We start from the raw sequence: 72,089 nt of genomic DNA, 5'->3' as shown, positions 1-72,089 counted from the left end.
TATGTGACTTTTACTGATGATTACAGTAGTTATGATTATGTCTACTTAATCAAGCATAAGTCGGAAACCTTTGAAAAGTTCAGAGAGTTTAAACAGAAAGTGGAGAATCAGCTGGGCAGGAAGATTAAGATGCTTCGATCCGATCGAGGAGGAGAGTATCTTAGTACAGAGTTCCTTGACTATCTTAAGGAATGTGGAATTGTTTCACAATTGACACCTCCCAGAACACCAAAACTTAATGGTGTGGCTGAGAGGCGTAATCGAACCTTGTTAGACATGGTTCGTTCCATGATGAGTCAAGCTTCGTTACCAATCTCATTCTGGGGGTATGCCTTAGAGACTTCCACACATATCCTTAATCTAGTCCCTACCAAGAAGGTTGCCAAAACACCTCACGATATGTGGACTGGGAAAGTTCCCAATTTAGACCACATCAAGATTTGGGGTTGCGAAGCTTTCGTGAGACGTGAGACTCAGGACAAGCTCGAACCTCGTAGTGAGTGATGCATTTTCATCGGCTACCCACAGAAATCCTTTGGTTACCTCTTCTACAGACCCAGTGAGAATGTGGTCTTTGTGGCAAGGAGATGGGTCTTTCGAGAGAGAGAATTTATAAGCCAAGGAAATAGTAGGAGGCAAATTGACCTTGAAGAGATTCAAGAGTCAAGTGGTGAAGAAACCTCAAACCCTAGTAATAAACCTGAGGAGGAAACTCCTGTTGAGTCAAGTAACGAGCCCATACCTCTGAGGCGTTCCACTAGAGTTAGAAATGCACCTAAGCATTATTATGGTTTCCATATTACTGCAGAAGGTGATACATTTATCAGTGATAGTACACTGGTAAATTTGGATGAACCTAACAGTCATAGGGAAGCTATGGTAGGCCCCGAGTTTGCCAAATGGAAAGAGGCTATGGACAGCGAGATACAGTCCATGTATGACAATCAAGTATGGAACTTGGTTGACAATGTACCGGGTAGTAAGACGGTCGAGTGCAAATGGATCTTCAAGAAGAAGAATGACATGGATGGGAAAGTGCACACTTATAAGGCGCGACTGGTTGCGAAGGGTTTCACTCAAACTCAGGGAGTTGACTATGATGAAACCTTCTCACCAGCAACAAAGATTAAGTCTATTAGGATTGTGCTAGCCATTGCCGCATTTCATGATTATGAAATATGGCAAATGGATGTCAAAACCGCTTTCCTTAATGGAAAGTTGGCTGAGGATGTTTACATGAATCAGCTAGAAGGTTTTGTCAGTGCAGAGTACCCTGATAGAGTGTGCAAGCTTGAGAAATCCATTTATGGATTGAAACTGATGGGTTTTGAGCATAACATCAATCCTATGGTGTTCATGCAACCCTAATTGCTTGGATCTAGTTTTTCTACTTTGAACATGCAATAAACTTCCAAGACTTATAAACCCTAGATCTAGCACACAATTAATCAAATTAACATATAAACTAGGGTTCAGATCTTACCTTGATTGTTATGTAGCAATAACAATCAGTTCCTTGGCTTCAGAAAGCTTAGTGCCTCAAGTGTTGCACCTCTAATGGAGTCACAAACACCACTAAGCAACTTGGATGAAGAGGGAGGAGAGAGGAGACACCAAAAACGGCTGGAAACCCTAAAGGAAGACTTAGCCACGTTTTTGGGTCTCAAGGGTTCTTTAAATAGGTAGGCAATTAGGGTTATCTAACAAGGAAACCCTAATTTGACTGCTTAAGCCCTAAGCAGCCCATGGACCCCTTCTGGAACATGCCTTGGACGATTTCTAATGGGCTTCCCCATAGAATTCGTCCAACCTATTATTCCAAGGTGATCCATAGCCCAATTGCAATTATCCTATAATTACAATTCCAGTCCCCCAAGTTTAATTAATCTCTTTTAGCCACAAAATTAAGTCTTTATTAATTCTTGACTAATATTAATTAACCAATATGATTTCTCCTTTAATATATTATTCTCATAATATATTAATAAATCATAATTAAACCTTTCTCTCCTTAATTCATCTTATATATTGCTATGGTGAAGGCAACCCAAAAGGACCATGCTCATAATCGGGTCAAGTACATACCAAAGTAGTTATGGACTTAGACACTAATCCAACAGTCTCCCACTTGGATAAGTCTAATAACTATTTTGTATAACTTCAGAACCTGATCAGCAATCGTAGCTTTCAAAATCCGTTGTCAACTCTGATCTTATCAGATACGCGTGTCCTTTAGATAAGGGATTATATATTCCTCCATTCTCAAGATATCGTATAGACACAAGACATGAATTTGATCATTCTCTGTATACTGTTTCCCGACTTCCGATTTATGACGACTGACAACAGACTACAATTGAACACATCAACTTAGTCCCGGCTTTGCCAAGCGCTTAGGGTGTCATCACTAAATCATCGAGAGGCCCACATATATCGCTTTTATCCCACTCTGGGTAAAAGGAATGGATAAACTTCGACTCAAATGCTTGCTTGCATTTACTGATCAAACCACACACAACAATAAGTTTTATAACACCAAGTTACTAGTGCGTTTTCTTATTATCAATGCGTAACCGACCAACAAATAACAACTCACACATCTCGGTTTCAAGAATATACAATGTTATCGTCTCACAATTACTCATGATAAAAACCATGAAGTGATTCAAATGAGCGTGGGTTTAATCCAATACTTTAATCTTATCAAAGCACTCATGAACTCTGCAGCAAACTTGTGCTATGTCTAAGCACTTAGACAATCTACAGACAGATTCATGACAGTCTTCCTTCATATCTACTTCCAACGTATGACCGACTGTGGAGGTTCGAATAACCCAGTTATACTGGAAGTCAAAACATGCAAAATGAAACACAACGATAATACTTAATCCTATATGACCCCAAAACTTTTGAGCGTAAATAAAACACTTTTATTTAAACACCATATTGATTACTCATTATTCATTGCAAACTGTTTCAGAAAATCAACTTATCACTCGAATTATAACCACAATTGTCCCATGTTCCAAGCATGCACACTTTGGTTTCCTATGGTCCATACTTTGTGAAATAGATCAATTGAAAAACTTTTCCAATGAAACTCATTTCACAATCCCCAATCCTTATCATTAGTGTAAGAATACCAAATTCTTGCCACTTTTAGAATATGTCAGATTCTAACATTTTATGCAACGATCCTTTCGTAAAGTCATAGCACAAAAGTCACCAAGACTTGGCCAATGAAATCACAAAGTACTCTATCAGAAATTGTCATAAAACAATTATATAGATGTGATGTCTCTCACTCAAAGTACATTCCTTTGAACATCCTTCTCGCATAAAAGTTTCTAATCTAGACATATTTCTTAATATCCAACTCCCATTAATGGAAACATTTCCATATTTGCCATATGACAACTCATTCTTAATAGAATCTTATCTATTCATAATAATGTCAATATAGTCCATCCAGTACTATACTTCCAACTACTCACAAGCAACAATTCCTTGGCGAACCTTAGATTGTCCTTTGATAGTTGTTTAATTATTTTAGTCAAAACCAGTTCTAGTCCTTTTCCCTCTTAATGCCCTAGGCATTTGGAAAATTTTAGAATGGTCAAATATTATAGCATTTGCAATCGATCCTATACCCTAAGCGTATGGGACACGATGCATAATGTCTTACATAAAGATATGATACTTTATCAATCTTCTGCCATAATATTTTGTGTCACGTTCTCACAATTCGAACTATGAAGAGGGATGGCGTAATCATAATCGAAATTTGAGAACACACTATATATCCTTTGACTAAATTTATTAAAATTTTTCAATCTAAGCTTTAGATATTGAAACGAAGTATAATATTCTCTCCCTTAATTATAGCAAAACAACTTTTCAACCCCTACAGCTTTGCAAAGTTAATCTTTGTTTTCTATAATTAATATTGCTAACTCGCAATACTTGAAATAATAATCATGATCCCACTAACACGATGATTATTACAATACAAGCATAACACTTATACTCCCACTAGCTTTGACATATATCTAGAAAACATCTGAACTTCCAGAAAACAATGCTTATTGAATTCCTTAAGTTCATATTTCTAAATACTTGATGCTTTGATAAGCCTTTATCTAAGCTTCTTAAACTCATACACCTTTGCCTTAGAAAGCTCATATGTGTGTCTAGACAAATTCAGAACTAAGTCCCAAATGTTCAGACTAATTGCCAAATTTCACAATTCGAACTATGAAGAGGGATGCCGTAATCATAATCGAATTTGAGAATACAATTTTCACAATTGCTATCTTCTTAAAATCTCTCTTAGTGAAAGCATTTCCTCACAATCATTTTCATGAAGGAGGGAAACCTTATGTTACTTAGATTTTATGGTGTATGTGTTCTTATCCATGTGAATTTGCCAAAACGAAGGTTTGCGACAAATCCAAAAACATATGGACTGAACTTTCTCAATCTTGATTTCTTGTCTCATGGTAACACGAGTGCCCACCATGTCTTCCAAATAGTTTAGCAACCCACCCTTACATATCAATGTACCTTCCATTGATCAAGGTGCTTGCCTTTATGCATACAAATGAGAACTCATAGAACTCAGAAGCATAATTAACTTAACTGGAATGGCGCAGAAAACAAAATTGTCATCCACGATAGGTTACAAACCTCAAGTCGTGCGCTAGTGATGATCAATTAGGTTTATTCTTGATTTATTCTTGAAACTTTTCAAGACCATTAAGACTCCCACTGACTCCTTGACATATAAGATTCTCTTGTCAAGAAACATTCCTTGACAAAACAAATATTCAAGAGTCAGTGTAGTTTTTATCAAGAATATCACTTCACATAATTGGTTCTAGTTGGTCTTTGTCTTATCCAAGACATCACAACTCACCAATCTCAAATGTGCAGGAATAAGAATACTTTTTTCCAATTCCACATTTGTTGAATGTTATAAACCTACTAAAGACTTGTCACTCAATTCACAATCTTGGAATATAACTCTAAGACTTGATATTGGAACGAAGTATGATTGACTTCTTGATTTTAACCATTTCTACAATTCTCGATTCCTCTTCTTAGACATACAAATGTACTAAGACTCACCTGGAGGATCAATTGAGATATGGTTCTTAATCATTAAGACTTATCATAAAACACAATAAAAGGTACTCTCCCTTCTTCTTAGAATAGAGAAACTTTTATCTTTCTGCCTACTTGATTCTTCTTATTCGTTCTGCTATTGATTGAAACTCTTTCAATCAACTCAGAATTATACTTAATCTTATAAGTATAACCATATTTACTAAACTTTAGTAAATCATGACGAATATCTTTATCACTCTTGTGATGGACTTGATCAACGCACAACCTAGTGTACTTGATCTCCTAGTCCTTCTCTTGACACTTTGTCAAAAATAGTCTAATTTCCAAATATGAAGTTTCTCATTCATCACGCAACCTAGTTGTATGATTCCAAGTTTCTGTCCAATTGAAACTTGGGCGATGAGAATCTTCCCTTATTTGGCAAATTCTCGACATTTCCACAAATAACATAATAAAGAATCAAATCCACTATTGCTAATAGAAGAAACATTCAAACATCATTTTTTTTCATACATGCCATTGCAAGGATAAATAAATAAGACAAAAAAAACAAATTTTATTTTATTGCGGAAAAACTGTGTCCTTACAATGAAATTCAACTGAAAAACTATGCTATTACATATTTCTTAGAAATCTATCCTAACTCTAAAGTAGCAGCTCAAAAATCCGATCTTTGAATCCATGTGATCGAAATCCATTTCTTCGTGATCAGATTCATCACACTTCTTCCTTAAGTTTTCTTTCTTTTCTTCGATCCTGCAAAACATCAAAATGTAATCTTATCACATCATGTATTAAGAATCAAAAAATAGGAACTTATAGAGTTAGTTAATGGATTTTACCTGAAGTAGAGCCATACGTCTTGACTCTCCCATCTCTTAGATCTCTCAGGTAATCAGGGCAGCTTCGTCTCCAATGCCCCTTCTCTTGGCAGTAGAAGCAGATGGACTCTTTTGGAATGGCACAAGGAACTATCTCAGAATTTGCCTTTTCTGGATTTCCAATGTCACCATTTTCAATGTCCATTGAAGTTTGGGAGTTTGATTTGCCAGACAAATTTGCTCGATCAGCACGCCAAATCATTTCTGATTCAACAGCTATGAGCAAATAGGTCAAATCAATGAGTGTCACGTCATGGTCCATCATATAGTACTCTCTAACGAACTCACTATATGATTCAGGAAGTGACTGAAGAACCCAGTCAACAGCCAACATCTCTGAGATATCGACACCCAACATCCTTAACCTATCAATGCGTGACTTCATCTCTAAGACGTGTGCACACATAGGTTTCCCATCTTCGTGCTTACTTGCCAATAGGGATTGAGTGAGCTTGAACTTTTCAAGCCTTTGAACTTGTGGGTCAGGGAGAACAATTGGAGGAGGTGGAGGAAGTGAAGCATGACTCTCATTTCCTTGATCGTATCTTGGAACGCCATCTTCATTTGGAAAGCTTGTTCCAATGGATTTAGGAAGACCATTGTTAGATTCAGACATCTACAAAATGGGAGAAAATTCAAGTCAAGTTGATTAGAATCCTTGATGTAACACCCAAACGAAACATCAAGGCTAGGATCCAACACAATACTCTACAACCTAGAAGAGGGATGTCGTAATCTAGTTGCAGAATATTTGAAGGTAGGTAAATAACGATTTACCAATTTCCACCATGAAAAACGAAAAAGACGTTTAAGTTTTTAAATGAATTGAAACTCCTAGATCTTTTGAGATTCATTGAACTTTTCAATGGCATGTTTAATCTCGATTATGCCCTTCAAGTTTGCGACTGGGATGCCGAGGATCACAAACAAGGTGTGAATAACCATACGAATCACGTGGTGCACCCAAATGCTACCTAATCAATGTGCCGGTTAGCCACACACGCTCCATTGATCTATAATAAACATCGAGCCACCCTTCGCCACCAATGCCAAACCCAAATTAGTGTGCCGGTTAACCACACACGCTCCACTAACGTTTCGACAAGGGTACGAAGTGTAATTCCATGGATTAGCATACAATTTCACATTTTGCCTAAAGTAACTATGATTTCGGAATTTGTAAAACATTTAGTTACTTTGTACTTCATTATACTTATAATGGAAGGTTTCGTCCTATCCTACCCGTTCGGCTAACGACCCTCCACTAGTCAAGAGTGCGGTGGGTAAGAGTGGATACCCATTCAATCGCCATTTTATAGGCAATTTCCTTAAACACCCCTTATAGACCAGCTTCGTGAATGAGGCCTACTAACGGTAAGACTGACTGTTTAGTCATACATATATATAATATTAGACTTTTAATGTTATATATAGTATAGGGTGTATTTTACACTTTTAAAATACTAGGTGGTTTAATCTAATAAATTATACTTTTAATTTAGTTAAATGTAAACCAAAACTTTATGGATTTATTAAATCTCTTTTAATTATACACTTTAATTAATTAATAAAACCATAAGGGTGTAATTTGAACTTTTCAAAGTACTTGAGTTTTAGATTTTTAAAAACTTCAAATTGAGACTTTTAATTAAATTTTAAAATCCAAAACTTGAGGGCAAGTTTTGAAACTTTTTCAAACTTAGGGTTTAGAATTTAAAATTTTCAACATTAAACTTTTAATCAAAATTTTAAATTTCAAAACTTGAGGGCAAGTTTTGAAACTTTTCAAAATATTAGGGTTTAACTATTTAAATTTCAAAAACAAAACTTTTAAGTTCAAATTTAAACTATAAAACCTAAAGGGAGTAATTTGAAACTATTCAAACTTACTAGGTCAAATATATATCTAATAATAATCCTATATTATCCATATTTAACCAAATCCATCAATTTTGATAAGGATAATCATTCCAAACATAAAAAATCGATTTTAGGCAATAAAAACGAGTTTTGGTAATTATCCACATCAAAATCTGACCAAAAATTCGAAAAACCCGGCAACTGAACAACCAACTCGTCGAGTCCTCTTTGGAACTCGTCGAGTTCTAAGAGCAACTCGGCGAGTTCATCAGGCAGACATCAAGAAATTTCGATTTTCAGGTCTTTGGCAGTTCAATTATGCATCTATTCAATAGAAAAACAACCTAGGCTCTGATACCACTGATGGGTTTTGAGCATAACATCAATCCTATGGTGTTCATGCAACCCTAATTGCTTGGATCTAGTTTTTCTACTCTGAACATGCAATAAACTTCCAAGACTTATAAACCCTAGATCTAGCACACAATTAATCAAATTAACATATAAACTAGGGTTCAGATCTTACCTTGATTGTTATGTAGCAATAACAATCAGTTCCTTGGATTCAGAAAGCTTAGTGCCTCAAGTGTTGCACCTCTAATGGAGTCACAAACATCACTAAGCAACTTGGATGAAGAGGGAGGAGAGAGGAGACACCAAAAACGGCTGGAAACCCTAAAGGAAGACTTAGCCACGTTTTTGGGTCTCAAGGGTTCTTTAAATAGGTAGGCAATTAGGGTTATCTAACAAGGAAACCCTAATTTGACTGCTTAAGCCCTAAGCAGCCCATGGACCCCTTCTGGAACATGCCTTGGACGATTTCTAATGGGCTTCCCCATAGAATTCGTCCAACCTATTATTCCAAGGTGATCCATAGCCCAATTGCAATTATCATATAATTACAATTCCAGTCCCCCAAGTTTAATTAATCTCTTTTAGCCACAGAATTAATTCTTTATTAATTCTTGACTAATATTAATTAAACAATATGATTTCTCCTTTAATATATTATTCTCATAATATATTAATAAATCATAATTAAACCTTTCTCTCCTTAATTCATTCTACATATTGCTATGGTGAAGGCAACCCAAAAGGACCATGCTCATAATCGGGTCAAGTACATACCAAAGTAGTTATGGACTTAGACACTAATCCAACAGAAACAAGCGTCTCACAGCTGGAATCTTTGTTTTGATGAGAAAGTCAAAGAGTTTGGTTTTTTGAGAAGCGAAGATGAGTCTTGTGTATATGTCAGAGCTAGTGGGAGTATAGTTAGCTTTTTGGTACTGTATGTGGATGACATACTACTCATAGGAAATGACATCCTAGGGATAAGGATATTGAGAGAAAGGAGTAAAAGGCTAATTGGACTTAGTCAGAGCACCTATGTGGACAAAGTGTTGAAAAGGTTCAACATGCATAATTCCAAGAAAGGTGACTTACCGATCCAACATAATGCCAAACTGAGCAAGGCTCAGAGTCCGAGTACAGAGGATGAGATAGCTGAGATGAGCCGATTACCATATGCTTTCGCTATTGGCTCGATCATGTATGCTATGACTTGTACCCACCCTGATGTGGCCTTTGCTTTGAGCATGGTCAACAGATATCAGGGAAATCCTAGCAAGGCTCACTGGACTGCGGTGAAGAACATTCTCAAGTACCTGCGAAGGACTAAGGATTGGATTATTATCCTTGGTGGGTGTGATGACTTGAGAGTAGTGGGGTATAGTGACGCTAGCTTTCAGACTGATAGGGATAATTTCCGCTCTCAGTCGGGCTGGGTCTTTACCATGAATGGAGGAGCAATTATCTGGAAAAGTTCCAAGCAGGAGACAGTAGATGATTCGACATGTGAATCAGAGTACATAACAGCGAGTGAAGCGGCGAAGGATGAGATATGGCTGAGGAACTTCATCGGAGACCTTGGAGTTGTACCAGCTATAAAGGAGCCTATGGAGATTTTATGTGACAACAATAGTGCAGTTGCCTTATCCAAGGAACCAAGAGATCATGGCAGATCCAGACACATTGACAGAAAATACCACTTCATAAGACACAAGATAGAAGAAGGACTCCTCGTGGCAAAGAGGGTATCGTCGGAAGAGAACCCATCAGATCCCCTCACGAAGGGACTGACCAGGGTTAGGCATTTGCAGCATGCGAGGCGCATCGGGCTGAAGGACGATATTAGTTTTACAGATTAGATAGCTATTTATGAAACTTGTAAAATGTAATTGACATTTGATGATTAAATAAAAGTTGTTGTTTATTTATAAGTAAGGTGTTGCTATCTTGTGTCAATCGTTTACTATTGTTTCGATTTTGCATGTTTTGACTTCCAGAATAATTACTTTATTCAAACTCTCCACAGTCATTCATATGTTGGAAGTAGGTATGAATCAAGACTGTCATGAATTAGGCTTGTAGATGTCTAAGGTGTTGCACATAGCAAAGAGTTGCTACAACATTCATGAGTGCTCATAAGTTCTGAGTATTGGATTAAATCCACGCTCACTTGTATCACTTCATGGAATTTATCTCGAGTGATCGTGAGACGGTAATATCATATAAGTCTTCAAACCTAGAGATATGAGTTGTTGCCTATGAGTTGGTTATGCATTGATTGTACGAAAACGCATCAGTAACTTGATGTTATAAAACGTACCTTTGTGTATGATTCAACAAGTAGTAGAACAAGCATATGAGTCGAAGTTTATCTGTTCCTTTTAGTCCTTGGAGGATTGAAAGCGATATCTAGGCCCCTCGATGATTTTGTTTTGACCTATGTGCCAGGCCTGGTCAGAACTAAATTGATGTGTTCAGTTTAGTTCTATGTCAAACAAATCGAAAATCGGGAAACAAACTGATGGACAATAAGTACGACATTGTTCCATGTATTTGTCCGACTGATATCTAGAACAGAGGATTATATGATCACTTATCTAAAATGACACTTCATAGTTCAACAGAGTTTTAGGAGCTACGATTGCTGGTTGGTTCTTGAAGTCATACTTGCAACTATAGTTACCAGACTTATCCAAGTGAGAGACTGTTGGATAAGGTGTCTAAGTCCGTAACTATATTTGGTATGTACTTGACCCGACCCGGCATGGTCCATTTGGGTTGCACTTCACCGAAACAATTTATATGGATAATCTTTTGAGAATGGTATAGTTATGATTTATTAATATATTATTAGTTATAATATATTAATATGAAATCATATTATTTAATTAGTATTGATCAAGAATTAATTTAGAATTAATTTAGTGATCAAAAGGTACTAGTTAAATATGGACTCTTATATATATATATATATATATATATATATATATATATATATATATATATATATATATATATATATATATATATATATATATATATATATAGAGAGAGAGAGAGAGAGAGAGAGAATGGGCCAAGTTCATTTAGGTTGGGGTAAGCTTGCATGGATAGTCCATGGAGTTTTTAACCCATGGATCCTATGGAAATGAAAGGTCATGGATATTAGGGTTTACATGGATGTAACCCTAATCCACCACACTATATAAAGAGGTCTTTGACACATGAAATGACACTAGTGTGTGAGTACAAAGGGTGGGCCGATTTCTACTTGGTGCATACTATTCTCTCAAGCTTTCCAAGGTGTTTTGGTGATTTGTGATTCCACTTGAGGCATCCACAATCCACATTATTGGTGCTAGGCTCTCAAGACTCCAATGAATCAACCACAAGAAAAGGTATGCTATTCTACTAAGTTTTTATATTACAAGTACCCCATAACATGCTAGTTAGGTTGAGAACCTTGGAAAATGAATATTTGCATGTATAATAGAGAAAACATAGATCCAAGGTTTCTAGGGTTGCATGTACACCATAGGAGTGTTAGAATGCTCAAAACCCATCAGCTGGGAATCTTTTCGTTCAAAGTATTGGATATGTGGGGAAAGAACACGTCGGCGGCAACAATAGCAATGAGGAAGGAGGAGGACGTCGATTACTTTTTGTTATGGTGATTTTTGTAGGGTTTAAAAACTAATTGCAATTTTATAGGGATTTGATTTGATTTTAATTTTGAAATTCATTTAATATACATGCAATATTACTAATTTACCCTTATTGATTTATTTAAAAATTTAATTTGTGCTAAATTCTGATTGGTCCATATGTGCACACAATACTTGTTGAAAACATTTGAACCTAACTCACTCACTCACTCACTCACTCTCTCTCTCTCTCACACACACACACACACACACACTCTCTCTCTCTCTATATATATATATATATATATATATATATATACACTTGAGATATACATAGGAATGTGCACTAATCTAGGTGCTATACATGGAAATATGGAATGCATTGAATATATGAATCAATGACTCCAATAATCAAGGAGAGTAAGATAAGGCAACATCAAGGTATATCCTTAATATCACATATAGTTGTTGCATATCATTCAATGAAGGTTTCTGCAAATAAATTTCACTGAATGTTTCAACAACACCTCTTGCCAATCTATAAACTTTCTCTCGCAGCTCTATTAGACATTCTCATATAATCGTCAATAGAATCAGACAACTCCCCCATAGCCATCAACTTAATTGCTGCAACACATTTCTACAACCATGTGAATCCTCGCCTACCTCTAGCATCATATCTCATTTGGAAAAAAATCATACCTAAACATATATTTAATAGGTAAAAAAATGTATTTATTTTATCTAAAACCTACATTTAAAAAATTCAAAAAATAAAAAAACGATACCTGCTTTCCAAGGCGTTGGCTATCCGTACAAACACTTTTTTTTCGCAAACGAAACCTTCTTTTGAAATCGCTTGGCTGGTAGACACAATTATTCGCAAAATAATCGCGAACTAGACATTGGTGTCATTCGTCACGCTTTTTCTTTAACATCACACGTCTTGTTAGTAGAGGAGTTGAATTTGGTTGTAGTAGCACGTTCATGCAATACTCGTACATTATAGTGACGAAGATATCATCATCATCGTTAGACGGGTCGAACATATCTATTTTTTTCCTGTAGAAGTATTAAAATTGTATAAAATATAGAGAAAGAAAAGAATGGTGTGAATGAGTTTGAGTTAGAAGGTATGTATTTATGGGTAATAAAAATTAACTATTATTATTATTATTCTGAAAAAATGACTGTCAATATGGTCAAAATCAGATTTTGATTGGATATTCCTCTCGTTACTCACCGTTCTCGTGATAATGGGACTTACCCTAATGTCGGCCGTGGGCGGTGTTGAGGGGCGTTACAACACCGTTAAGGCACCTTTACATCGGCTAAAACACCCCTTAATGTGTCATACCGATTAGTCTAATAAAGTTAATTTAGGGTTTTCTAGTTTTAATAAGGGAAATCTCCAGAAAAGTCCTAAAATTTTACCCTAATTTACGAAAAAGTCTCAAACTAAATTTTGTTTACGAAAAAGCATGAATTACCGGTAAAAATTGCGATTTGACCCATTTTTTCCGGTTTACCGGTTTTATTACTTACATGTTTCACTAAAGTCTCATTATTTTACCCTAATTTGCAAATAAGTCCCAAAATAAAATTTACTGATGATTTGACCATTTTCTTTATGTAACATACATTTTACCGGTTTCATTGCTGACCCGGACGCCTAGTCATTAAATGAGATGATGAGATGAATATGTTGAGTTATATAATGCTAGTTTAGCATAAAACTTGATATCCTGATGTATTGTATATCTTTTTGGAACATAAAATACATCCAACGAAGACTACAATAATTACATAAACTAACAACAACTGCGTTATTTTTTATGTTTATAAGAAATATCAAATTGTCTATCTAATCTTATGTAACCCAATATATCCATCTCATCAGACATCAACTCATTTTCTGCCATTTTTTTTATTGGAAACACACGTTTTATTGGTTTCATTGCTGACATAGATATATAGTCATAAATGAGTCGATGAGATGTGTATCAAATTTTACAGTAAATGTGACATTATATAACCCATTGTATTCATCTTATAAGCTAATTTAATGACTAGGTGTCTAAGTCAACAATGAAACCGATAAAATGTATGTTACATTAAGAAAAGCGCCAAATCATCAATAAATTTTATTTTGAGACTTATTCGAAAATTAGGGTAAAATAATGAGACTTTAGTGAAACATGTAAGTAATAAAACTGGTAAACCGGAAAAAATGGTTCAAATCACCATTTTTACCGGTAATTTCATGCTTTTTCCTAAACAAATTTTAGTTTGAGAATTTTTCGTAAATTAGGGTAAAATTTTAGTTTTATTTTATTTTATTTTTAAAATAAAGTTAACCACCCAACTTTTTGGCTGTTACTTTTTATTTCCATGGAAATACTATTTAGATTTATTTCTATATATAACCAAAATCCATTTGGAACCAAAACCTTATGAAATCATTTGGGACCAAAAATGATTCAGATTCAAAAAGTGTATTTTTTTTTTTTTTTTTTTTAATGATATTTAGAGTTTCCACGTGTTATTGCTAGTAATTTTGACCCCACTGTCACCAAATCCACCAAAATAGCAGCCGTTTACTTGAAGTTACATCGAAGAATTTTAGTAAAGAAATCAAACATCAGCTGTCGGTTGCAACTAGCCTAGCTCACCTGCTCCTTCCTCCCTCCCTCTTTTGCTCATATACACACACACTGCTGTGTGATTTCCAAATCATAAATGAGACACTTCTGAATTCAACTCTCATCTTTCAATTCGACTTGGCGAGTGTATGGGCGTGGGATTTGATCCAATGTTGGTCCAGAAAGAGCGCGACTCCAAACCCCAAAACCCCAAATCATCTTCACTACCAACAACCATTCGCCCAAATCGATTCTCTCCATCCAAATCCCTTGATTTCTCCACATGGTTCTCCGAAAATCTTTACAAAATCGTCACAATTGGCCTCCTAATCTCAACCGTCGCTGCTCTCTTCTTCCTCCGTAACGTCGGGGACTCCGCTGCTCTCCTCTGCTTCCAGTCACAAACTCAACAACTCGAAACCATCCATTTCCCTCAAATCAACTACAACTCAATTTCACCCATCCCTGATAAGACTACCCCTTACTCAAACTTCAGATCAGAGCAATGGATTGTTGTTTCGGTATCGGATTATCCCACGGATTCGTTTAAGAAGCTGTTGAAGATCAAAGGGTGGCAAGTTCTGGCTGTGGGAAACTCCAAGACTCCTAGTGATTGGAATCTTAAAGGTGCTATTTATTTGTCACTTGAAGATCAAGCTAAATTAGGGTTTAGAATTGTTGATTTTTTGCCTTATGATTCATATGTTAGAAAAAATGTTGGCTATTTGTTCGCGATCCAACATGGTGCAAAGAAGATATTCGATGCTGATGATAGAGGGGAAGTGATTGATGACGACATTGGTAAGCATTTTGATGTCGAATTAGTGGGTGAGAGTGCTAGACAAGAGGTTATCTTGCAATACACGCATGAAAACCCGAATAGAACTGTTGTCAATCCTTACATTCATTTCGGTCAAAGATCTGTTTGGCCTAGGGGATTGCCATTAGAGAATGTAGGTGAAATTGAACGTGAAGAGTATTACACTGAAGTCTTTGGTGGGAAGCAGTTTATCCAACAAGGTATTTCCAATGGCTTACCTGATGTTGATTCAGTTTTCTACTTTACTAGGAAACCCAATCTTGAGCCTTTTGATATTCGATTCGATGAGCATGCCCCAAAGGTCGCATTCCCTCAAGGAACAATGGTACCCATGAATTCTTTCAACACATTACACCATTATTCAGCCTTTTGGGGCTTAATGCTTCCTGTTTCCATAAGTTCAATGGCTTCTGATGTGTTAAGAGGTTACTGGGCACAGCGACTTTTATGGGAAATTGGTGGGTACGTTGTTGTCTACCCTCCAACTGTACATAGATACGATAGAATTGAAGCATACCCATTTGCAGAAGAGAAAGATCTTCATGTAAACGTGGGTCGTTTGATTAAGTTCTTAGTATCTTGGAAATCAGATAAACACAGATTGTTTGAAAAGATAATGGAATTGAGTTACGCCATGGCTGAAGAAGGATTTTGGACTGAAAAAGATTTGAAGTTCACAGCTGCTTGGATTCAAGATTTGATTGGTGTAGGGTATTTGCAGCCACGGTTAATGACACTTGAACTGCATAGGCCAAGAGCATCCATTGGTCATGGAGATCGAAAGGATTTTGTACCTCAAAAGCTGCCATCTGTTCATCTTGGAGTTGAGGAAACTGGAACTGTGAATTATGAAATAGGGAATTTGATTAAATGGAGAAAGAATTTTGGAAATGTTGTTCTTATTATGTTCTGTAATGGACCTGTTGAACGAACTGCACTTGAATGGAGATTGCTGTATGGAAGAATATTCAAGGCTGTGGTTATCTTGTCAGAAAACAAGAACCCTCAACTTGCTGTTGAACAAGGCCACTTAGATCACCAATACAAGTACGAATTCTTCTTAACTATTCATCTTTTATTTTTATTCAAAAAATAAAACATTCACCAAATTGTATTTTCATTTTTATTGGAAAATAGAAATCATAACTTTGTGTAGAATGACAAAAATCATAAAAAAGAATTTGTTTTCAAGTATTCAATTATTGGTAGGTGTGATCTCAATTTCCACCATCCACTGTATTCAAAGTGGTTGCCTTGATGCATTCATAGATAATTGAACATTTGTTGGACCATCTTTGCTGTAACTTATTGATGTGACTGTTCATATTCATTTTCTTTAATTAAAACTTCCTACAGGCAGGTTGGCCCACCACCCTTTCTTTAATTTCATAAATAATAAACATATTAAATATGATTACAAATTTATTATTAAAATAATAATTTTTATTTTTTTTATTTTTTATTGCAGGCATCTTCCAAAATTGTTCGATAGGTTTTCAAGTGCAGAAGGATTTTTGTTTCTCCAGGATAATACAGTTCTTAATTACTGGAACTTAGTCCAAGCAGATAAGACTAAGCTCTGGATAACAGACAAGGTATGATTTAATTGTCATGTTTCTTCATAGCAAAGCATACTTTTATTTATTTTTTTCATTATAGTATCTTACTTTCATTTCTCTTTTATTACACCTTTATAGGTCTCAAAATCTTGGAGCACTGTTTCATTCAATGGTAACCAAGATTGGTATGGAAAACAAGGAGAAATGGTGAAGAAAGTTGTGAGCTCAATGCCTGTTCATTTCCAAGTTAACTACAAGAAACATATGACTAGCCATGATTCAAGCCTCACAATTTGCAGCTCTGAGGTGTTTTATGTTCCCCGAAGACTAGTCAATGACTTCAAAGATCTTGTAAATCTTGTGGGAAATCTTGATATTCATCAGAAGGTTGCTATTCCCATGTTCTTTTTAGCAATGGATTCCACTGAGAATTTTGACTCTGTGTTTAGCACTATGGTGTATAAGCAAGAAGTACCTTCAAACACTTCTTTGAGTTATTATTCTCCTGAAGCAGCTGCAGTTCATCCATGGAGTGTGTCAAGTGAGCAAGAATTTATAAAGCTCATCAGAATAATGGCAGCAGGTGACCCTTTATTAATGGAGTTGGTTTAAAGAGAACTTCTAATACCCCTGTTGGCTGCATTTTTTGTATCATTCTTTCCATAGATGAATGTGAACCTTTTGTAGATTTTCTTGATGTGGACTGTTGGAGATTTTGTGTAAAATTTATAGGGTGGAAGGAGGAGGTGGAAAAAAGAAGTAAAATCTTGATGTCCCAAGATTCTGTTTCTTGTTTCATTTCTTCCTGAATTTAGTACAGATTGTTTAAGGCAAGCCTAATTTGTACATTGGTATTCAACTATTCATACAAGTTAAGTAAAAAAAATCTACAACTTGTTTCCTACTGCTTGTGAACAGCATTAGTCAAACACTTTGTTTTGGTTTGGTGCCGCTCGAACTGCTTTGGGTTTAAGGGCGTGCTTGGTTGATGGGTTTTGAAGGAATTAGAATGTAAATTCTAGTAAAAATTGTGTTTGGTTGACAAAATAAAAAAATTTTGAATTTTTTAAATTCCATTAAATTATGCGCTTGAAGGAAAGATTTTAGATTTTATTAAAATGACAAAAAATCTCTTCAAACTCCTATTTATTCTAGTTACTATAATTCATCAAATAAAACAAATTATAATCATCTCTTCCACACTTCACCCAAACCTATCCTCATCCACACCCATGCCACCCCTGTACCCACCTAACCCCACATACACACTACCCCACTACCAAACCACCCCTGTACCCACCCACCCCCACATCCATATACACACTACCCCACTACCAAACCGACACCCAAATGCCAATGCCCACTCCTACCCACCCCACACCACCCACCCACCCTCATCCCATATATCCACACACACTCGTCCTACCCCCACCTCATACCTACACAGTTACACTCATACCTACACTCATACCAATACCAACACCCACCTACCCCACACGTACACCTATACCAACACTCATACGCATATTTCTTTGGAAGAGTAGTTTCATCTTTGCCACTTCCTTTTGTTTGCCACATCTCCTTTTTGCCTCACATCTCCTATTTCTTTGTCACACACATGGAATGATTTGTTATGTCATGCAACGTTTTTTTTTATTTATTGTTTAAGCTTTCCTCAGCCTTAGAGTCAACAAAAGTTTTTTTTTCTTGATTTAGGAGCATAAGATAAGATGATGGATCCGTTTAAGAAGGATAAACAGTTATTTTATTAGTTTGACTCGAAAAGTCTTTCAATGATCAAGTTCAATGACCAAAGGCTAGGCAACAACTCACTAGTCGAAAAAGACGCAACTAGTCTTGGGATCAAGGCTTCTTTATTGAATCCACACATACCTCTCGAGGGAGTGGTGTCATATTTGCAACTTCCTTTTGTCTGCCATGTATCCTTTTTGCCACACTTCTCCTACTTTTTTGTGACATAATGGAATGGTTTGCCATGTCATGCAACATTTATTTATTTTTTATTTTATTTAAACAATTTAATTTAGATAAAAACTAAATTTTTTATTAATTGAAACAAGAAATTAAAAACTTAAAAATACATAAAAATAAATTAAAACATGTTACACAAAGTCTTCGTCAAAAAATTCATCATCCAAATCATGTATGGGTTCTACATTTAGATCAACGTGTTCAACTCAATAAATATGCTCCATCAAGTCTCTGCAAAGATTGTGATGTGTTTCATTATTATATATCTCCGCTCTTCTTGCCATGCACCGATCTTTTTTGAACGCTTTTGTTTTGTTTGTATTCTCATATTGTTCTTCTCTCATCTTCTATAATCATATTATGTAATATGTTTCGCCTAAAAAAAAGTGTCGAATGTCTTAGTATATGTCAATGTTTCTTAAGGGCTCAAAAGGCTCGTTTTACATTCTTCCTATCTCTTTCTTTTGCTTTCCTTTTTTTTCCGTTTAATAACATTTTGATATGACAATGATTTAACAAATACAGCATACTCAATATGGATCCCATCAACAAGATAATACTCGTACTTGTATGATGCTTAAGGCGGATGCAAGATTTCACACTATGTGTGGCACGGGAAAAAATTGTCTATAGTGACACATTTTTTTACGTAGTTGCACATTAAGTAGTGGTGCAATAGTAGAAAAAAAATTTCAAATTTTTTTACACTGTGTACACGAAAGTTAGGCGTGTCGGTGCCACTGTGAGACACTGATACGAACTGGCCTGATGACGCTCCACCTCACCTGAAACGAAGAACCTGGTGCAGTTATGTTGTATATGTTGAATAGCGGTGACTTGTTAAGAACATTAATGTCATCAAGCGAACTAGGATAACCAAAGAAGGCATGCTAGATCTATTGATCTTGTGAGGCTACTCATTCAATATTACTTGAAACGTCGTGTATCTATGATAACCTCGCTTATATTGACCATGGTATGTAGTAGGACGATTCCCCATGCCTAACGAAGACAATCCAAACTTTCTAGTTTTGTGTTTATTGTTAGGTATTTTAGCCCATTGGTAAGTCCAAACCTTAAGCCCACCTATATATCTTATTTTCATTTAGTGTGTTATGTAAAATTTGCAGTTATCATAGAGAGCAAAAGAGAGAAAAACAAGGGTTTATTTCTTGCACATACATACTCCAGTCCTCATCCAGAGCATCAATATGCTAATTGACAAAGTACGATTGTTTGGAATATGCTAAATGACAAAATACGATTGTTTGGGATTTATATAGGATAAAAATTCAAAAAAAAAAGTAGTCGTGGAAATGAGATGAGAAGAGAAAAACGTCAGCAAAGCCCAACATTGACACTGTTTGCCAAGCTGTATGCCTTTCATCAATCCCATCGGAAATGCTTTTATGCATGCATTTTTGTCTCTTTGATCTATCACCGACCTTTTCAATAAACACTAATCATTTTTCAAACTAATTTCGTGGAGCTAATTTCATACTATGGTCGAAATATAGTCCTAAGGCCAACTCCAATGAACCTCTAAAATACCATTTTAGAGGTCATTTTTACTCCGATTAACCTTCAAAAATTATATCATTTTTGTATTGGCTCTTTTTAACACAAAATACAGAGGTCAAATATGAAAGCCTCTAAAAACAACTATTTTAAAGGTGGGTTGAAATGCAATCAGTGTTAAATAATCATCATTTTGATGTTTGTGTTGAAATGCAATCGGTGTTAAATAATCATCATTTTGATGTTTGTGGTAGGAGAAGCTGTGTACTATTTACTAATTTGTTTGAGACCCAATACTGCTAAAACAAATCCAAGTAATAGTCGATTCTTATCAAACTAGCCATTGATAACGGTTTGTTGGTAGTGCATGCTCACGTTTCGAGGAAATGTTCAAGAGAAACCTTGTTACCTGGAAATATTTTATCAGTCTTTCGTTTATATATTAGGCCTACTTGCATCGATCTTGTTCATGTAAAGATTACCGGCAAGTAAAGCTAAAGAATTTCCAAGTTCCAACTTGCTTCCTCATTACTCCCTATTGTGAACAACATCAAGACCATAAAGCAGTCATTGCCAGTATCACAACATGAGGCTGTTCGCCATTGGAAGCTCTAAGAGAGGGGGGAGAGGACCATTCGCTGTTTGGCCGGAAGGCCAGGTTTATGTATACACCATGTGCAAATGCGGCAAGAATGCACACAAGCTGTTCGGGGAAATGTCCAAGTGAAACTTGTTCACTAGAGTTCCTTATAGCTGGGAGTCGTTCTTTGTTAACTTAAAGGTAATTTTCTTGCAAGTAAATCATGTCCTACATTTGATGAATTCATAATAAACTACTAAAATTTACATTAAATTTTGGTGAATCAGAATCTTAACAAATGCCTCCGCAGCTGCCAAACCCTAATTGGCCGTCGATTACGACGGGGTGGGTCGGCTCTTCTTGACTCTCTCCATGATGCTGCCACCGAAGAAAACCCTAACCAATGTCTACATGCGGCTTTTCTCTTTCCTGGTATGATTCTGACTTTGCTAGATACTTTGTTTATATTCTGCTAATGGTGTTCTTGTTAATATAATTCATGAAAAAGATGCTCTGGAAATGAATTTGTCTGGGTATGATACTCAGTCAAATATCACCAACAATGATGAATTCAACCTTTTCATTGCGGATTACTTTGATTCGACAAAACACACTCCAATGTTGAAAATTGATAAACAATAAAACTCAATTCCATTAGATAATTCATGGTAATAAAATTCAGGACACCTTATGAGGGCTTCTGGAATTCAAGTGAATGTAGTCTTGTCCTGCATTGTTTTACAGGTACAGACTGCTGAGTGCTGACCTGTTTCCACTTTATAGGTACGGACCTTACTCCTTCAATGGAGATTAACCAGTGGAAGTCTTCATTTGGGGATGATGATTCAAACAAATTTGTTCTGATTGCTTTTGATGGGACATGGAAGCACGCAAAGGAGATGGTATACTCTAGCTTTCCATTTTTGTCAAAGTTTGCAACTCAGGTATGTTTGAGTTATGATGTTAATGTTGATGGCGGAACAATATACAACTCTGAGTTAATACTCAGGAAGGAACCTTTTGGTGGTTGCATGAGTACAATGGAGGCGGTTGCACGGTGTTTACGAGTTCTTGAACCAAATGGGGTAGACATTGAGGCCAAGTTGATTAGCGTTTTGAGAACAATGGTCAGTTTTCAGGCTTCCTTCTTAAAACCTTTAAAGCCAAGGCCCAAGTTGTTGAAAACACGTAAAGATGATGAGAAAAAGATAAGTTGAGAAATTAACTGTTCGAGTGATTATATTTGTATTGACATGTCCATTAGTATCTATTGATATAATGTTCAATCTCTCCATTGATATATCGCAATTCATGAACTCTTGTGTCGTGAAAATTCTATGGATTTTGCATGCTGGATCATGCTAAAGTAAAGGCGAGAAATAGAAACACATGAGCTGATTTTTACTCCTTTTGACCTAATTAAAAGTTTGATTTTCAAGAAACATGGTGAATTGTAAACAGTGAGCCAATATTTGACATATCAAGATTCCCAGTGACAGAGTTCAAGAGTCTTGTGCCATGGGCTGAGGGTATGTTATTGCTCACCCACAGATGACTGCAAGTTTCTCAGAAGCATCAATAACAGTATTTGTTGGCATAAAATGACCACAGCAATGGCATTCTATTTTTTTTGGCTTTTTAAGTATGGTAATGTAATGTTAGAAACTGCTTCAATAATTCTACAACTTCGTTTGTGATTTGATAAATTGAAGTTATAATCATGTTATCACGTCTGATGCCTGCCTCTCTCTGCCTGCACTTGTTTCATTTTTGCTTCCATGGGTGTTCTTACTCAAACACAAAGCAAACAGAAGCACTATCAATTTCTAAGGCAAATGGTTTTACTCAGTCATAGAAGATAGATTATGATGGGGCCTTCACTCTATCTGTTGTTTCGCAATGTGAAACTTATTGAATTTACATTAAACTTTTTGTAAATCAGAATCTTAACATACAATGAGAGTAGTCCCCATGAGCGATCAAAATGTTTACAGTTTTGGGGAAAAGGAAACGAATGACAAGGTTATAAATATCACATAACTATAAATTACCGATCGACACCCTCAATCTTATCTTCAACCTCTGAGTACAACTGCTTTAACTTCTCAATATTATCTTCCGTAGTGTCCCAATAGCCTCTCCCATTGGCCTCCAAGAAGGTCTGCACCAACTTCCTGAAGGAGTTAGGGTTTGTGTTCATGAGCCTGTTCAACATCTCCTCGTCTTGAATGAAGGTGGTGTTAGCCTCTTCATACACCCAGTTATCCACCTGCCCAGAAGTCGCACTCCACCCAACTGTGTTTGTGAGCCGCTTCTCAATCTCACGAACACCCTCATAACCACTCGACAGCATCCCTTCGTACCATTTCGGGTTCAACAGCTTTGTCCTTGCGTCCAAACGGACCGTCTCCGAGAGGGTCCGCACCTGAGCGTTAGCCGTGGTGGTGTCTGCAATGTACGCGTTTGGTTTCTTCCCGTCCTTCCGTAGGCTTCCAACAAGGTTGGTGGGGTCGGAGTCAAAGTAATGACTGACATCTGTCAGAGAGATCTCAGACGAGTCGAGGTTTTGGAATGTGGCTTCGGCCGTACTCAATGCCATCTCAAACACTTGTCGTTTCTCTTCCATTCCAGCACCAGGAGTGTCGCTGTCGAATGCAAACGACTTTCTGCTCAAATACATGTCTTGAAGCTGCTTCTCATCGTTCCATGATGAGTTCTCAACTGCAAGGTTTACATTTGATGAGTAGGATCCGGATGCATTTGAGAAGATACGAGTTGCAGCTTCTCTCACATCCACCCCAAGAGCCTCCGCCTGTTCCAGTGCGTGTTTCCGAACATAGTTTTGGTCCAGCGGCTCATCCAGCTCAGCCACCATCTTCACCGCCCTGTCCAGCAGGTTCATCTGTAACAACAAATACTGTCAGAGAAAAACCTGGAAAATTGAAAAAAGCATTTGACAAAGAAATTGATTCGGTACCTGATTGATGAACAGATCCCTGAAGACTCCCGAGCAGTTGACAACGACATCGATTCTTGGCCTTCCGAGCTCTTCAAGACTCACAGGCTCCACCCGGTTGACTCGTCCCAGTGAGTCTGCAACCGGCCTACAACCGATCATCCATAGCACCTGACCGAGTGACTCCCCGTAAGTCTTGATGTTGTCTGTTCCCCACAACACCAATGCAACCGTCTCCGGATACTTTCCTCCGTTGTCCGCCTTCTGCCTCTCCAGCAGCCTGTCCACCACCACCATTGCGCTTTGCATGGCTGCTGTTGTCGGGATTGCTTGTGGGTCCAACGCATGAATGTTCTTTCCCGTGGGCAACACTTTCGGGTTCCGGATCGGGTCGCCTCCTGGACCCGGCTCCACATACTTTCCTTCCAAAGCCTGTTTCAAGCTGCCCAACTCGTTGTCAGCCACAATGAGCTTCAAACAATCGCCCAAGAACTGGAACAAAACCCTGAGCTTGTCCCTGTCGGCTCTGTAGAACTTGGTTTCAGACAAATACTGAATCCAAGGCTCATTCAGACCAAACCCAAGGAATGTACTTAATTTACCAGACACATCAACCACCTGACCCTTGCTGTTGGTGCTCCGCTGCACAAAAGCATCAACAGCCCCACGAGACACCTCTGTGATCTGCTTCAACAACTCCACATCTTTCAAGATTCCTTTATCACTGCTTCTGTAAATATCTTCTATCTCTCTACCAACCGTCTCCGCCAGTATCGATGGAAGAGAGGAAATCCCTTCTTCCGGTCGGTCCAAGGCGGCAATGTTGACCAAAGTGGCAACAGCCTCCATGGCTGTCGGAGGCTCACCGATCACATGAAGCCCACATGGCAACAGTCTCGACTCGATCTCCATGATCTTGGAATACACCTTTCCAACAACAAGATCACGTTCTTTGCTTGAAATCTCCACACCTTCTTCAGGAAGATCCACATCTTTGTCAAGATTGCATTGCTTGGCTGTACTGATGATGGAGCTCACGATCTGCTGACCACGACCCGTGTCTTTGAGAGACTGATACGATGCAATCAACTCGCTCAGCTGCTTCAGACCCTTGTAAAGACCAGCATTCTCAGCAGGTGGAGTCAGGTAGCTTATGGTGTTGGCATAACTTCTTCTCTTGGCAATGGTGGCTTCTGAAGGATTGTTAGCTGCATAATAGTAGACATTCGGGATGTTCCCGATAAGACTGTCGGGAAAACAAGCATCACTCATCCCGACCTGTTTCCCAGGCATGAACTCCAACGACCCGTGGGTTCCAAAATGAAGAACAGCATCCGCTTTGAAGATCTTCTCAACATAAGTGTAATAAGCTGCAAATCCGTGATGTGGGCTTGCTGATTTTGAGAAAAGCAGCCTCATGGGATCACCCTCATACCCAAAAGTGGGCTGGACTCCGATGAATATGTTTCCGTATGCTTTCCCATAAACCAAGAGATTCTCCCCATCAGAATTCAAGTTCCCTGGAGGCTTTCCCCAGTTCTCTTCCAAGGCAGTGGCATACGGAGTCAGCTGCTGATACTCTCTCACTCCCATTTTGTATGCAACATTCAGATTTGGACTGCTGAACTGAGCCTCTTTGTCATGAAGAATCTCTTCAATCAACTCTTGAGAAGTCTCTGGAAGGCCTTCCACATTGTAACCATCTTTTTTCAGGTCTTGTAGCACCGAGAAAATGGACGCAAACACGTTCAGGTATGCAGCAGATCCCACATTGCCTTTGTCTGGTGGGAAACTGAACACCGTGATCGCCACCCTCTTCTCAGTCTGCATTCAAGTTTTACATCAAAATTAACTTTTTTTACTTCATTCATACTTTTCCTTACTTCTCTGTTTATTATTAAAAGAAAAGCACCACAAGGCATATGTGATGTGAGAGAGAGAAAAAGAGTAAGTAGGTACCTTTGTTTTCCTCTTCAGTTCTGCCCATCTGACTGCTCTGGTGCAGAGCTGCTCCACCCTCTTGTGAAGGGCATGGGATTTACCGGTTCTTGGGTCTCGTCCTGAGAAAACAATCGGCTCCATTCCTCCATCAAGTTCTGGAAGAGCAACCTGCAAAGCCACCTGAATCGGGTGAAGCCCCAAAGTGCTGTTCAGCCATTCCTCTGTCGTCTGGAACACAAGAGGCAACGCCACAATGTATGGCACATCCAGCTTCATCAGCACCTCGATTGCCCTTGGATGATCTTGTTTTGCGGGCCCTCCCACCAATGCAAACCCAGTCAGCGACACCACCGAGTTCACAAACGGCTTCTTTGTGATCGGGTCGATCAGATACTTCTCGATGGGACCCGAGAAATCAAGCCCACCCGCAAAAAGCGGAATCACCTTTGCACCTTTCGCTTCCAATTCCATAATGACAGCCACATAATGACTATCGTCTCCTGTCACGATATGACTCCTTTGCAAAACCAATCCAACGACAGGAGCATTCGGGTTCTTTAGCTTCTCATTTGTATCCCTTCTTGTATCATACCAATTCAAATACTCCTTCACGTCTTCATACATACATGGAGCCAATGGATGCCAGATTCCGCTATCCAAGAACATTACCGGATCCGAATACCCAATCTTCATCCCTTTCAAAGCCGGAACGTAAGACCCCGAAATCATCTTCACAAAATTCACCAAATTATCAGGGGACCCACCAAGCCAAAACTGCAGACTCAGGATATAAAGCCTCGCATCTTGAGCTTTATCACTCGGCAGATACTTCAACACCTTTGGCAACGTCCTCACCAGCTTCAACATCTGATCAGAAAACCCGGCCGATGACTTCTTCTTGTTCTTGAAAAGCTGGAAGAAGGGGCTTTTTGATTGCCCGAGTTGAGACATACTGAATGATCCCAATTTGTTCAGCCTCATAACCTCAGGCATCGAAGGGAACACCAACACCGCATCCATTCTGTCCCTCTGTTTCTCCACCGCATCCTTCACTTTCAACGCCAGTTCCTCCACAAAAATCAACGACCCGATGAAGATGTTTGCATCTTCAAGGTCTAAACAGAAGCTCTTGTAGTTATTTTCGTCTCTAAGCTCTTCGACCAGATACCCCACCACCTCATACGAAGCAAACTTGTTGCTGCTGTTCAGAGTCCTGACTGCAGCTGAAAGTGACGACTGGTACTGGGCTTCCAACACCACATACACGATTTTAACAGTCGGGAGGCCTTGCTTGTTTTCAGGTACGATCCGACGAACTTCCTGTGTTGTTTGGGTGAAAAGGCCGTTCCCGACAACAGCACATTTCACACCCAAACTGTGTGGTGTTCTTGAATTGGGTGAATGCGGTGAAGATTTTTTTGGTAGAAACGAGTGGAGAAAGTAGTGTTTTTGAGAAATTGAAGATAATTGATCGGCTTTGGTTGTGGGTAATGTAAATGGTGTTGAAATCAAAGATGATGCCATTTATATACAGCAAACCGCTCTGTAATTTGAAGTAAAAGAAAATATAAAAAGGGATAAATAAAGAAGGGTTGAGTTTAGTGTGTGTGAACTTAGCTCTGTATGTTGAGCTTATGAAGCTCGATAACAACAATGGCAGACCGTTTCTTTTTGTCTCCGTGCCCTTCTCTCTGTTTTTCTTGGGATTTCTGGATTATATATTCGAGTGAAGTGAAAAAATCGGAGTTGCATACTTGCCGGGTTAATGGTTTTGGAAGAAGACACGTAGGAAAGGTACGTGGTGCATGAGGTTGTCGTTTAGAGAGTATGTGTGTTTTTTTAGTGTGTGAGAGAGAAAATGGGGTATAAATGAAATCAGGGTCTATCTGAGAAGGGGGTATGATGATGATTTTTGGTGGGTTTTGATTGGTTGTTTGGGATTTTCAAAATCAATACGAGGAGGACGTGGATTTTAGGGAGTGTGGATGACAAGCGAGAAAGTAAAGTAACAACTCATATTATATTTATTTCATATTAAAATAATATTTATTTCATATTAAAAACTCATAAATCATAAATGATTTAGATTAAAATTCTCCAAACCAATCTGTTTAGTTAGATGTCTGTGACATGTCTACTCATCTAATTAAGTCAGTCAAATTTTTATAAAAATAGCTTGATCAATTATAATAAAGAAAACGGTAGTATACAATTATACGATAAAGTTTACAGCTACTAAAATAGTAAAATGTACTTTAAGTAATTCAAATTATTTTTAAAAAATATCTTGGTTGTGTGAGTTTTGATGGGGCCATGTATCATACGTTTGCACCAGTGGTTTGGTTCCGAAGGCTGAAGGCTCATCAGTTGCCTCTTTTTTTTTTAAGATTTTTTTTTTATTTTTATTATTATTATTATTATTATTTTTTTTTTGGGGGGGAGTAAAATTGGTTTATTAAGGAAGGTTGTAAATCATAATCATAATAAAAGGATTTATTGTATTAAATATAGTTATTAGATTTGACATCTCTCAAGTTTAGAACTTCCTTGCAAGGTTTTAAGAACCGGTGGTGTAGTGACTGGTTTTATGCTTCTATGCCGGAGAGAACCGGCTGGTTTTTGATATTTTCGGGTTGAACTGGTTGTAATGAACTGGTCAAATACCGTTTAAACCGATGAATTGAGGACCTGACTAATTTTTGGGCTGAAATATGAAGTACGGGCTTCACAACTTGCAGCAAATATAGCCCATTACAATTTCAATTGAATGTAACGCATAGTAGGTCGATTTCTTATGTCTCGTTATCTCCATGATAATACACAGTATTCCATAATCACGTCTCTCTTTTTTAATACATTACAACCTTCGTCTTTCACAGTTGCAACCTGCTACAAATAATAATTGGTTACATGTCTTTTTTTAGTTCAATTTTAATTGCTCACAACCTACGATCCGTACATGATTTTTTAATTAAGTCTATTGACAAAATCAATACATAAGTCCTATATTGTTTACTTCCACAATACATTATTTTAATTAATTTTGGCCATGAAGGAAACCTTACCCCACTATTTAAGTTTATTTTATATATATGGAACTTCAAAATTTTGTTTGGTTTGTTAATTTTAGTGTTAGTTTTAGTTTTTGTTATGTTGGATTGTAATTTTTCTGTTATGATCAACTTATGTTTTGTTATTCTAATTTTGAAATTCTTCTATGATTTTATAATACAATTCAAGATGAAATCTAGAGACAAACAACCAATGGAAACACAATCTCAATTTCAATCTAAACCTTTCGTTCAATCAAATGTAAGAACAAAGTGGTGCGTGTGCGACGAGAATTCAAATTTCTAAATTCCATAACTCCTGCGTATGAGCTCCATTTTCGACGATTCTTATATCCATGTGTAGGTATCGACGTGTACAACTTTCCTTTTGGTAGTTTTGGCTAATTCCAACTTTCATTTTTAGCATATATTTTCTACCTTTGATGATTTTGTAAAAATTATAACTCTCATACGGCTTTTGTTTTCGACGTTCTCGGTCTCAAAATTCCTACTTTGAGAAGTACTATGTTTTTCTTTTTGGTGACTTTTGCTAGAAGTCAACCGTTCTCTTTGTAATTTTCGACGTTTTAACTTTTTATGCACGATTGATTCCAATATATAGTAAAAACTATATCTCCTCCATGATAGGTCGGATTTTTACGAAATTTATATTTTTGGAATCACGTTGAGGCGTACATTCTGAATATGTTAACCTGCTCATAAGACGACACAATTTTTCGCGCACTTATTTTTGAGCCTATTTGTCGTAATAATCGCGTTTGGTTAGGACGAAATCGATATATATATATATATATATATATATATATATATATAGAGAGAGAGAGAGAGAGAGATGTAGGTTCCGTTGAGATTAAAAATAAAATAGAGATATTGAGATTCAACATCAGCCAAATATTTCACATCTGCCGCTCTAACCCTCCAGTGTACTGGTGCGGAAGACCTGTTATAATCATAAATGATTATATAACGTCACCCGTTCCTTTTTCCTCCGCCCCCATCCCCACCACCGCAACCGCCACCGCCACAACCACTACCGCCACCTCTAACACCAGCAGATCCCACCACTGTCACCTACGTCACTTATACCACCACCACTTCTGTTATCACCACCTCTTCTACCACCAACTGTCATAATCGTATATGATTACTCTGTGAACGGACATATATGTATAATCATTTATGATTAAGCATATACGTAGAGACATGTATAATCATATATGATTATACCTCTCTGCCATGTAATCATTTATGATTAGGCATACCCCACTGCTGCAGGTGTGCTGGAGCGCTAGAACGGAAAATGAGAAATATGTGGTTAAGATTAAATCTCAAGATCTCTACTGTTTTTTTAATCTCAGGTGAACCATCATATATATATATATATATATATATATATATATATATATATATATATATATATATATATAGAGGTAGGTTCAAATGTTTCCCACATCTATTGTGTGCCAGAATGCACCAATAAGAATTTAGTAAAAAATATATGTATATTAAATGATATCCATACTTATAATTTTTTTTATGGAAACTAATTAAATTCGTCATTAATGTTAACAATAATATTTTTTTCAGAATGAATTCGTATCTAGAAGAATGAGAGCGTATTCTAGCAGAATGAGAGTGTATTATACTAGAATATACTTTTGTTCTTCATATTCCATACAAATTTATTGTATTTTAATTGAATGAGTCACGAAACAAAAAACGAATTCATAAATAAAAACCTAGATGCGAATTCATTCTGAAAGAATGTTATTGCTGACGTTAATGATGAATTTAATTAGTTTCCATAAAAAAATAATTATAATTATGGATATCATTTAATATACATACAATTATGAAAATCATTTAATATCTATCTTTATTTAATTAAATAATTATTTAATTTTACTAAATTCCTATTGGTGCATTCTAGCACACAATAAATGTAAGAAACACATTAACCTAACCCTATATATATATATATATATATATATATATATATATATATATATATATATAATACTAGAATACTACATTATTGTCCTATTACACTTTATTGTCTACGTTGATTCCTAACGGCGATCAGTGACGCTTTTGCCTCGGTTGTCACAATAATGTCAATCACGAAATTCAGACGAACTCATTCTCAAGTTATTACTTTGCTAACGTACTTCTTTTACGATGGATGGTAGATGCATATTAATAGTGTGATTTTTTAACAAAGTAATGTGTGTGTTAGGAATATATGTCTGAGATTGTGTGCAATGTTGTTGTATGACTCTGTTAACATCCGAAATGTCAATCCGGAATATCAGTATGGAATATGTGCATTGGATTGCGTGACCTTCAGTGTTCATGACCCATTATAGTTAAGAGTGACATTAAAGTTACTTATACAACTCCAGAATAACAACAAATTAACCCATGCCATGGACTTCAGATTTAGTGAGCACGCTCGTTCGGTCTTGGATAATCATTGGTGATGATATTGTTGTCACCGATCTCCCATATTTGATGTATGGATCACTTTGGGTCCGCTTCAAAAATATGTTTCACTATAAGTTATCTCGTAGAGAGTATCGAATAGAAGAAGAAGTCAAGAGTAAGTTTAAAGACATAAGATCAAAGGTGAAGACGTTTAACAAACATAATTAATTGCTATTAAAAATAAATATTCGGTTACACAGGGATTAAAACAACCATCAATGGGTATTATATGTCCAGTTCAGATGGAAGGGGAACAAGATGCATATTTTGCGTCTGGTATGTACATAAAAATACATCAGTCTGATAATATATCTGAACTACATAGGAAAAAATCTGTAATGTTTGAATAACGTGATGCTGTAATAGCATGACCACATGATATGCTAAGACTGCACCATTTCCCACATGAACATGTGTAGTTGTTTAGATATACAACACAAGTTTTTTCTAAAATAAAAAACTTGAAAAATGTCGGACGTGATATTACTGAACAAACTTGTGCATCCTCCTCTGAAGCACCATCTCGACATACAGGGTGAGTACGTTAGTCAATCTCCCTGAAAAATAAACATTATAATTTATGTTAATTTTACAACTAAATAATAATTTAGTATTTATATATCATTTTACCTCCCATGTGACTACGTTGAATAAAAATCCATTGAATGTAGTCACATATTACCTCAATAAGCGTTAATTATCATTACATTGTGTTTATTAACCGATAACACCAGAATGAATTGTGGAATATCAACGTTGAGTACATTCCAACAGATGTTGGGAAATAGAGTATTTCTCATTTCACATGACCTATGTTGGTAAGCACCTCACATGCAATAAGGGTTAACTAACAAAATGTTTCTTGAAAAACAGACATAGTATATGATTTGCATGTGTGCCAGAAGAAAGGTTCAAATGTTCTGTTTCGACCATCTCTTGTATGCACATATAATGCCACACTCATACAACAATAGTCATTATAAGAATTAGGGAATACCTGACCTAGGGATGAAGTTATGGCATCCTCCATATTGGTTATGAATGATATTTACCTGACCTAGGGATGAAGTTATGACATCATCCATGAAAGCTTCCTTCAACCTCATGAGGAACATCATATAAGAGTCGACATTATTTGCCACACCAAGAAAGAAAGCTATAGGTAAGATCTGGATGTTTCTGTTTATAGCAACCACTATGAACATTGTGTAGGTAGTCCCCTCTTAGAGAAACGTTACCTGTAAATATGACAAACAACAAACAACCTATGAATGCATGAAACTGTATTTTTTTTAGGAAAATAAAACAATAAGTTGTAAAAAGATTATACATTTTAACTATACAATTAAAATTTGGAGCAAAGTTATTTTACCACGCATCCAATAGCCAGAAAACAGAGTTGGAAACAATCCATGACATTAGTTTTGATGTTCGTGTAACTATGATGGTTCGTCCGCTGAAGGTTGTGCATGTAAACATGCAAGTTTGAAAAGTTTTCTTCGTGGTCGTTGTCTAACAGTTATAATAGAGAATTATGGATTTTGGTTGTAGGTGAATAATTAAATGGAATATCACGTGTTATATAGCAAAGTAAAACCTAGTTTTTGTGTGCCCGAAATGTCATATCTGCATGTACAGTTTTAACTACCGTGTACTCTGAAATTGATTATGTTAGCTTCCAAAATCCAAACTTTGCCTACCACCAAACACTATGAAATAAATAATACTTCTCTATAATGCTCTATTCTAAAGAAAATGATCAATTTTCCAAAATTTATAAAAGTTTAATATTATTAATAAATTACTTATTTATAACGGTTAGGTACTCATTTATAACATTTATAAAAGTTAGTTACTTAATTTCCTTGTTAATATTATTTGTAATTATGTCAAATTTATAATATATTTAGCTTATTTCCATTTAAACAAAAGTACGAAAAAAAAAAAAAACCGAACCGAAACCTAACTTTGTGAACCGGAGACGAACTCAAAGCTATCCTGGTCCCAGCTACAACCCTACGGTTGTGTCCCAACTCCCAACTTCAATTTTGAATTTGACGCCAAGAAAAGAATTGCCAATTGCCAAATGCACTTTCAACTTTCAAGGACAAAAAATTAAAGAAAGAAAATAATGGGGACACAAAAAGGGAAAATCGAAACGAAAAGGAAGCGTTCGCAGGTGCCCTTGTCACCGGATCTCTGCAAAGAACTTCGCCTTTTTTGATTTTTTCCTTCTCTACGGGCCTGCATGCCTCGTTCATTCTCACCTTCCTATAATCTCCTTTTCAACTACAACTTTGAATTTTCATTCATATATCAAGATCATAGAAGAAACCCCGTCCGGAAAAGATTTGAAAACAACCTGTAAACACCAATTATTGAGCTCTTTTAGTACCCCCATTCCTCTTTCTCTCTCTTTCTCCATCAATTATCTACTTTACCCTAATGTTTCCTCTTTCAAAACTCAGCACATTGTGATCGTTTTGGCGTGAGAAATTATTTGGGTGTTACCCAGGTACGTTTTCCTTCTCATCGATTGATTGTTTCACTTGTTTATATGTCGTCAAATATTTTGATGCAGTTCCCTGATTTCGATTTGAATTTGATCATCTTTTCCAAAAAGTTAGGAGTACGGAAAATTGCTTGTTTTGCATATATGTATGTTAGATGATGCTGCTTGTTTTGATCTTATCACGACATTGGCTCTTATTAAGATTTTTGATCATTGGTTGAATATGCTAAAGGTGATAGTCTGATAGATATAGAAAACATGTCAATGAGCTCTCTTTTTTCAGGAAAACCAACTCCCACAAATACAACTGACTTACTGATTGAAATCGCAGGGCCTTGAAACCTTGGATGATCTTCTTCTCAATCCTCGTTGAAACAAGTTATAACACAGGATTTCTGCACCATGTCTATCAGAGTTCTGGAGCCTGCATTTCAGGGAGTTGGTCAGAAAGTGTATCCTTATTGAATTTCTAACTTTTATAATATATACAAATTTTCACATATGGATATTGTTACTTTACCTCCATTGTAAACAGTTGTGTAGATTTTTTTTCCCTTAATTCCTTGTAGAGGGATTGAAATATGGAAAATTGAGAACTCACAACCAGTACTTTTACCAAATTCTGACCATGGTAGATTCTCCTCTGGTGATTCATACATTGTCTTGAAGGTGCTTATAACCTCCAAAATTTTATCTTTTTTCTTCTGTCCTTTTATCTCAAGTGGTATAATTCTATTTCAACAATTTGTTTATTTGCAGACTGCTGGCAAGGCAGGTGCATACACTTACAATATACATTTCTGGTTGGGAAAAGATGCTAATCAGGTATTTCATTCTACGTTTTTTTGAAAATTTCTTGTGTGTATATCTGTAATAAATAGTCAAATTCATGATGTAAATTAGGATGAAGCTGGAGCAGCAGCTGTAAAAGCTGTTGAGCTTGATTCAGTTCTTGGCAATCGTGCAATAGAGTATCGAGAACTTCAAGGTCATGAATCTAATAGGTTTTTGTCATACTTTAAACCATGTATAATTCCACCTGAGGGAGGTTTTGGATCTGAAGTCAAAACACCCGCAGAAGAAGAAAAAGAAAAAGAAGAAGAAGAAGAAGAAGAAGATGGAGAAGAAAAAGAAGAAAAAGAAAAGCCTGAACCACGATTGTACACATGTAAAGGAAAACGAGTTGTCAGATTGAAACAGGTGCATATATAATTCAAACATATTTTAGATCAATTGTTAATTCATCTTTTGAAACATCTTTCTGCTCTTTATTCAGGTCCCTTTTACTCGGTCCTCATTGAATCATGATGAAATCTTCATATTGGACACTAAAGATAAAATCTTTATGTTTAATGGGGCCAACACGAATGTTCAAGAAAGGTTCAATGCATTAGATGTTGTTCAGATTATGAAGGAAAGATATCATGAGGGAAACTGCAATGTTGCAATTGTTGGTAGGGCACTTGTTAGTCAAGTTCTATCCCTTCCTTGTTCATTACCTTTTTGCAATATTTATGATTGGATGATCTATCAATTGACAGAATGTATACATTCAATTATCCATCCATCATCATTGTTATTAACTTATTATTATTATATTCTGTTTTTCATTCTCTTAATATGTTGCAGATGAGGGAAAGCTACAATCAGAGGGGCCATCAGCTGAATTTTGGGCCTTCTTTGGTGGATTTGCTCCTATAGGCGGCAAGAAAGTAGCAAGTGATGATGATATAATTCCTGAAAAAACTCCCCCAAAACTTTACTGGTATAAATTCCACTCTTTCAGTTGTAACATGTAACACATACTAGTTACTCTTTTGGTCAATTAGGGTACATTAAATTAATCTATGAATCTTGAAACTGTTCCAACTATTTTGAATATGCAGCATTGTTAGAGGTCAATTTCAGGAAATAGAAGGCCAACTTTCAAAATCATCATTACATAATGACAAATGTTATCTTTTATACTGTGGCACCGATTTGTTCATTTGGGTTGGTCGAACAACACCATTGCCAGATAAAAAATCTGTCATGAACGCTGCTGAGGTTCCTCCCTCTTATATCTTTTACTATCTTTTATCTTGTGTATCTGTTATTGATTCTCATTCTCCGCTATATAATATAAACACCATCTGTAGGAGTTTATTCTCAAAGAAAATCTGCCAAAGTCAACTCCTGTAACCCGCATGGGTCAAGGTCATGAGACAAGTTCATTTAAATCCAACTTTGTGTCTTGGTCAGCAGCTTCAGCAGCTTCTGTTCCTGAGGAAACTAGAGGAAAAGTAGCAGGTAAATTTGTTATGTATTTTTGTTACATGGGACATGGCTGTTTGGATTTTTTAGGGCTATTTTCGACTTTTTCTAAAACTAGCACTCTTGTTCTAATTACTAGCTCTGCTGAAGCAACAAGGTGCTTTTGTCAAAGGTCAGACAAAAACGGATCCTGTAGAGGAGGATGTTCCACCTTTGCTTGGAGAAAATGGAAAAATTGAGGTTTCAGATCATAAACTTGTTGCTACATTTGGATTCAGTCATTTATTGTACAATGATTAAATAAATTTTGGGGTTTAGGTATGGCGTATTGATGGTGAAGAAAAGACGGAATTACCCAAGGAGGATATTGGAAAATTTTATAGTGGAGATTGCTATATTTGTCTTTACTCCTACCATTCTGATGAAAAGAAAGAAGATCACTACCTGTGTTGTTGGATTGGGAAGGATAGCATCCAGGTAAACTAAAACCATATTATTTCTTTTCTTTAAAAAAATAAAAATAAATAATTGTGTATTTGGGATGAGGACTTGATATGTTGTCTGATCTCAGGAGGACCAAAAAACGGCTGTTCAACAAACTACTTCAATGTTCAACTCTATGAAATGCAAACCTGTTCAGGTATCATAAATATAATAGCTTTTTGCTTGTTGCACTGCTGATTATATATGAATTTAATTTTGAAATATTACTATCTTATTGTAGGGTCGAATGCATCAAGGAAAAGAGGCACCACAATTTGTTGCTATCTTTCAGCCTATGGTTGTTCTCAAGGTACTCTCTTCCACTTGTAGTAGTTGTAAAAGATATATATAGGTTTAGAAGAAGGGTGTTAACAATGGTAAATATTTGGTTTTACTTTTTACTAGGGTGGATTGAGCTCTGGTTATAAAAACTACATTGCAGAGAAAGGACTGCATGATGAGACCTACAGTCCAGACACAGCTGCACTCATTGAAATATCAGGAACTTCAGTGCATAATAATAAAGCTCAACAAGTAGAGAGGGTATTCTCTAGGAATATGATCCACTTTCTATTATTTTCATGTATCATGTGATTGTTGAAGGGATTTAGTTCAACTAAGACTTGACAATGTGCATACATAATCTCATTCAGGTTGCAACATCTTTAAATTCCTATAGCTGCTTTATCCTACAATCCAGCACAACAGTTTCTACCTGGTATGGAAACCAGAGTACACCTGAACAGCAGCAATTAGCAGCAAAAGTTGTTGAACTTTTGAAGGTATGTTTTTAAATTATCTATCTTTCATCTTTATTTACTTTTATACCCCTTTCCAATCCTTGATAGTTTATTCAACTCCTTTATTTTTTTTCTTATATCTTTAGTCTGGAGTGCCTGTAAAATTCTCTAGAGAAGGAAAAGAGAGCTTAGCTTTCTGGCTTGCACTTGGTGGAAAACAAAGCTACTCAAGTAGCAAAGTAACACAGGAAATCATCCGTGAACCTCACTTGTTTGAAGTAATAAGCAATAAAGGTTTCAAAACCATAAACCATCTATCTTTCACATGTCCATTATTAATTCATTCATTTTTGCTGATTATATCCACCAACTAACTGGTTTTATCATCTTATTTTCCTCTGTAGGGAAGTTAGAGATTGAAGAAGTTCACAATTTTGAACAAGATGACTTGTTTCCAGAGGATGTCTTGATATTAGATACACATGCTGAGGTCATCGTTTGGGTTGGTCATTTATCACAGTCAATGGAAAAACAAAACGCTTTTGAAACTGGCGAGGTACATATAATAATAATAATAATAATAGTTATACAAATCCAAAAATTATACGTTTTATTGGTTGATATGTTTTTTTAATAAGTTGATTTCAGAAATATGTAGAGTTGGCTGCATCTATGGATTCCTTGTCCCCACATGTTGTATTATACAGAGTAACAGAGGGAAACGAACCTTGCTTCTTCACAACATATTTCTCATGGGATCCTGCAAAAACTACTGTATGTATATATATATATCATGTATTAATAATTAATAATTAATAATTAATTTGTATCTCATTTTTCTCTTTCTCAATGGAACCAGGTTCACGGAAACGCATTCCACAAGAAGGCTGTGCAACTCTTCGGCTCAGGCTGTGTAGCAGAGGTATTTCTTGTATAAAAAGTTTTTTTTTTTTTTTTTTTTTTTTTTTTTTTTTTTTTAAAGTGGCCCCTATCATATTATTTAATTACAACAGAGCCAAGATGTTAAGCCCCCGGGAAATAAACTTAGTGGGGCGACCCAAAGAGCATCAGCCATGGCAGCTTTAACCTCTGCTTTTTCAAAATCATCTACTGCTCCTAAAACTCCTCAACATGGACCACCTCCAAGAATGCTAGCTCGTGGGTCCCAGAGAGCGGCGGCAATAGCCGCCTTATCCAACGTCCTCACTGCTGAAAAGAAGGGACCACCATCTGACCACCATTCCCCTCCTCATAGGCACAGAAAACTTTCATCATTAGAATCTGCCTCTGCCCCTGTCTCTTCCTCTACCTCACCTGTTAATTTTGACCAAGGTAATCACTAATCACTAATCATATATATTATTATATTTAACATTTTCCTATAAAATATAACGTGACAAAGAATCCATGCTTCTATACAGCTCCATTCAGGAGTGGAAATGTAACTCCTGTGAGAAGTGGGAATGTAACTCCAGTGAGGAGTGAAAATGTAACTCCAGTGAAGGGTGAAGAAGCCTCTGATGTTTTTGGCAATAACGAGGTTGCAGATGAGACATCTGAGCCGAATGCAGAGACCAATGAAGAGGAACCTTCAAATAAAGAAACAACAGATGAGAATGAAAATGGTGGTGAAGACATTCAAAGTACATATAGTTATGAACAACTCATAGCAAAATCAACCAACCCTGTTATTGGGATTGATTACAAGAAGAGAGAGGTAATGTTGGATGTAGATATGGTTTTAAGAAAACTATTATTTAAATGATGATCTGATATTTGTTGTTGGGTATGATGTTTCAGATGTATCTCTCCCCGGAAGAATTTGAGGAAATATTTAAGATGTCAAAACAGGCATTCTATCAGTTACCAAGATGGAAGCAAGATCAGGTTAAGAAGAAAGTTGATCTCTTTTAGACATTCAAGTCTTTGAAAAATAAATGGTACCCTTTTTTACCATATCTATTCTTTTGATTCTTTGCTGGTGTAGTTTTTTTCAGGACTACCCGATGAGTTCATTCTTTTGATTTGCTTGCTATGTTTCTCAGTTTGATTTATGTTTGAGACCCTTTCACATTGTTTTGTATAGATATAATGCATTCTTATTTGAATTATAATATTGAGGTTAGAAAGCATGGTGTTTGATGTTCTTACATCGTTATGTGGTTGTGGTGTAACAATTATCAATCGAATCCCGAAATTAACTAGTTTACTTATAACATTTGCTCTTTTAATTCCAATTAATTTGGTAACAACGTTATTGGGGTCTTGCTCCATTACTCATAGAACAGAAAATGATGCTCTTTTGTTGGGGATCCATACAATTACCTTTGCAATCCAAACATATACCAAAGAGATATCAAACATCCGGTCTCATAAACAAGTTTAAAACCCAACAACGAAACGGATAATTAGAATGCAGAAACACGATAACAATGTTTAAAAGTGAGAACAAAACATAACAAGATTAAGCAAATGTAAATAGCAAGCAAATAAACTTACTAGACACAAACATTTAACATGGTTTTACAATCAGGGTGATTATGTACATCTATGTGGAGAAACAAACACCTTATATTATTAATCAATAATGAAACAGGGGTTATAAATCACTTACAAATAACCAAATGAAGAGAGAAAAACTAGCTATAAAATGACTAAATTTTTGTATCTAAAGAAGAAAACTCATCAGAAGAAAATGGCTATTCGGTCGCTACTTCATGTGGTCATACCAAATGGCCATTTTTAGTAAAAAAATCGTCACTTCAAGTGGCAACCATGTGGCGAATCTAGCCTAATCCACAAAACTCAAATTATGGTTACTTGAAGTAGCCGACAGTTGGTTAGGGTGGCAAACTTGAGCTGCCGGAAATTCTTTCATTGCTTTCCCAAAATTTTGAACGGTTTATACGAAGCATTGTGTATCTCCCAGAAACAACACTCCACCTTGATATCATTGCACACACAACTTCGAAACAAAAAACCCAAATTTCTGGAAACACTCAAATGGTTGTGTAAAGATAACGAAGTTTATCATAAACTATAAACAATACAAACATACCCACAACCCAAAAGAATCAATAAATCCAAAACTAACCCCTAAAAGTCGAAAAAGTATATGTCCAAAACTCAAATACCATAAATGTTACCATGAGCTTCGACATGGCCATCACCGGAAAAACAACTTGCACTATGTTCCAAAATGGCCGAAGCCAAACAAATGACATACCTTATGAAACGAAATTGATCAAATCTCAAACCAAACCCGAATACACAACGAAACATCTCTCCCTCAAATGTATTTCGACCCAAATGGATGATCTCCAAACTATTCTTAAGAATCACCCCAGATGAACCTTCTTCAGTGATTGCAAACCTTTTCAACCTACAAAGCAAATAGAAAAGATTTCCAAGATGTAGACATGTTTTTGTTCTAGAACTAGACCTGAGTAACAAACACCAACAATTATGAATTACACATGTCAAGTATAATCCACTACCATCCAAATCAAACACAACCCAAACATCACTAAGAAGTATGCAACATGCATAATGAATCTTTGTTCCTCCAAATCCACCAAAGAATCTCTCCTTTAAAGATGAACAAACAACCAAAATCAAGCCATTTATTAAGTACTTATAATATAAATCAAGTCCAAAAACCTACTTTATAAGTTAACTTAATTCATTTTAATCATTAAGTAACATTAATGAGGTACTAAGGAATCTATGATGGTGATTTGGGTTAAATTGGGCTTAGTTAAAATTTTGACATGGGCAAAAACGACACATGGCCCGTGTGAAATATGCATTGGCATACAGATGACTCGTGTGACACAAGCCATGCCAATGTGTGAGTTTTTGCTCAATTGGGTAATATACTTTGGTGTATCCGCTCACAAACATTCTATAAGCCCTCATATTGACTTTAAAGGATGAAATAAGTTCTAGTAACTAATTTTACAACTCAACTACATATTATTTCGTTAAGAGTCTCATTATTTCAAAGTTTGAATGAGTTTGATGGAAGTCGTCAAACTTCCAAATTAGCCTTTAAGTTTCATTTAACCTAAAAAATCATCTAAATTGATTCTAATTATCATAATCGACTCAAATGACATCATAAACATGTTATTGACCTTTTAGAAGAAAAAAACTTAATTACACACGGATATCTATCTCAAGTGTGACGATCTAGTGATTTGAACAACAAAACTTAGGTAGTGTTTGGTATGCATTAATCTGACCTGGTCATGGAATGGATCATTAAGGTGGAATAACAAAAATCTTGTTTGGTTGGCATAAGAAATGAAATGAAGTATTTATCACAGAATGTGATTCCTTCATGGATGATTTGCATTTCATGGAAGATGTGTGTTTTTTTTCTTTCTTTCTTGGAATGGAACGATATACAGTTATAGTTATAAATTATTTTTATTCATATCGTTTTCAATAATATTAATCTTAAAAAAAAAATTAAACTTCAATATATATATATATATATATATATATATATATATATATATATATATATATATATATATATATATATATATATATATATATAGTCAAGATCAAATAAAAAGGAAATTTTTGGTAGGAAGGTAAGAAGTTTTTTTTCTACATATTTTTTTCGCGAACAAACAAAATGAATCATTAGATGATTTTCATTGCATTTCGCGAACAAATAAATAAGAAATAAATTTTTGGTAGGAAGGTAACAGTTTTTTATTTATAATTGTATTTCAAATTTTCATTGCATCTAGTCCTTTTCTAATATTTTTTTAGATCATAGATAGTTATTTTTAAACTACTTGTAAGTATGTATTTTAAACTAAATAAAATTTATTTATATGCAATTTGTATAACCGTACACCTTTCGTTAATCAATTATTATTATTATAAAATAATATTGTTTTCTTTATTTATCAACTTTACATTACTTAGGTTTATATTTATTGATAAAAAATAGCATGTTTGAATGAAATTTCATCATTTTGATCCAACCAAATATGACAATAGAATGTAATGGTCTATTTTATTATCTTGCATATTTCATTATGTTATCTATTTCATTCCTTAGTCATTACATTCCATAATACCAAAAGTGATGATTCTCGCTTTTCTTCTTGTGGAAATACGCCTTCCAAAACTGATAAGTTCTGCTTAGTTTAAGGGCAGATTGTCTTTCCAGCAATACATGTCTAATTTGGTCGTTTTGGGTCTAAAAAGGACACCGGATCTAAAATGGGTGTATCAGGTTTAAAAAGGACACCATGTCTAAAATGAGTGTTTCAGGTCTAAAAAAGACTTGTTCCTGAAATGCAATTGCTCCATTATTGAAAAGCCAAATTTGAAATTTTTGGCAAAGCTTTATTTCTTTGTAGCTTAAAGTGAATGCAAGTTTCCTGGAAGAGATAGATCATAAAATTAATTGAGAGAGTTCTTCTTCTCCCCCTTTTAGAGCTTCCTTTCTAGGGTTTCATCCCTTAATCACCAAATCACCATTTTAGCTCATTATAATCTATTTGATCAAACTTTGTAAATTCTGAAATATTTTAGTGGATTGGTTCTCGGCTTCCTCCGCCCGTGGTTTTTTCTTGTGATTCAGATTTCTAATTTGGCACAGAAGCAATGATCCCCAGTGAAGTGGTGATCCCCACAACAAGATACCTACTCCAAAACCAAGAGGACAACAATAGGATCCTGGCCCAGGATCTCGACACCATAGATGAACTTAGGGATCTTGCCAAGATCCGTATTGCTGCTCATCAACAAAGGATTACCAGAGCATATAATAAAAACATAAGGATCATGAGATTCCAAGTAGGAGACTTGGTACTAAGAAAAACTTTCCAAAATACCAAGGATCCTAGTGCAAGTAAACTAGCTCCTAAATGGGAAGGATCATACCTTATAGATGCTGAAGCAGGTAAGGGGGCATATTGGTTCGCCACCTTAGATGGAGATATATTGCCAAGATCCTGGAATGTGATACATCTCAAATATTATATTATATAAGTAAGGTCAGTTGTTTCTTGATACACTCAAGGTATGCATGCTTTTTTATCCTTTATCCTCCATTTTTCATTATTTATTTTCTTCAAATAGCATTACTAACTTAAGCATCAGAGGGGAGTTAGTTAGGCTAACGCCCACCCTTAGCTAACGTTTATTACATGCAGAGACTAAAGCATCCCGACGTTCCAGGATCTTGACCTCTAAGGATCCTAACATTTAAGGATTCTGACATTCAAGGATCCGGGTGCTTAAGGATCCTAACACTTAAGGATCCTGACTTCCAAGAATCTTGAACATACGAACTTTCAAGGATCCAGGTGCCAAGGGACCACTAAGAGCCCCTTAACTAAAAACATCCGATAATTCACTATATGAATCTCCTAAGAATAGAGACTGGTCATCTCTCCTACGAATAAGGGTACTTAATCCCCTCTAAGGTTTAAAGAGTTAATTACCTCTTTCACACGAGTTAAGGTTTATACACATCGCTTGGATGCACGATATCTAACTATGGAATGAGAATAATGGGATCATTTCACGCTTCAGTGACTTGGCAACCCTCTTGTTTCTGAACATAAGTTAAGATCCCGAAGTTTGAACCTAAGGTTAATAACATTTACATGTTATCTCAAGTTAGGATCTTCCCCAAAATATACCTAAGGTTAATAACATTTACATGTTATCTCAAGTTGGGATCTTCCCTAGAATATTCCTAAGCTCTATAACATTTACATGTTATCTTAAGTTGGGATCATCCCTAGAAAACTCCTATGGTTTATAACATGTTGGGATTTTCCCCAGAAAATATATAAAGTTTATAACATTTTCATGATATCATACGGTTTGGAATTTTTCCCAATAACTCAAAAAAGATTCATAGCAAAGACTTTCCTCAAGCTAAAGTTAAGGATCCTTCCTGAAATTTGACAAAATAAGTGAAGATCCTTCCGAACGAGCTTCTAAAATAAAGATCCCTTCAAGCATCAAGTTCATACGAAGACAAGGAGTTCACAAATTCAAACTTTTCCTAAGATCACCAGGTTTCATCTATCCTTATTCTTGAAAAATTCTAAGTAAAGTTTGAGGATCCAAAAATTTTAGGATCCTAAACGAAGATTATTTGGCTACCAGAACTTAATTCTTTGAGTTCAGAAGGATTACTTATAATTTGCTAAGTGATTTTTTAAGATTATTTGCAGGAACTAAATTCTTCAGGATCCTAGTGATCTAAGGATCCCACTATCACAAAACAATTATGCAGGATGATCAAAGGAAATATATGAAAAGAAAATACAACCACTGTATTCAAAAAAGGGGGTTGTGCACCAACCCACCAAAAGTTAATTGTCTTACATCATTAACTAAAACCAAAAGCTACCCAAACTATTTTTTTGCAGGCCTAGACCTTAGCCTGGTCATCATCGGTCGCGTTCTTCTCCTTCTCCTCCTCTGAAGGCTTAGACCCAGGATCCTCAATAGCAGTGGCAGGCTTGCCGGTTATTTTGGTTAATGCCTCGCGTCATCCAACTACATTCCAGGATCCTGAGTTCTCAAGATCCTCCACCATCTTGATCTTGGCCTCCCAGATAGCCACCGCAACACTCGCCTTTACATCGACAATAACTTCCTCGATTTCCAGGATATGCTCCTCTTCCTTCTCGGCCTTCTCTTTGATCAGAAGCTCGACTGTAACATCCGGATTCCCAGGTATGTCATTGTAAGTATTTATTTTGAGGATCATTGACCTACTCGACGAGTTGGCGCTATAACTCGCCGAGTAGAGTTGGGCTGGCCACATGGGTTTAATGATCTACTCGACGAGTCGGGGAGCAGACTCGCTGAGTAGGCGCTGTGAGCTGAAACCCTAAATCCCCGGGTTTGGGTCCTATATAAGGATAAGTATAGCCTCATTTGCGGCTCTCCATCTGTGACCTTTCTTTGAGAGAAACCCTAATCGCCCCCCTTGAGCTTTTGAGAGAGTTTTGAGCCATTGTTTGAGATCTTTGGTGCATTTTGGTAGAGGGAAAGAGGATTCCAAGCAAGGATTGTGAAGGAGTTGCTAGATCTGCTGCTTTGGCGTCCAGGAGCTTCTGTTTAAGGTATAAAGCTCGTTCCTTTCTCTCTTGTATGGATAGATCTTATGGTTTTAGAGTTAGGGCTTCATTTCCATCTTATTTTGGGGACCTTAAAGGTTTTGAGCACCTTATTCGAAATAGACATCAGATTTGGACCTTGTGAGGTCCCTAGAGTCGAATGTCCCCTGCTTTATTCAGCCATGATAGCCCCTTGAATGAGAGACTTCTTCTTAAGCTTGTTCTTGGCACTTTAGCTCTTTAGTGTCATGCATGAACGTAAAGCTCAAAGCTTTACGTGACTTTTGAGCCTAGGGAGCCTAGATCTAGAGTTTGGAGTGATAGATCTGCCCTAAAACGTCTGAATGGGAATATAGACGGGATGCACTCGCCGAGTCCATGAGCTGACTCGACGAGTCGCTTGGGGTTTGTCCCGATAAGTCTGAGCACGCTGTGACTCGACGAGTAGGCGGGTCTACTCGAAATGTAGAGTTGGTCTTCATAGGGTCCCTGAGGGAACCAGGGAACTCGACGAGTCTCCCTAGTGCATGTTCAGGTTGGGCTGATCCATCAGATACTTCAAACTCTTGTGGTCCGTGTATGCCGTACACCGAACCCCATACAAATAATGGCGCCATATCTTGAGGGCGAACACCACTGCCCCCAACTCCAAATCGTGGGTGGGATACCTCGTCTCATGAGGCTTCAGCTGCCTCGATGCGTATGCTATCACGTGTCCCCTATGCATAAGCACCGCACCCAACCCCGATATAGACGCATCACAATACACCACAAAATCCTCCATTCCCTCCGGAAGGGCTAACACCGGGGCTTCGCATAATCTCTGGCGAAGGGTCTCAAACGAGGTCTGCTGCTCTAGACCCCAAGAAAAAGAAACGCCCTTCCGGGTCAATCTGGTGAGGGGAACGACAATCTTGGAGAAATCCCGGATAAATCTCCGATAGTAGCCGGCCAACCCCAGAAAACTCTTGATCTCGTTGGGGGATGTCGGCACCTCCCAACTCATCACAACCTCAATCTTGGCCGGATCGACCAATATCCCATTTTGATTAACGAGATGTCCCAAGAATTGGACCTCTCGTAACCAGAAATCACACTTGGAGAATTTAGCATAAAGCCTCTCCGATCTCAATACTCCAAGGATCTCCCTCAGGTGCTCCTCATGCTGCTCTCTGGATTTCGAATACACTAAAATGTTGTTGATGAACACAATCACCGATCGATCCAACATCGGCCTGCATACTCGGTTCATGAGGTCCATGAACGCCGCTGGTGCATTGGTGAGCCCAAAAGGCATCACCACGAACTCGTAATGCCCATAACGAGTCCCGAACGCCGTCTTCTGGATATCCTTGTCGCGCACCCTCATCTGGTGATATCCAGACCTCAAATCTATCTTGGAAAACCAAGACGCGCCCTGCAACTGATCGAACAGATCGTCGATCCTCGGCAAAGGATAACGGTTCTTGACCGTTAACTTGTTCAACTCCCGGTAATCAATGCACATCCGGTGTGAACCATCATTTTTCTTGACAAAAAGAATCGGCGCTCCCCACGGCGAGCTACTCGGTCAGATGAAACCCTTCCCCAACAGCTCCTGAAGCTGTGAGGATAACTCCTGAATCTCCGGTGGCGCAAGGCGATAGGGTGCCTTGGCAATAGGTGCCGCCCCCGGAATCAAATCGATGCGAAACTCCACCTGTCTCTCAGGAGGCACACCTGGCAACTCCTCGGGGAAAACATTCGGAAACTCTCGCACTATCGGTACCTCACCGACTGAACTCGGCCTCTCCGCGGCAACTCGCGTATCCATCACATAGGCTACAAACCCTCTATAGCCCTGCTGTAAACTCTGCCTCGCTCTGGCAGTCGAGAAAAATGTTGACCCAGATCGGGTACCCTCGCCATACACCGTAAGTACTCCCCCACTAGGGTCTCGTATGGTCACCAATTGACGCTCTAGTCGATAACAGCTCCAAATCGGCTCAACCAGTCCATTCCCACGATGACACAGATATCCCCCATCGCAATAGGTACCAGATCTATCGGGAACTCAACACCGAAAATCTAGAGTACACAACCTCGAATCACATCAGTAGCATACACCGCTCGCTCGTCGGCTATAGAAACTCACAGAGGTCGACTCAACGCCTCTCGTCATATACTGATGTGCTGACTAAACGCTACGGACACGAAAGATCGACTCGCACCCGAGTCAAATAAAACTAAAGCAGGTATAGAACTCACACGAAAGGTACCTATGCATACCACAATATAAGAATAATATCTCAAACTCAGTACAAGTAATCAAATGAATACATACCAACCACGACATCGGGCACTGCGCGGACCTCCTCCGCTGTCAACTGAAAGGCTCTCCCGCGAGCCTTCGGTGCCTCGGCCTTCGCTGGTCGGGCCTCGGTAGCTCTAACAGCAGGTGCAGATCCCTGAAGTAGTTGTAAGCACTCGGCCTTCCGATGGCCCGTATGGTTGCAGTGAAAGCAAACCGAAAATCCCTTGGGGCAATCCCTCGCGATGTGCCCCTCTTTCCCACACTTGTAGCACACACCCGCTCTGCACATCCCATCATGAGTCGTGCCGCACTTCCCACAAGTGCGTCCCTTCTGGCCTCTAGACCTCGAATCAGCGGGCTTTGCCCGCTTGGCTGCCGGTTGAGACTGAACCGGCTGCCTATCCCTCCTCTGAAACTCAGCCTCCTCCCTGGCTTGGGTCTCCAGCTCAATCTCCCTCTTCCGAGCATTTTCCTGGAGCTCGACAAATGTCTGGTATGTCGAGTTCGCCACGAACTCATGAATGTCTCTCCTCAGTATACTCAAATATCGACTCATACGTGCCTGCTCGGTAGACACATGCTCAGGAAAAACAACGACCTCTCATGAAACATCCGTGTAATCACAGTCACGGACTCCGTTCCCTGCTTGAGGGACAAGAACTCCTGGGCTAGTCGTTCCCTCTCCACCGGGGGAACATACTTATCTCGGAACATGGTGGTGAACCTCTCCCAGGTCACCGCTGTAATCTCTGATGTGGTGAAGTCAGCTGTCACAAACTTCCACCAATCCTTCACCCCCAAGCGAAGCTGGTTCAGCGCGAACCGTACTCTCAGATGCTCCGGTCAAGAACAGGTGTAGAAGCATCCCTCAATGTCAGAGATCCACCTCATCGCGACTATCGGATCCTGAGTCCCATCAAACTCTGGTGGCTTCGTGTTGCTGAACTCTCGGTACAGCAACGAGTCACCCCCCTGTGGCCTGGCAGCAGCGACGACTGCGGTGGCTGCAGCAACAACAGCCTCGGTAAGAGAAGCATACCGCTCGTCAAACATCTCAATCAATGTGGTCTTGATAGACCCAAACATCTCAGGAATCTCAGCTCGAATGGCTGCGGCCACCTCCTCGTGAATCAGCCTACGGATCTCCTCATCACTGGTACCACTGCCTCCTGGGTTGTGGCGCGTCCCAACCATGATGTCTCTGAAACACAACACAAAAGGAATCAGAGACTCGCTCGAGTATACTCGCACTCGATACTCAACCCTACTTGTTCTTTAGTACCCTAAGGATTCTTACTTGGACTGCTCACCGATCCGGTGTTTCTAGTAGTACGGGCCCTATACTACCTTCCACAACGCATCGGTATTCACCCCAAGTCCTCCTCCTAGGATCCCAGATCACAAGTACTCTATATCTCACTAAACTCAGGCTACCCTCCAGTAGACCACTCATAAGCTCCTCGCTGCTACCTACTCACTCTCGAAGTATCTCATAGTAGCAGTAAACTCCTAGGCTAAGGCATCACAGATCAGGCCACTCTAGTCCTAGATATGAATACCTAGCCTACTCTAGCATGCATAGCATATCACATAATATCTCATAACACATAATGTAAGGGTATTTTGGGAAATCACCGTTCAGGTGCTGGCTGATCGTACACACTGTTCCATTCTGCTTGTCTCAAAATCTCTTACTCTTTTAGAAAAATTGTTAGTGAGTTCCCCAAAATACCACAAACACGATGTGTACGAATCATGCCGGCGCCTTCCCGCGATCCTCGCTAGTACCTGAAACACAATCCACATAACACGGTAAGCATAAATGCTTAGTGAGTTCCCTAAAATACCACAAACTGCACATAAGCCACTCAAGGCTACAACTCGGTATGACCCTCTGGTTAAAGTGTCTCATCGAGACCCTCCAGTCCCGTAGCTCATTGGACCCTCCGGTCCGGTCTAGCTCGTTGGACCCTCCGGTCCGGTCTAAATCGTTGGACCCTCCGGTCCGGTCTGATCGAGGACCCTTTGGCCTCATAAGTCGTTGGACCCTCTGGTCCGGTCTATATAACACAGAGCATACATATAACACAAACAAATAAATCTCAAACATACACATACTCATAAGACCCTCCGGTCTGCACATAGATACCACTCTAGGTAATGTATAGTGAGAAGACTCACCTCAGATAATCTCAGAAAGTCTCGAACTCGGAATACTGATCTAGACTCCGCCTAATCACATAAAGTAATTTACCTCCAATTAATAACGATTCTCATAGGCTAGACTAATCCCTTCCTATAATCTCTCAGAAGAGGAAAAGTCCATTTTACCCCTCCAATGGTCCAAATGTCCAAATATTGACCAAACCCAAAAAGTCAACGAAAGTCAATTCTAGTCAACTGTCCAACTTTGACCAGACTCGTCGAGTGCACTAGGGAGACTCGTCGAGTTCCCTGGTTCCCTCAGGGACCCTATGAAGACCAACTCTACACGTCGAGTAGACCCGCCTACTCTTCGAGTGACAGCGTGCTCAGACTTATCGGGACAAACCCCAAGCGACTCGTCGAGTCAGCTCATGGACTCGGCGAGTGCATCCAGTCTATATTCCCATTCAGACGTTTTAGGGCAGATCTATCACTCCAAACTCTAGATCTAGGCTCCCTAGGCTCAAAAGTCACGTAAAGCTTCGAGCTTTATGTTCATGCATGACACTAAAGAGCTAAAGTGCCAAGAACAAGCTTAAGAAGAAGTCTCTCATTCAAGGGGCTATCATGGCTGAATAAAGCAGGGGACATTCGACTCTAGGGACCTCACAAGGTCCAAATCTGATGTCTATTTCGAAAAAGGTGCTCAAAACCTTCAAGGTCCCCAAAATAAGATGGAAATGAAGCCCTAACTCTAAAACCATAAGATCTATCCATACAAGAGAGAAAGGAACGGGCTTTATACCTTAAACTAAAGCTCCTGGACGCCAAAGCAGCAGATCTAGCAACTCCTTCACAATCCTTGCTTGGAATCCTCTTTCCCTCTACCAAAATGCACCAAAGATCTCAAACAATGGCTCAAAACTCTCTCAAAAGCTCAAGGGGGCGATTAGGGTTTCTCTCAAAGAAAGGTTACAGATGGAGAGCTGCAAATGAGGCTATACTTATCCTTATATAGGCCCCAAACCCGAGGATTTATGGTTTCAACTCACAACGCCTACTCGGCGAGTCTGCTCCCCGACTCGTCGAGTAGATCATTAAACCCAGGTGGCCAGCCCGACTCTACTCGGCGAGTTATAGCGCCAACTCGTCGAGTAGGTCAATGATCCTCAAAATAAATACTTACAATGACATACCTGGGAATCCGGATGTTACAAGAGGTTCCCCAGTGGAATTGGGAACAAATTTCGATGGATTTTATCACCAAATTGCCGAGGACCGCGAGGGGTGTTGATGCAATTTGGGTGATTATGGACCGGCTGACGAAGAGCGCTCACTTCCTTGCTATCAGTGAGAGCTCTTCTGCGGAGAGACTGGCAGAGACATATGTGAGAGAGGTGGTGTCACGGCATGGAGTGCCGATCTCGATTGTGTCAGACCGAGATGTACGTTTCACTTCCAGGTTCTGGAAGAAGTTCCATGAGGAGCTGGGTACGAGATTGCACTTCAGTACTGCTTACCACCCACAGACGGATGGACAGAGTGAGCGGACGATACAGACACTCGAGGACATGCTTCGGGCATGTGTCATGGACTTCGGTGGAAGTTAGGACATATACCTACCTTTGGCTGAGTTTTCTTACAACAAAAGCCACCATTCGAGTATAGGTATGCCTCCTTTTGAGCTTTTATATGGGAGGAGGTGTCGCACTCCCATCTGTTGGGGTGAGGTGGGGCAGAGAGTTATGGGCAGCACTGAGATAGTACTGAAGACGATCGAGCAGGTTCAGCAGGTCAGACAGAGGTTACTGACGGCGCAAAGTCGTCAGAAGAGTTACGCGGATAGGCGATGATCTGAACTCGAGTTTCAGGTCGGGGATTTTGTGCTCCTGAATGTTTCCCCATGGAATGGGGTGATCCGGTTCAGAAAGCGGGGCAAGTTGGGGCCTCGATATATCGGTCCGTTCAGAGTGACCGCCAGGGTGGGTAAGGTAGCATACCAGTTGGAGCTACCTGCGGAGTTGAGTCAGATTCATAACACCTTCCATGTGTCCCAGTTGCGGAAGTGTGTGGCTGATGAGATGGCAGTGATGCCATTAGAGGAAATTCAGGTGGATGCGAGCCTGAATTACATCGAGAGACCGATCGCGATCTTGGATCGAAAGGTGAAAGTTCTGAGGAACAAGGAAGTGCCCCTAGTTCAAGTCCAGTGGCAGCATCGGAGAGGGTCCGAGCTAACTTGGGAGTCGGAGTCGGAGATGCGGGAGCAGCATCCAGAGATATTTGCGAAGCATGACTTCGAGGGCGAAGTCTGATTCTAGTGGGGGATAATTGTAACATCCGGATTCCCAGGTATGTCATTGTAAGTATTTATTTTGAGGATCATTGACCTACTCGACGAGTTGGCGCTATAACTCGCCAAGTAGAGTCGGGCTGGCCACGTGGGTTTAATGATCTACTCGACGAGTCGGGGAGTAGACTCGCCGAGTAGGCGCTGTGAGCTGAAACCCTAAATCCCCGGGTTTGGGTCCTATATAAGGATAAGTATAGCCTCATTTGCGGCTCTCCATCTGTGACCTTTCTTTGAGAGAAACCCTAATCACCCCCCTTGAGCTTTTGAGAGAGTTTTGAGCCATTGTTTGAGATCTTTGGTGCATTTTGGTAGAGGGAAAGAGGATTCCAAGCAAGGATTGTGAAGGAGTTGCTAGATCTGCTGCTTTGGCGTCCAGGAGCTTCTGTTTAAGGTATAAAGCTCGTTCCTTTCTCTCTTGTATGGATATATCTTATGGTTTTAGAGTTAGGGCTTCATTTCCATCTTATTTTGGGGACCTTAAAGGTTTTGAGCACCTTCTTTGAAATAGACATCAGATTTGGACCTTGTGAGGTCCCTAGAGTCGAATGTCCCCTGCTTTATTCAGCCATGATAGCCCCTTGAATGAGAGACTTCTTCTTAAGCTTGTTCTTGGCACTTTAGCACTATACATTACCTAGAGTGGTATCTATGTGCAGACCGGAGGGTCTTATGAGTATGTGTATGTTTGAGATTTATGTGTTTGTGTTATATGTATGCTCTGTGTTATATAGACCGGACCAGAGGGTCCAACGACTTATGACAGAGGGTCCTCGATCAGACCGGACCGGAGGGTCCAACGATTTAGACCGGACCGGAGGGTCCAACGAGCTAGACCGGACCGGAGGGTCCAACGAGCTATGGGACTGGAGGGTCCCGCTGATACACTTTGACCAGAGGGTCATACCGAGTTGTAGCCTTGAGTGGCTTATGTGCAGTATGTGGTATTTTGGGGAACTCACTAAGCATTTATGCTTACCGTGTTATGTGGATCGTGTTTCAGGTACTAGCGAGGATCGCGGGAAGGCGCCGACATGATTCGTACACACTGGCTGAGGATTATGTTTTGAGATTCTGGGATATGTTTTATTGTGATGTTTTGATACACATGAGATTTTGAGATTTTTATATGAGTTTTGTTGTGTTGTGAAAAATGAAAAATTGTTTTAAAATTTTACGTCGTTACATCGACCCTCCTAAGAAGATCTTCATGGGTCGCCTTCCACTCATTCTCTCGTTCCTTCAGAACTCGCTCAGCTTCCTCATCCTGGATCCTTAGATCAATCACTGATTGGGAAACATGAGCAGAAACCTGAAATAAGTATGTTGTTATTAGAAACAAATAGAAATAAAAAACTAATGTTATACAAACACTTACTGCTTGGGAAAAGGAAAGCAAATTCTGAAGTGACTCTTCGGCTCCTAGATTCTCCAAGTTGATATCTGTGGCTTCTGAGGTCTTCCTCTTACGGGAACTTGGGGCCTTCACGGTGAGATCAATGAGAGGTTTCTTAGGAGGAAGAGGCAAGACAAGTTTCTCCCTTTTGACTGCAATCAGACCGCTAGACACATCATCTTCAAGGTTAGATAAAGCGAATAGAGCATTGGGACGAGAAGCCTTGGATCCTACACGTCATACAAGATCATCATCAATATGGGATTCTCATTTAGGATCCTCATAGATTCGAAATTACCACATAAAATATAAGGATCTTACCAGTTTTCATTGATGCAGTGGTAGGTGAGCCTTCTTGAAGACTGGGACAATCGAGCTTGAAGGACCTATCAGCCGCATGAACAACGAAGAGCTTCTCGATATTTTCTTCGGTATCCTTGGCAACAGGAATAAGTTCTTTGAACCTAAATGCTGCAAAACAACAGACAAGATGATGAAAGGTGAATATCAGGATGTCACACCCCCGAACCAGACGGTGGAAACGTCCGGGGGCTTGAGTGTGACTTTCAAACATTACAGTATCATCATAGAGTATATAATTGAAACATAACATCATCATCATCACACATGTAATATAACAACATTCATTGTTTACATCGAGTATTGTATTTGAATATTACATGCCAAAATGGTTAAAGTCTGATGAAATAACAAAACATCCATTAGTTTGTTCGTCCCAACTTGCTTCAACGATTTCCTGAGAATACAAGTTAATTTAAAAAGGTCAACATAAAAATGTTGGTGAGTTCATAAGCATGTTTGAGAAATTGATTTGTATAACTTTGCAATCACAAGAAAATCCTGTATTTTCTTAAAATAGTTTAGTATGTTTGTGTCCGATCTTGTATCAATGCATGTGTGTTTTTGATTAATAGAATGCCCAAAGAGAATGTAAATAGAATATCCCCAGGCAACCCGATGTTGCCTGTAAAAGAAGAAAAGAGAAAACTGCCGTACCAACCCCGAGGTTGAGTACCAGTATGAGTAAGTTTCCGAGTAATCCAAGAGAAAAGAGAATGGTCTTCCGCAAACTTCATAACGTTAATTCCTCTAAGTGAGCCGTCATAACCATACTAAATATTGACAATTTCGCCTGTCTTGGCGTTTGTGAACGCCGACGGAAAAATAAAATAAGGTTATAGTCACCCTAGACTGATGTAGTCTAACTGTAGCGAACAGCTCAGGTGTGGGGTGTCATCCCCGTATAGATCTATACACAAAACCCCGCTCTCCCTCCAAGAGACTCTGATTATAACTACAGGCTACGATCGTACACTCAATAGGTGTCAACCGAAAAATCTCACTAGATCCTTAATCGAATTTACACGAAGAACAACGTATAAAACTCATTCCAGGCCCAATGAACCATGTAAGTGAACCACTAAGGCATCGATAAACACGTAAGTCATTTCAAGGCCCAATAACAATGAGATTATATAACATGGGCCGAAAATATATGTAAAAGGACAACTAAGGCCCATTTCACATGTAAGGTATTTACAGGCCCAAATAGCATGCAAATAGTATCCAAGGTCCGTCGCGCATGTTAATGGGTCAATAAGGCCTAATAAACATATGAATAGTATTCAGGACCTATCAAACATACAAATGGGCCACTAAGGCCTAATAACATGAAAAATGGCAAAAATTAGCCCTTTTATTATTGTATTGCTAGTTTAGCTCAATTATTTACTACAATGATGTAAAAAGGCCCACTTTTTGTAAAAATGACACTCTTGGCCCATTAAGCCAAAAGTTTACACTTAAGGTCCAGTTTTAGTAAAAATAACATTTTAGTCCCCATTTTGTTCAAAACTTGTATTTATGGCTAGTTGTTAGTAAAAATGACATTGTTAACCCATTTTTGTCAAAAATATCATTTTTGGCTTGATTTTTGTGAAAACACACATTTTTCTTGTTTTTGACTTTTCTGACCCGGTTGTTGGAAAATTTCTAGAAAAAGCATCGTAAGTCGAAAATTGGATCCGTAAACTCTAGAAGTTCGGAAAATTTGTCTACTTTATTCAAAAATTTTCTCATAATTTTTAATGGCCTCTAACAAGTGTGAAATTTCTCACCTTCACAGGCTGGTCTGAAATTATTTCAAATATGATAGACAGTTTTGTAAAATTCGCCAAAAATTGTAGAAAAATCATATGAAAACGTGAGAGTAGTCATTTTAAAGGTATAAACCTGAAATTGTTTCATGTAAAATATTTTTGAAAAATATTATCATTAAGGTGGTCAAAACAGTTCGAGATTGGACCAAAAATTTTCTGTCAAAGACTGATTTTTGAGTTTAAGTTATCCATGTTTGTACACAACACTTGTTTTTGCTATTTTAAGTGTATAAATCCCAGATCTACAATTTTACATGTATTATATGGGATAAAACATATTTTTCTCAAGGTTTTTAAGAAGATCCAAGTGATAAACTTTATGTTCTTAACATATTTTTAGATTTATGAAGTAACAACACATAATCACCAAATAATTCATGAAAACACACATAGTCATGCATATACACAAAGATCTACACAAAAAAACTTTTATTCTCCCCTAAAACCAAGTAAAAATCGAAAATAGGGGGTATGAACTCACGTTGAGGTTTTGGATTTGGTCTTTGGTGATGATATGAGAAGATTTTCGGCCCTAGCAACACCTTGAAGAAGTTTTCGAACTTAGAGGGTTCTAAGAAGCAAGATCATGAAATGACATGAGTTAAAAAGAGATTTTTGAAGAGATCAAGAAGTTAAATCATAGATCTAAGCAAAAACTTACCAAAGATGATGATATTGATGAAGAATCCTCTTGAAAGCACCCACAAAGTTCAAAAATTTTAGAGTAAGATGAGGAAGTTTCTTGAGAGTGTTTGGAAGTGTTTGAATTGAGAAACGGAGGTGGTATGGTGGGGGGTTTGGCCGAGGTTAATAAGAGAAGAGAGAGAGAGAGAGAGAGAGAGAGAGTTTTGTGAGGTGATGTTGCATGGAAATCCACCATGCAACAATGATGTGTCCAATGCACAAATTTCCTTATTTTCCTTTTTTTTTGTCTAATAAGCATAGTGGATAATGGGTAATGGGCCGAAAATTTAGGCTTAAGAGAGATGAGGATGAATTGATTTGGCCCATCATTAGTCTTGTTCAAATTTACGAAGTTTAATAATATTTTTCGGCCCATTGGGTCCTTAAGAAGGTTTACGACCCAAAATGGTAAAAAGGAATGGGTTTATGGCCCATTAGGGCTAATTAAATCATTTATGGCCCATCAAGGCCCATTAAAGATAGAATGGATCATTATAGACCCAAAATAGTCGAATTGAATACTTATTGGTCCATTAGGCCCAATAAGAAAATCTTAGTCCATAATAAACTTGAACCGAGATTTTTAGGGTTTTCAACTCACGATTGACTATTTGAAATGTTTTGTATAGAGTTTTGAACTTCACTTGTGAACCTTGATTAAGTTTGTTGTCATGGAATAAGCATAGTGCATAGTATCGAATTAGAGTTACAGGTATCACAACAAATGATGTTTACCAGAGCACAGAATTTCCTAGCTAAATTGCTAGTTGTGACACAGGATCCTCAGTATAAAGGAATGTTAGTCCTACCCTTTTTAACCCAGGTCTTCGGTAAGGAATCCCCACCAGGGATCGAATCACGTCTCACAAAGAAATATTTCTCCTTCCAAGCACCGTCGTTATGTTTCGTTTTCAGAACGAAAGGGGATTGGTGGGGTTTAAGCCTAAGAAAAAAAACGGGAGTTCCCAAAGGTAGCAAGATCATACACGTGAGCCAACTCAGCTAAACCTATATCTAGGCCTCTGGACTGGTTCAATTTCTCAATCCAAAACAAGACACTTCAGACGATGGGCATGGCTTAGACGTAAGAAATTTGAGTAACTTCAAAGAACTTGGAAATAATCCCGGGAAAGGGGTATTTCAGACCCAAGCCAAAGGGATATCCAGGAAAGCAGACCCAAGACGAGGAAGCAAAATCAGGTTGGTGTTTCGAATCGAAGGGTTTGAATACAACTTCGTTAGAGAAAGCGTCGATTGTTGTCAACGATTCGATATCATCGTCGTCAAAAGAACATATCTCATCGTAGGTAAGATCCTTTGATCAATGAAATCATCCCTAGAGGACTTGAGGATGTCCTTGCGAGATACAGTCATTTTCTTGCCCATTGTTAGTGAAAGAGAAAATTAAGAAGAAGAGGAGAGAAATGTACCTTTAAAAGCGACATAATGAAAGCTTAAAGACACATGGGGAAGTAGCCCTAATCGATTGCCTCTATTTATGCTAATGGCAGAAGAGAGAGAAAATTGATTAGACTGGATATGATGACTCTTGAACGGATCAATCCTATCCGTTGGGGTTTAAAATTCAAAAAATCATATCACATTTATTTCTTTATATTTTTGAAATTATCCCTTTGAATTTTGGTAAACTAACTCCAAAATATCTTACAGGAATAATTTGGGGGCAATTGTTAGGGCTAGGATCCTGAAACTACTATAGGATCCTCAAGTCTAAGGATCCTCAAACCTCAGGATCCCGAATATACTCCAAGATCCTGACTAATACTTTTTATTATTATATCGGCTATATGTTCTTTTATCTTTCTCACATGTGCAAAAATAACCAGTCAAAGCCACATTCTCAACGTATAGTCGTCACAACCATGCAAAAGACCCGGAAGACCAAGTCACGCAACAGATATAAGTAATCTCGGAGGATCCCAGAATTCTCGGAGTTCTAGTTGCTAGGTTTTGACTATATAAAACACTTGTATTCATCACACTACACACGATTGACCGGCAGAATACTGTCACTTGTTCTTGTACTCATTACATTCACCTTGTAATCGTTCATTTCAATCAATAAAAACATCAAAGCATGTGATTATTATCACCTCCCAATGTTTTATGTCGGAGATCCTAGCAAGGATCAAGGGCTTTCCTTTAAACGAATTGTGTTGCTTTGATCTACATTACATATTTGCTTGTTATTGAACATCACAACCTCTCATACACTTTGGTCCATCTTTGTTCGATTATTTTTTGACCAAAACACTAAAATTTGTGCTTATAGTTTATGTTTATGGTTTTAGGTACTTTCGTTTCCAAAAGGAAGGGCACGACTTGATCGCAATGCATCCCCTGGAGTTTTATTCCGCACTGAATATTTACAAATTACTTAGATGTTTTGAAAATACTTTGACTCTGATCGTCTTTTGGAACAATGAATGAATGGATTTAACTTATTTACAAATTAAAATGTTTACTCGGTATTTTTGGGATGTTACATTGATGGTATTGTTATTGTCTTGCCTCCTTCCCTCGATCTACAGCGACGACTCAAGCATTTTCTAGAAAGGCTTCAAAGCCTTTTTGCATCTCTCAATATGTGAGTTGTATAAAACTCTCCAAACCACACCATGCATTTCTGACTGCTATCTCGACAACAACGAACCAAAACATTTCTTACATGCAACAAAAGATCCTAGGTGGCGAGAAGCAAAGAAAGAGGAAATCGAGTCCTTAGAAGCAAATGATACTTGGATTTTAACACACCTCCCCAAGGGAAAGAAGGCAATCGATTCAAAGTGGGTTTATAAGATCAAATATAAAACCAACAGAGAAATAGAAAGGTTTAAAACCCGTATAGTAGCAAAAGGATATACCATATCGAAGGAATTGATTTTCACAAGACCTTTGCTCCAGTGGCAAAAATCGTTACGGTGAGATGTGCTTTAGCCATTGCTGCTAAGAAGCAATGGGAAGTTTACCAACTTGAAGTTAACAATGCCGTTTTGCAGGGTGATTTAGAAGATAAAGTGTACATGAAAGTGCCATAAGGATTTTTTAAAATGAAAGAAGATCGTGTTTGCAAGCTACAAAAGTCCATCTATGGGTTGAAACAAGCCTCGAGAAATTAGTATAAAAAATTTACTAAGGCTCTTATCAGCAATGACTTCCAGCAATCGAAAGCCGATCATTCCATGCTTGTTTTCAAGATCAAAATGTCATATGTCATTGCTCTCATCTACGTCGATGACGTCTTACTTATGGGAAATGATGTTCATAAAATTAATCAGGTAAAAACTAGCTTGCAAAATCAATTCAACACAAAAGATTTGGGTCCACTCAAGTTTTTTTTTTTTTTTTTTTTTTTTTTTTTTTTTTTTTTTTTGGAATCGATGTTGCTAGGACTCCAAATGGTTTTGTGATCAGTCAAATAAAATACACTCTAGATATTCTTGAAGATTTCCATGTTCAATATTTTTGGCCTAGTGACTTTCCCATGGAGTAAAATCTTCGATTAATAAAAGAAGATGAAACTCCAGAGGTTGATGAATCAAAATATAGAAGGTTAATTGGTCGCTTACTTTATCTCACAGGTACTAGACCTGACATTGCTTTCAGTGTGAATCAACTTAGTCAATACATAAGCAAGCCTAAACAGTCACATGTGTATTGCGTTTAGAGTTCTTCGATATTTGAAGACCATTGTAGAGAAAGGGTTGTTTTTACCATCAGAGGGAGATTTAATTCTTACTGCTAACTGTGATGCAAGTTGGCTTAGTTGTTATTCCACAAGAAGATCTTGCACTGATTACTTTATTAGTAATGGGGGTTCTCCCGTCTCATGGAGAACAAAGAAGAAAAGTGTTATGTCTAGATCGTCAGCTAAAGCTGAATATAGAGTTATGGAAAGCACTGGTTGTGAAGTACTATGGCTTCATTGGATTTTATGTGACCAAGGTGCAAAGCAAGATCATGACATAGCTTTGATGTGTGATAATAATGTTTTTCGACATATTGCAGCTAACCTAATGTATCATGAACGTACTAAGCATGTAGAAATGGATTGTTATTTTGTTCGAGAAAGAGTCGTGTAAAATATCCCAAAAATACAACCCAAAAATTTTTCGTTTGAAAACTTAACTAAACCATAATATTAAATATTAAAAGACAAATCCATGGATCATGCGTCTCAAAATGTCATAATGAGTTAATCAAATCAACTGATGTCAAAACATATCAAAATGTCTGAATAAAACTCCCAGGATAAACTGAAGCTGTGGTGTGTGTCATGCCATCATCCTGAGCTCTTCCCTTTACTAGCGGAAGTACCTGAAACCAAAAACTGAAACTGTAAGCACAAAGCTTAGTGAGCTCCCCCAAACTACCATATACGATACAATAGCATATAAAGCAACTACTAGGCCTTGCCCACTGCATCAGACCGAAGTCCGGAACTAACCAGGGCCTTGCCCTCTGCATCGGACCGAAGTCCGGAACTAACCAGGGCCTTGTCCTCTGCATCGGACCGAAGTCCGGAAACTGCATCGGACCGAAGTCCGGAACTAACCAGGGCCTTGCCCTCTGCATCAGACCGAATTCCGGAAACTGCATCGGACCGAAGTCCGGAACTAACCAGGGCCTTGCCCTCTGCATCGGACCGAAGTCCGGAAACTGACTGAACATAGCATAACATAATCATAACTACTAGCATAAACACATATACTGCATACTGCATCGGACCGAAGTCCGGAACACATAACACAAAGACATGCTTGAATTACAAAGACATCAACCACACTGAACTACTGCATCGGACCGAAGTCCGGAACTACTGCTAACTAAACGGTCCGACATTGTGGCCGTCGACCTGTTCCTACTGGAAGGAAACTCACCTCGTAACGCTGGCTGCTGAGGTGCTAAATCTGAAACTGCCTGACTGTTGCTCCGGAACTCCCCGACTACAAATCCCATAAACACTAAATCAGATACTGATAACTAATCTCAGGGTAAAATGACTATTTTACCCCTGGTCAAAGTCAACTTCCTGGTCAAAGTCAACTTTCAGTTGACCGGACTAGCCGAGTTGGGCCGCCAACTCGCTGAGTCCCTTTCATCCTTTCTGATCCTCTACGCGCTTCTGCTCGTCGAGTTTGGCAAAGACTCGACGGGTTCCTCTTCGATACTAACATCGAGTCTAATCTTCATCCGACTCGCTGAGTTGTATGAACAACTCGTCGTGTTCCCTTGAACAGAAGAACACACCCAGTCTTTGACTCGCCGAGTCGTATGAGCAACTCGTCGAGTCCGACTGCTTCCAGATCCAAGTCTTAACTCACTGAGTCCTTACTCTACTCACTGATTCACCCTAAACTCTCAAATTGGGGAAATACCGAGGACTCGCAGATCGACTCGCCGGGTCTGAAGAACAACTCGTCGAGTCCCAAGCATGCCAAACTATACAGTCGATTTTTCTCAATTCCAATGCATCCAATTCATAGATCTGGGGTCCTAGGACTGATTTCACACGTAAAGTTTCTAACTTTACGTTCATGCATGCTCATGATAAGCTAAAATGCCCAATAAGGAGCTAAAAGAGGAGATCTAGGTTTGGAATGAGTGCTTAGCTCAATAAAGGTGGCAACCTTGAGCTTAAGGAGTCCTGAAGTGCTTAGATCTGAAACCCATTCGTCTTAACTACCCATAAATCGACCTCAAGGTCTAGAAAAGGCTCAAAAGCAAGACTAGCAAGCTTTTATGGAGATCTACATGATGACAAGCAAAGATTCGAGCTTTATACCTTGATGGAAGCTGGAAAGACACACTAAACTCAGATCTCCTTTGCTCCTCTTGAGAACCCCTCTTCTCTCTTCTTCTTCTAACTTCAAAATGCACCAAAATCCTCCACGAAATGAGAAATATTCCAAGAATGCTTAAAGGGAGACTAGGGTTTAGTAAGGGACGTTCTGAGGGTGATGGAGGCTGGTTTGAGGCGCATAATGATGTTTAAATAGGGTGAAAACCCTTGAAATTAGGGTTTCATTCAGACTGGCAGACTCGCCGAGTCCGAAGATATGGACTCGTCGAGTTGCCAACTTAAACCGCGTGCAAATCCCGTCTCTACTCGACGATTCGGGCTACTGACTCGTCGAGTACCCCTTAAGAAATGAAAAAAAATACTTTATTTAAATCTCATACCAGAAATGGGGCGTTACAACTCTCCCCCACTTGTCTTAGAATTCGTCCTCGAAGTCGGCTGCTATTGAATCTGGGAATAACTCTGGATAATGCTCCCTCATCTCTTCCTCGGTCTCCCACGTCCACTCTGAACCCTTTCGGTGCTGCCACTGCACCTTCACTAACTGAACCACCTTGTTCCTCAAGGTCTTCGTCTTTCGATCCAAGATCGCAACTGGTCTCTCGATATAATTCAGGCTGCTATCAACCTGAATATCCTCCAAGGGTAAAACTACTGACTCGTCCACCAAACACTTCCTCAACTGAGAAACATGGAAAGTGTTGTGGATCTGGCTAAGTTCTGCTGGAAGGTCCAACCGATAAGCAACCCGACCCACCCGAGCCAAAACCCTAAAAGGACCGATAAACCTGGGGCCTAGCTTGCCCCTCTTCCGGAACCTGATAACACCCTTCCAGGGTGATACCTTCAGGAGGACCATATCGCCCACCTGAAACTCCAGGTCCGAACGGCTCCTGTCAGCGTAACTCTTCTGCCGACTCTGAGCAGTCTGCAATCTGCTACGGACCTGCTGGATCAACTATGTGGTCTTGAGCACCACTTCGGTACTCCCGATGACTCGCTGACCGACCTCGCCCCAACAAATCAGGGTCCTACACTTTCTCCCGTAGAGCATCTCGAAAGAAGGGCGGTCAATACTATCGTGGTAACTGTTGTTATACAAAAATTCCGCTAATGGAAGATACGTATCCCAACAGCCACCAAAATCTAGGACACATGCCCGTAGCATGTCCTCGAGAGTCTGAATCGTCCTCTCGCTCTGTCTGTCCGTCTGGGGGTGGAAAGCGGTGCTAAAATGAAGACGAGTCCCCATCTCGTCATGAAACCGCTTCCAAAACCTGGAAGTAAAACGGGCGTCTCGGTCTGATACTACTGATACAGGCACCCCTTGCCGTGCCACTACCTCGCGCACATAGATATCGGCTAGCTTCTCGGTCGATATGCTCTCCTGAATCGGTATGAAATGCGTGCTCTTGGTCAGCCGATCCACTATGACCCAAATCGAATCGACTCCACGTGCGGTCCTGGGAAGCTTAGTGATGAAATCCATGGTGATATCCTCCCATTTCCACACGGGAATGTCTAACGGCTACATCTTGCCGTGGGGTTTCTAATGCTCCGCCTTGACCTTCCTGCAGGTCAGGCATCTCTCCACGTACCAAGCTACGTACCGCTTCATGCAGGGCCACCAATAATCGGGTCGAAGATCTCTGTACATCTTCGTCGCCCCTGGGTGAATGGAGAACCGAGACTTGTGGGCCTCATCCATCAGTACCTGCCGTACTCCTCCCCAGTATGGTACCCAAACTCTCCTATGAAAGGTCAACAATCCTCGACTGTCATAGTCAAAGGAAGCTACTCGGCCCACAATCCTCTCACACTTCTGCCTCTCCTCCTTCAGGCCCTCAACCTGTGCCTCTCTGATCTGCTCCAATAATGGAGTAATCACTGTCATCCTCAGACATACATCCCTGATCGGGGCTGCTACCGCCTTGCGGCTCAAGGCGTCGGCCACTACGTTGGCCTTGCCCGGATGATAAAGGATCTTACAGTCATAATCCTTTACCACGTCCAACCATCGGCGCTGCCTCATGTTCAGATTCAGCTGATCGATGAGGTACCTCAAACTCTTGTGATCCGTGTAAATGATACAGCGGACCCCATAGAGGTAATGTCTCCAAATCTTGAGGGCGAACACCACCGCCCCCAACTCTAAATCGTGTGTCGGATAGTTAGCCTCGTGAGGCTTGTCTAGAGGCGTAAGCTATCACATGGCCTCGCTGCATCAAAACCGATCCCAAACCTGTGATCGAAGCGTCACAGTAGACTACAAAATCCTCTACTCCCTCTGGCAGGGTGAGAATCGGCGCCTCGCACAATATCTGTCTGAGGGTCTCAAATGCTGCCTGCTGCTCAGGCCCCCAGCGAAACACCACCGACTTCTTGGTCAGTCGGGTGAGCGGAACTGCTATCTTGGAGAAATCCTGCATGAATCTCCTGTAATACCCTGCCAGTCCTAGGAAGCTCTGAATCTCAATTGGAGACCTCGGGACCTCCCACTGCATCACAACCTCTATCTTGGCCGGATCTACTAGTATACCCTTCTGGATGACGAGGTGACCAAGGAACTGCACCTCGCGCAACCAGAACTCGCACTTGGAGAACTTCGCGTAAAGTCTCTCCCTCCTCAGCGTCTCTAGCACCTCTCTCAGGTGCTCCTCATGCTGCTCCTGAGTCTTGGAATAAACCAAGATATCATCAATGAACACTATCACTGACCGATCCAGCATCGGTCTGCATATGCGATTCATGAGATCCATGAATGCGGCTGGAGCGTTGGTGAGCCCGAACGGCATCACCACAAACTCATAATGACCATAGCGGGTCCTAAAAGCGGTCTTCTGCATATCCTCATCCCTGACCCGCATCTGGTGATATCCTGACCGTAAATCAATCTTGGAGAACGAGGATGCTCCCTGAAGCTAGTCAAACAAGTCATCTATCCTCGGGAGCGGGTAACGGTTCTTCACCGTCACCTTGTTCAGCTCCCGATAATCTATGCACATACGGTGCGACCCATCCTTCTTCCTCACGAACATCATCGGGGCTCCCCATGGTGAACTAGTCGGCCTAATGAAACCCTTGTCTAGCAGCTCCTGCAGCTGCGTAGACAACTCCTGCATCTCTGGAGGAGCCAGCCGATATGGTGCCTTGGCTATCGGAGCCGCACCCAGAACCAGGTCAATCCGAAACTCAACCTGTCTTTCCGGAGGTACCCCCGGCAAGTCCTCCGGGAATACGTCCGGATACTCTCGCACTACTGGTACATCGTCCACTGTCGCCTTACCCTTCTCACGGGCATCCATAACATAGGCGATGTACCCTGCGCAACCCTGCTGAAAGTAGCGTCTCGCTCTCGCTGCTGAACAAAGAATCGGTCCGCGCTGTGGCCTCTCGCCCTTAATCACTAACTCTCCCCCACTAGGAGTGCGAACCCTCACTAACTGTAGCTCACAATCAATCACTGCCCCATTGGGGCTCAGCCAATCCATACCCACTATAACCTTATTCCCTTGCAGGGGAATGAGAACCAAGTCCACTGAAAACTGCTCATCAAATAACTGTAGCGAACACGCCCTATGTACTCTCGCGACCCTGACGGTCTTGTCATCAGCTATATCAACCTCAAGTGGGCAATCCAGCTCCCCCGGAGCTCTACTAAACCTCTTGCTAAGCGCAAGGGAAACAAATGATCGGGTAGCCCCCGAGTCAAACAATACTGTAGCTGAAATGCCGTTCACTAAGAACGACCCTATACAAAAACATATAACCATGAGAAACAATCAATATCAATAAGGAGATAAGAGAAAAATACATACCCGTCACCACATCAGGAGTCGCTCGCGCCTCCTCTGCTGTCATCTGAACAGCTCTACTCTTTGCCACTGGCGTCTCACCCCGGCCCTGACGGCCGTCTGTAATCCTCAAAGTAGCAGGGGCAGGTGCTGCCACCTTCCCTGCTGCTGCTAAACTCGGGCACTGGGACTTTTTATGTCCCCTCTGATTGCAATGGAAGCAAATCAGATTAGCTGTTGTGGTGGTGGTGGTAGTAGCTGTACAATCTCTACTCATATGCCCGGTCCGTCTGCACTTACAGCAACCGGCACTACCTGCCTTGCACGCCCCATCGTGAAATCTCCCACACTTGCCACACCGACTGTGGCTCTGCTGTCCTCTAGATCTGTGATTTGATACCTTGGGCTTTTTGCCCGAAGTCCCTATACTAGAAGCCACCTCTGGCTTCCTCTACTTTTCCATCTCCAGATCTATCTCCCTTTCTCGAGCCCTCGCAATCATATCATCCAGAGTTTTACAGCTGGACCGGCTCACAAACTGGCGGATATCACTCCTCAACATCTCATGATAACGGGCCTTCTTCATCTCCTCATCAGCTGCATACTGAGGAACAAGAAGAGCCCTCTCCCTGAACTTGGCGGTAATCTCCGCCACTGTCTCTGTAGTCTGGGTGAGATCCTGAAACTCCCTGGCTAACTGCTGCACCTCAATAACCGGTGCAAACTCGGCTCTGAACCTGGTAGTAAAATCAACCCAAGTCATCGCATCAAGCGCTGCATCATCCCCGATGACATGTCCGATCTCCTCCCACCAATCTCGTGCCCTGTCCTTCAGGAGACAGGATGCTAGTCTGACCTTGTCCCCCTCGGGACATCTGCTAGTGCGGAAAGCGTTGGCAACATCAGCCAACCATCTGGTACTCGCTATGGGGTCCCGCGCCCCATGATAGTCTGGAGCTCCACAAGCTCTGAACTCCTTGAACGTCAATGTGCGCGATCCCATCATGGCCGCTACCTCAGTACAGAATGCGCTTAGCTTCTCATCCAGAAGCTCTAGGATACCCTCGTTGACCGCACCGAAGATCACAGGAGTCTGCTCAAGTATGATGCGAGTAACCTCTGAAGAGAGGAACTCCCTGGTCTGCTCATCTAGATGATCGGCCCCCGAGCCTGATCCTGATCCCTCGCCGGCTCCTAAACTGCCGACTGCTGGCCTAGGGTGTAAAACCACCATTCTGAAAACACACCATGACAAACGTCAGAAACACTGGTATATCTCGAGGGATCGCTACTACTGCAAGTTTCCTGGTCTCATCTTGGCCTTACTCGATTCAAGTACGGATCCTCTGCTTTCAGTAGTACGGGCCCATACTACCTTCCACATCTATCCATACTTTCCTCAAGTACTGCCTCGACTCCACCAAGTCACTTCTACTACTACTGATCTCTGCTACTCTCATCCTAGGCTTGCCCTAGGGAAATCTCTGACTCCACCCAATCCAGTCCTCAACTGTTGAAGGCCTCCTTGTAATGCCAATTAGCCATCACCTGAATACCATCACATGTGACGAGGCTCAGATAATCCTTCGACTAAAAGACTCGTCCCTACAACGGTTAGACTCAAACAAGAGCTGCACAATAGGGCCAAATCCAGCACTCTGAGATTATTCAACCCTGATCACATGTGACGTGACGTATTCACCTAATGGTTAACTCCCATCACTGAGAGTCCTACAAAGCACAAAGCAAACAACATTCGGACACAGGAAACTACTCAAGCAAGTATACTCTCATAACGAGAAACTGTACTAGCATACAATTCTAAGCTCATACCATCAGGCATAACCTAAACAGGCTATCCTACTACTGTCTACGCAATACTAGCATGCAATTCTCATGAAGCTGAAACATATATAGCAGGCACATAAGGCATCCTCCTAGATCCTTAGTCCTATTCTAGCATGTTGTTCTACTAAAACTGAAACTGACAATCATAACATAAACTTGTATGGGTAATTTGGGAGTACTTACTTGAGCTCGGCTGATTGCATGCACCACACCCTTTTTCTCTTTTCAAAGTTCTTTTCCTTTCTAAAAATTCTCTTTGCTTTTCATAAACTCTTTTCTTTTAAGTTTCTTTTTCCAACAATTCTTTCGAAAACATTTTCTTTTGAAAATCTTTTACCATTTCCTTAGTTTGAGTCCAGTCATACCCGAAAGTGTGCCTGAATCCCTCAAACCAAGGCTCTGATACCAACTTGAAACATCCCAAAAATACAACCCAAAAATTTTTCGTTTGAAAACTTAACTAAACCATAATATTAAATATTAAAAGATAAATCCATGGATCATGCATCTCAAAATGTCATAATGAGTTAATCAAATCAACTAATGTCAAAACATATCAAAATGTCTGAATAAAACTCCCAGGATAAACTGAAGCTGTGGTATGTGCCATGCCATCATCCCGAGCTCTTCCCTTTACTAGCGGAAGTACTTGAAACTAAAAACTGAAACTGTAAGCACAAAGCTTAGTGAGCTCCCCCAAACTACCACATACCATACAATAGCATATAAAGCAACTACCGGGCCCCTGCCTACTGCATCGGACCGAAGTCCGGAAACTGCATCGGACCGAAGTCCGGAACTAACTAGGGCCTTGCCCTCTGCATCGGACCGAAGTCCGGAAACTGCATCGGACCGAAGTCCGGAACTAACCAGGGCCTTGCCCTCTGCATCGGACCGAAGTCCGGAAACTGCATTGGACCGAAGTCCGGAACTAACCAGGGCCTTGCCCTCTGCATCGGACCGAAGTCCGGAACTAACTAGGGCCTTGCCCTCTGCATCGGACCGAATTCCGGAAACTGACTGAACATAGCATATCATAATCATAACTACTAGCATAAACACATATACTGCATACTGCATCGGACCGAAGTCCGGAACACATAACACAAAGACATGCTTGAATCACAAAGACATCAAGCACACTGAACTACTGCATTGGACCGAAGTCCGGAACTACTGCTAACTAAACGGGCCGGCATTGTGGCCGTAGACCCGTTCCTACTGGAAGGAAACTCACCTCGTAACGCTGGCTGCTGAGGTGCTAAATCTGAAACTGCCTGACTGCTGCTCCGGAACTCCCCGGCTACAAATCCCATAAACACTAAATCAGATACTGATAACTAATCTCAGGGTAAAATGACTATTTTACCCCTGGTCAAAGTCAACTTCCTGGCCAAAGTCAACTTCCTGGTCAAAGTCAACTTTCACTTGACCGGACTCGCCGAGTTGGGCCGCCAACTCGCCGAGTCCCTTTCATCCTTTCTGATCCTATACGCGCTTCTGCTCGTCGAGTTTGGCAAAGACTTGACGGGTTCCTCTTCGATACTAACATCGAGTCTAATCTTCATCCGACTCGCTGAGTTGTATGAACAACTCGTCGAGTTCCCTTGAACAGAAGAACACACCCAGTCTTTGACTCGCCGAGTCGTATGAACAACTCGTCGAGTCCGACTGCTTCCAGATCCAAGTCTTAACTCACTGAATCCTTACTCTACTCACTGATTCACCCTAAACTCTCAAATTGGGGAAATACCGAGGACTCGCGACTCGACTCGCCGAGTCTGAAGAACAACTCATCGAGTCCCAAGCATGCCAAACTATACAGTCGATTTTTCTCAATTCCAATGCATCCAATTCATAGATCTGGGGTCCTAGGACTGATTTCACACGTAAAGTTTCTAACTTTACGTTTATGCATGCTCATGATAAGCTAAAATGCCCAATAAGGAGCTAAAAGAGGAGATCTAGGTTTGGAATGAGTGCTTAGCTCAATAAAGGTGGCAACCTTGAGCTTAAGGAGTCCTGAAGTGCTTAGATCTGAAACCCATTCGTCTTAACTACCCATAAATCGACCTCAAGGTCTAGAAAAGGCTCAAAAGCAAGACTAGCAAGCTTTTATGGAGATCTACATGATGATAAGTAAAGATTCGAGCTTTATACCTTGATGGAAGCTGTAAAGACACACTAAACTCAGATCTCCTTTGCTCCTCTTGAGAACCCCTCTTCTTTCTTCTTCTTCTAACTTCAAAATGCACCAAAATCCTCCACGAAATGAGAAATATTCCAAGAATGCTTAAAGGGAGACTAGGGTTTAGTAAGGGACGTTCTGAGGGTGATGGAGGCTGGTTTCAGGCGCATAATGATGTTTAAATAGGGTGCAAACCCTTGAAATTAGGGTTTCATTCAGACTGGCAGACTCGCCGAGTCCGAAGATATGGACTCGTCGAGTTGCCAACTTAAACCGCGTGCAAATCCCGTCTCTACTCGACGAGTCGGACTACTGACTCGTCGAGTACCCCTTAAGAAATGAAAAAAAAATACTTTATTTAAATCTCATACCAGAAATGGGGCGTTACATCGTGAGTGGCGAAATAAAGATTTTTGCGATAAAGATGGAAGAACAACCTGCAAATATTTTCACTAAGGCCCTTGGAGCGAAACAATTTCAATATTTGTGTGACAAGTTAGGTGTTTGTAATCTTCACAGTATAACTTGAGAATGAGTGTTAGGAGTACTTATTTCTTTGGGATATTCATCGTTAGATATTGTCTATCTTTCATTTAATTTCATCTTTATCCTTTTGTGGTTTAATATATAAACTTTTGTAATTGATATTTCAGTTCAATGAGATAATATTCGTTTTCCTGGTTTCTCTATCAAATTTCACAACATTTACAAAAATTTAGTTCTAGTTTAATATAATTTGAACTTAAAGCACTAAATAATGACAAAGTCAAATTTTCGATGGCCAAATTTATTAGTAGTCCTTTGAATTACGATTTAGCATTATCTGAAAACAAAATGCTGAGGTTTCATTTTGATATAAACCTAGTTATGTTCTCTTTGATAACAAAACAACAATGTATTTTTTTAACAACAAAATTTTATTAAACTAGCAAGAAGCGAGAACAAACAATTACATAATAACATAAGAGGGATTATGAAGCCAACTATAGCAGTATACGACCCTAACTTAGCTTTTTTACATCTATTTGAAATCCAAAAGAAAAACCTTATCAACTACAGGTGTGTTCGGTAAAAGTAGCTAGTAGCGGGTAGCGTTTTGTTAAACACTACATGAAATAGCATTTGAATTTGGAGCTTTTTGTTTAATTAAACGCTAGAAGCTTGTAGTGTCAAACGATGCTTTCTGTTCAAAACGAAACGTTTTGTCAAACGTTAGAATCTAGAAACTCTCAAACGTTCCCAAACGTTCCGTAACGAACACGCTCTATATCATCAAAGAGCAAGGCTTTTTTAGGAACATCCGTTCCAAAAATGGTGACATTTCTGAAATTCCAAATGCACCAAAATGTTGTCATCAAAGAACAATGTATTTAAAAAAATTAATTCCAAAATGAAAAATTGAAATCGCAAACTATATAAGTTATGATTTGTTAATATGAAAGCTCAATCTTATTATATTCAAACGGATAGCAAACATCTTTTAAAAACCGTTTAATATCGATGCTAAGTTGTATATATAATTATTGTTTTCAAAATTTTATAAGCTTGTACGAACAAAGATATTTAGTTTTTTTTAGTTAATATATATTTATCTTCTTGTTAATTAACGATTTTCAGACATTTATTTAAATGTTATATACCCTCGATAAAATTAACTAAAATATCCATATACGCTTAAAAACATGTTATTTAATTTTTTTTTACTTACCTTTTTATGTTTTTATACATGCCGTTGGAGTTTTTGCCACATATGCAGTATTTCAATAATTGTTAGTTCCTCTGTTTAAGTAAAAACAATTACGCATAACTGATTTTTGCACAAGCAATCCTCCCATCACACAACAGAAAAATTAGAATTCTTT

The 72,089-nt window shown here is 39.2% G+C and overlaps 3 protein-coding genes and 1 pseudogene across 4 annotated transcripts; 3 read left to right on the top strand and 1 right to left on the bottom strand.

Annotated features, from left to right (window-relative positions):
* Positions 1-14,475: 14,475 nt before the first annotated feature.
* LOC145136725 (putative glycosyltransferase STELLO2) lies at positions 14,476-17,788 on the top strand. Its single transcript, XM_079070833.1, has 3 exons — positions 14,476-16,372; positions 16,794-16,920; positions 17,023-17,788. Exons 1-3 carry the CDS (start codon positions 14,655-14,657, stop codon positions 17,494-17,496), a joined length of 2,319 nt encoding a protein of 772 aa, XP_078926959.1. The 5' UTR covers positions 14,476-14,654; the 3' UTR covers positions 17,497-17,788.
* A 3,192-nt stretch (positions 17,789-20,980) lies between these two features.
* Positions 20,981-22,707, top strand: LOC145139602 (tRNA-uridine aminocarboxypropyltransferase A pseudogene; annotated as a pseudogene).
* Positions 22,708-22,863: 156 nt separating this feature from the next.
* Positions 22,864-27,587, bottom strand: LOC145137841 (magnesium-chelatase subunit ChlH, chloroplastic). Its single transcript, XM_079071976.1, has 3 exons — positions 25,890-27,587; positions 23,952-25,754; positions 22,864-23,876 (listed from the first exon to the last, which is right to left on the bottom strand). The coding sequence occupies exons 1-3, from the start codon at positions 27,393-27,395 to the stop codon at positions 23,022-23,024; spliced, it is 4,164 nt and encodes a 1,387-aa protein (XP_078928102.1). The 5' UTR covers positions 27,396-27,587; the 3' UTR covers positions 22,864-23,021.
* A 5,943-nt stretch (positions 27,588-33,530) lies between these two features.
* LOC145137423 (villin-3-like) lies at positions 33,531-39,655 on the top strand. Of its 2 annotated transcripts, XM_079071553.1 has the most exons (24): positions 33,531-33,941; positions 34,270-34,390; positions 34,508-34,607; positions 34,698-34,763; positions 34,842-34,926; positions 35,017-35,138; positions 35,215-35,392; positions 35,568-35,703; positions 35,825-35,984; positions 36,077-36,227; positions 36,331-36,431; positions 36,510-36,668; positions 36,763-36,831; positions 36,916-36,984; positions 37,080-37,217; positions 37,328-37,456; positions 37,561-37,708; positions 37,819-37,970; positions 38,063-38,188; positions 38,274-38,336; positions 38,428-38,746; positions 38,836-39,131; positions 39,215-39,301; positions 39,402-39,655. In XM_079071553.1, the coding sequence occupies exons 2-24, from the start codon at positions 34,341-34,343 to the stop codon at positions 39,462-39,464; spliced, it is 2,967 nt and encodes a 988-aa protein (XP_078927679.1). In that variant the 5' UTR covers positions 33,531-33,941; positions 34,270-34,340; the 3' UTR covers positions 39,465-39,655. The 2 variants fall into 2 exon arrangements, with proteins under 2 accessions (XP_078927679.1, XP_078927678.1); XM_079071552.1 differs by having other exon boundaries at positions 34,842-35,138.
* The last annotated feature ends 32,434 nt before the right edge of the window (positions 39,656-72,089 follow it).

This window comes from Lactuca virosa, chromosome 9 (assembly GCF_052849685.1).
Source record: "Lactuca virosa cultivar CGN04683 chromosome 9, Lactuca_virosa_CGN04683_v6, whole genome shotgun sequence".
In the NCBI taxonomy this organism is placed as follows: domain Eukaryota; kingdom Viridiplantae; phylum Streptophyta; class Magnoliopsida; order Asterales; family Asteraceae; genus Lactuca; species Lactuca virosa.
The sequence above is the reverse complement of the archived record's forward strand: the minus strand, read 5'-3'. Positions and strand labels throughout refer to the sequence as shown.

What these genes read in the sequence shown, in the direction of transcription:
- LOC145137841 (XM_079071976.1), bottom strand. Translation starts at nt 27,395, where the DNA reads ATGGCATCATCTTTGATTTCAACACCATTTACATTACCCACAACCAAA. An exon ending in AACTGAAGAGGAAAACAAAG is followed by an intron (nt 25,755 to 25,889) that starts GTACCTACTTAC and finishes ACTTGAATGCAG; the next exon opens with ACTGAGAAGAGGGTGGCGAT. An exon ending in GGGATCTGTTCATCAATCAG is followed by an intron (nt 23,877 to 23,951) that starts GTACCGAATCAA and finishes TTGTTGTTACAG; the next exon opens with ATGAACCTGCTGGACAGGGC.
- LOC145136725 (XM_079070833.1), top strand. Translation starts at nt 14,655, where the DNA reads ATGGGCGTGGGATTTGATCCAATGTTGGTCCAGAAAGAGCGCGACTCC. An exon ending in CACTTAGATCACCAATACAA is followed by an intron (nt 16,373 to 16,793) that starts GTACGAATTCTT and finishes TTTTTATTGCAG; the next exon opens with GCATCTTCCAAAATTGTTCG. An exon ending in AGCTCTGGATAACAGACAAG is followed by an intron (nt 16,921 to 17,022) that starts GTATGATTTAAT and finishes ACACCTTTATAG; the next exon opens with GTCTCAAAATCTTGGAGCAC.
- LOC145137423 (XM_079071552.1), top strand. Translation starts at nt 34,341, where the DNA reads ATGTCTATCAGAGTTCTGGAGCCTGCATTTCAGGGAGTTGGTCAGAAA. An exon ending in CTGTCATGAACGCTGCTGAG is followed by an intron (nt 35,985 to 36,076) that starts GTTCCTCCCTCT and finishes CACCATCTGTAG; the next exon opens with GAGTTTATTCTCAAAGAAAA. An exon ending in TGAAATGCAAACCTGTTCAG is followed by an intron (nt 36,832 to 36,915) that starts GTATCATAAATA and finishes ATCTTATTGTAG; the next exon opens with GGTCGAATGCATCAAGGAAA.